This window comes from Elaeis guineensis, chromosome 6 (genome assembly GCF_000442705.2).
Source record: "Elaeis guineensis isolate ETL-2024a chromosome 6, EG11, whole genome shotgun sequence".
In the NCBI taxonomy this organism is placed as follows: Eukaryota; Viridiplantae; Streptophyta; class Magnoliopsida; order Arecales; family Arecaceae; genus Elaeis; species Elaeis guineensis.
The window spans coordinates 115,397,571-115,469,659 of NC_025998.2; the positions used below are offsets into that span (position 1 = coordinate 115,397,571).

A 72,089-nucleotide genomic window follows, 5' to 3' on the forward strand; every position below is an offset into this window, starting at 1 on the left:
CATTCATTTGAAGCTTCCTGTGGTTTTTGGCTACGTCCAAGTCTATATTTAAATTTTTAATAGCCCACATGGCTTTATGCTCTAGCTCAATAGGCAAGTGACAAGGTTTTTCAAATACAATCCTATAGGAAGACATTCCTAGGTTGGTCTTGAAAGCGATTCGGTATGCTCATAGTGCATCAACTAATTTCAAAGACCAATCTTTTCTATTGGCATTAACAGTTTTCTTCAGGATTAATTTGATCTGTCTGTTGGACACTTCTACTTGTCCACTAGTCTGAGGGTGATAAGGTGTGGCCAACTTGTGGGTGATATTATATTTCTTCATTAATGTGGCAAAGGGTTGGTTGCAAAAATGTATTCTCTGATCACTAATGATTGCTCTAGGAGTGCCGAAATGGGAGAGAATATTTTTTTTTAGAAATTTTATGACCACTTTACTATCAGTAGATCTACAGGAAATAGCTTCTACCCACTTTGAGACATAGTCGACAGCTACTAAAATATATTCATTTTCAAATGAGTTTGAAAATGGACCCATAAAATCGATCCCTCACACATCAAAAATTTTAACCATCAAGATTAGATTGAGAGGCATTATATTTCTCTTGGTGATTCGTCCCATTTGTTGGCATCGAGTACAACTTCTACAGTACTCGTATGCATCCTTAAATAGATTGAGCCAATAAAATCCATATTGGAGGACTTTGATAGCTGTTTTCGTAGATGCAAAGTGACCACCACAAGCTTGATCGTGACAGAAAGATAAAATACTTCTAACCTCATTATCCGGGACACACCTTCTAATGATTTGATCAAGATACTGCTTTAAGAGGTATGGATCATCCCAAATAAAATACTTCACTTGGGCAAAGAATTTGTGTCTGTCTTGAGTGGTCCAGTGAGAAGGGACTTTACCAATGGCTAAATAGTTGACAATATCGGCATACCATGGTTCAGTGGACACGGACATGAGCTACTCATCAAAAAAAAATTCATTGATGGATGGTTCACCAGATGGTGCAACTATGATTCGAGACAAGTGATCCGCTACTGCATTCTCTGTTCTTTTTTTGTCCCTAATTTTTAGGTCAAATTTTTGAAGGAGTAAAATCCATCGTATTAAGCGCGTCTTGGCATCTTTTTTTACTAAGAGATGTCTAATGGCTGAGTGATTAGTATAGACAATAGTGTGTGACCCAACCAAATAGGATCTAAATTTTTTTAGGCAAAAATAACTGCCAGGAACTCCTTTTCAATGGTAGTGTAATTAAGCTGTGCATCATTTAAGATTTTGCTCGCATAGTAAATAACTCTAGGCAGCTTATTAATTCTTTGACCTAAAATTGTGCCTACAGCATGATCAGACGTATCACATATTAGTTTAAAAGGTTCAGACCAGACAGGAGGGTGAATGATGGAAGCTGAAATGAGTGCCTTTTTAAGAAATTCAAAAGTCTCTAGGCATTCAGGAGTGAATTCAAATTTGATTTCTTTTGCTAAGAGATTTGTTAATGGGCGAGCCACTTTGCTAAAATTGACAATGAATCTTCTATAAAATCCAACATGTCCTAGAAATGAATGGATTTCTTTGACAGATTTGGATGGTGGAAGACTTGCAATAAGATCTACTTTGGCTTTGTCTACTTCAATTCTTTTTTTCGAAACTACATGGCCAAGAACTATCCCTTCTCTAACCATGAATTGGCACTTTTTCCAGTTAAGAACTAAGTGCTTTTCCTTACATCTTTCTAGAACTAATCTTAGATGATCTAAGTATTCGGAGAAGGTCAGGCCAAAGACAGAAAAGTCATCCATGAAAATTTTCAGAAATCGTTCAACCATATCTGAAAAAATACTGATCATGCATCTCTGAAAAGTTGCCGGCGCATTACATAATCCAAAGGGCATACGCCTATAAGCAAAGGTTCCAAATGGATAAGTAAATGTAGTCTTTTCCTGATCTTCGAAGGCTATAGGGATCTGATTATAGCCGGAATATCCATCGAGAAAATAGTAGAACTCTTATCCAGCTAATTTTTCTACCATTCGATCAATAAACGGTAATGGAAAGTGATCTTTTCTTGTTGTAGCATTCAGTTTTCTATAGTCTATACAGACCCTCCACCCCGTTTGTGTCCTAGTTGGAATAAGTTCATTTGCTTCATTCTGGACCACTGTTATCCCAGACTTTTTAGGTACCACTTGTACAGGGCTTACCCACGAGCTATCAGAGATGGGGTAGATGATTCCATTATCAAGTAACTTTAGAATTTTCTTTTTGACTACATCCTTCATGGCTGGGTTAAGTCTTCTCTGAGCATCTCTAGTTAGTTTGGCCTCTTCCTCTAGGTGTATCCTGTGTTAAACTATGGAAGGGCTTATTCCCTTAATATCAGCCATGGTCCAGCCTATTACTTCACGATTCTTTTTCAGAATTGCTAGCAACTTCTCTTCTTATTTAGAATTGAGGTCAGATGCGATAATTACAGGTAAGATTTTCTCTGAACCTAAATATGCATACTTAAGGTGCTCGAGGAGTGGTTTCAATTCTAATTTGGGTGCCTCCTTTATTGATGGTTTGGATGATGGATTAATCATTTTTATGATTGGTTCAATGGAAGGTTCTTGTCTCTGGCTATTCCTATTATCTATAAAAAAAATTTTGATTTTCTTAGATTCATTGATTGGCCAGAAACTAGACTCGAAATTGACTTCCTCATCGCTAATGTCAATGAGTTCATAAATTTTCTCTTGAATTACATTTACATCAGTATGCTGCGTAGATTCCTGTTCTAGATTAAATATATTCAGCTCAATAGTCATGTTCCTGAAAGATAGCTTCATAAGTCTATTCCGACAATTAATTTCAGCATTTGCAATAGCTAAGAATGGTCTTCTTAAAATAACTGGGATATGACTTTTGGGATTCGCAACTGGTTCGGTTTCTAAAATGATAAAATCGACAGGGAAGATAAAATTACTAATCTTGATTAAAATATCTTCTACCATTCCTTTAGGGATCCTAAGAGATCTATCTGCTAATTGTAATGTAATTTTTGTCGGTAGAAATTTTTCTAATCCTAGTTGCTTATATACTGAAAATGGAAGAATATTTACACTAGCTCCTAAATCTAGCAAGGCCTTCTCAATATGGGTTTCTCCAATATCACATGAAATTGTTGGAGATCCTGGATTTTTATATTTTATTGGCACATGATTGGATAAGTATGAGCTCACACTTGCTGCTAAAAATACTCTCTTAGGTACATTGGTGGTTCTTTTTTTGGTACAAAGGTTTTTTAAAAATTTAGCAGGTCGAAACTTATTTAAGCATGTCCAAATAAATATTCCTCTTCTGGACATTAAGACAACCAATCTTAAAGTGCTGTAGGTGGGGCATCAAGCTAGATCACCGGTGACAATGCCCTGTAACTTTACCAAGTGAACTAGTTGAAGTTTTACTTGATCTTTAGAGTCGTGCTTTTGACCATGCAGTAATCAGGGAAGATTGTAATTGCATTACTGTGAGGAAATGAAAGCTAAGGAGACAAAATAGTAATTCTACAAGATCTCTAAAAGGAAATTGGATGTACAAGAAGCTTCAAATCAAGAGTTTGGAAATTCTTTTATTGTTCACATTTTTTTAAAAAATGAGTTTGCAACATTCTTGTAAGGTGTCAACAACTATAAAATAAAAAAGGGCTAGGTTTATGTTGGGGGATGCTTGTGGATTCAATTTTAGGTGTAATTTGGGTGTTAATTGGAATCTTTTATTTTATTTGATTATTTATATTATACTTCATATTTAGTTTGCAACAGTGAGTCTTCCATGGCAACTTTGCAAATGCCACTGTCAATATGGTTAAGGGTTTGAGGAGAGCGTTGGTGCGGTGGGGGTCAGCGTGGGTGGTGAGCTAGTCAAGGGCAACAAAGGTAGTAATGATGTCAATGTGGAGCTTGCTAGCAAGGAGGTCGGCTGAGCGGCAATGAAGGGCGTTCCTAATAATTAAAGAGTATTTGGGAGAGGATATTTTGGCCAAATAATATATTTAAATTATCATTTAATCTATATGTGCCACAACTCTATTAACGGGGATGAATGAAAGGACTATTTAAGTCACTTTGAAAATTTCTAAAGTTGAAGAGTTTATTTAGAAATCATTCAAATTTGAGAAAAATAAAACTATAATTTTTTTTAAAAAATATTTATGAATAAATTTTGAGTCTACTTTCAAGAAAGCTTCGATCATTAGCTCACCATACATAGGTTCTAGCTTGTGAAAGAGTCACTCAAAAATGTCTTAGTCTATTGGGTCTAGCTTGGGGACAACAACTTTGATAAACGGCCAATATTTAAAAAGTTCAATGGCGCGATGGATACTGGTTTGGTAATTTCATAATCAAATGATCCAATGTACAAAAAGAAACCTTATGATTTGCTCCAATCATACTTGGAAAAGAATTTATTATATGCAGTGATGAAGGGCCTCCCGAGCCTCCCACAAATTTGGAAGAAATCTTTATTTTTTGAGAATAAGTAGTGCTGCGGCCAATCCCCCCGTCGCCCGATCACCGGGGTCGCACACCTACAAAGAAAAGTCCTCACTGATCGGAGATACCTCCAGTGGGGACCTTCCGACGGTCAAGTCAGAGAGGAGACTAGGCAACAATGGAACTCAGCGAGAGGGAGAGAGAGCTAGAGAGCTAGAGAGCTCAAGAGCTTAGAGGCGCTTACCTACGCTTGAGAAAGCTTGAGATAGCTTACCAAGACTGTTGCCTTACCCCGTTTTATAGTAGAATGCGGTATGTTCCCGCCATTAATGGTGCAGACAACTGGAGAGTTGTCAAATCATCGGGGACTGTTAAATCGGTATGGGTTGTCAGGTCATTAACCCATGTCCTTAGCAGGACAATGCCTCACAGCGGTCGTACGGCATGTCCTTGGTAGGAGAACAACCCATAGTGGTTGTACGGTATTTGGATGGCCTGGCCGACTGTATGTCGGTATTCGGCTGCCGGATCATCGGGTGGTGACTCAGAGACACCATCGGCTGATCTGATGCCTTGTGGAAGTCGGGCATCGGCTGCCACCTCCGACAGTGAGTCGGTGATGTGGGTTCGGCCGCTCGATCGGTCGGAAACAGTATGGATCTGTTCGATCGGTATACCTTCAGTCGAATATGGTCGGCAGCCATTGTCGGTAGTCATTGTCGGAGTTGTCCGTCGGTCCGATCGGTAGAGTCGGACGTACAGGGGTCGGTCAGTATATCCCAACAGTTGCCCCCCCACTCTTGAGTCGGATGTCGTGTCGGCCCGCGTGAACACGTGGGCGATGGCTTTGAGCAAAAGGAGTGGTTTTCCATCACGTCTTGCTCCGACTCTGACGACTGTATCAACGAACGATCCGACATCAGACGTCCCATTGGGAATGCAAACCGCCGTCTCCTTGGGAACGCAAACCGCCGCCTCCTTGGGAACACGAACCGTCGTCTCCTTGGGAACACAAACCGTCGTCAGTTAATGAATTTTGAGATGCGATTTTTTCGCTACGTGTCAAGAGACTATTGGGTCGGAACCGTTCATGCGGATGGAGGCGACGTGGCTCGATCTGGGGGCAGATACGTCGAATCGTCGGACCGAGGAAGGGCCCAGGCACTGCCACATGTCGACATCTGGGAAACCCTCGTTCGGCACACTTTCATCTCGACCGTCGAAGGCTCTTATATATATGCAACCACTTACATCCAAAACTTCACTTTTTGCTTCAAATCTGCTCCTAGCGCTGAGGCTCTATCGAGTTGTCCCCCAGTTCCAAGTAGTCATTTTCGTCCTCCTTTGAAAGCTCTTCTCGAAATTTTTTCCATTCTTGTCTCCTTGCATCCTTTCTCCTTTGGCATTTTCTTTTTGTTCTCTTTTTTGGGGCTAGCGTTATGGCTAGAGCCTCTCCTCGAGGAAGTCAGTCGGAGTACCCGACCGATGATTCCCGGTCGACCCTGGAGGTGGAGGCTTCTTCACTTTCGGGGGCAAACGTCAAACGGCTCAGGGAGCAGTATGGTATCTCGGAGCAGTTCGAACTCTTCACCTCTGGGGTTGAGGGTCGGGTTAACAACCCGCCTCTGGGCCAGGTGGCCTTTTATGTTGAGGACCTTCGAGCAGATCTTCGCTTCCTGATTTCGGAGTTCGTCCGGAATGTTTTGGATTATTACGGGCTTTGCCCGATGCAACTGGCGCCGAACTCAGTCCGGTTGATAATCAGCTTCGCCTTGTTGTATCGGCTTTTGCTGACCTTTCCCCGCATCTCCCTCTTTCGGACGTTCTTCATCCTCCGACCCCACCCGAAAGCCCGAGGGTGGTGGTTCTTCAATCTTCGGAAGGGTCTTTCGTTCATTACCGATCTTCCATCATCGATCCACGGGTGGAAGAACCAATTTTTCTTTGCTTCTTCTTCACTTACTTGGGGGTTCCCTTCCCGCTGGAGCGATCCTCGGACTCAGCCGAACGAAAACAGTCGGGTGAAGGCTGGAGACCGAGAGGACTTTCACCGACTGAAGGATGTGTCGGTGTCGAAGCAGAGGGAGCTCATCACCGAGCAAGCTCTGTACGATGCCGGCTTGAGTTCGGTTCTCCATTTAGGTACAGCTCGGTCTGTCGGTCATTTTTTATCTTCTTTATCCGTCTTTGGACTTGTGCTGATCCTTTGTTGAAATTACAGGCATGCCACCGAGAGTGAGACTGACAGATGCCGACATTCGGCAACATGCGGCATGAAAGAGACCGGCGCCCAGGGCCAGACCTTTGCGGCCTCCCAAGAGGCCTCAGATATCATCTCCGATCGACATTGCGATGGCGGCAGCGCAACCCGACCCCAAACGATCGTCGGGCTTTGAGCCAGTTATCACCCCGTCGGTGCCGGCGGTGCCACTCGAGGCACCATCCGAGGAAGGGGCAGCAGAGGGGGCAGCCGAAGGAGTGTCGGCTCCCCCGCTTGTGGAAGAGGTTCGGGTCGAAGCAAGTGAGCCCGAACGACCTGCGGTGGCTCCCGTCGCACCCTCGAGAAGAACTCAGTCAGTTCAAGTTTTCCGTCCCTTTTCGATCTTCGGGCCTGGGCGACAGGTCGGGGGAAGGCTCCGATGGCACCGGCGGACGACTCGAGGTCGGCGGGCCGCGTCGCATCATCTGACGTTCGGGTCCCCGAGGGAGCGTCGGCCCTGGCCAACCACGACTTGGCCAGGAAGTTGTGTCAGGCAACTGTTCTCCCAGCTGACTGGGAGCTCTTGAGGGGTCGGCCGATGTCTGACATGCTTTCTTCTTTTACCTGACCATGATCCAGATGAGCTCTTCTTCTTTTTCTTTTCTCTTCATTGTTATTTTTATCATTTCATTTTTCTGACGATCGACTTCTACTTGCAGCTGATCTACAATATGTTTGAGCTGGAGGTCGGGTACCGGAGGTTCGGCGATGTCCGGGCGGCCTAGAAGAATAGGGCCGAAACCACAAAAGCTAAGAAGGCGATGCTGGTGGACCAGCTGAAGTTATCGATTGATCGTGAGGCTAGGCTCGAGGAGGAGATCTCCTGACTCACCAACGGCCTAGCCACCTCAGAGGCCGAACTTCAATCGGCTCGCGAGTAGGTTTAGTGCAAGACCCGCTCCATCCACCGACTGTGGCACAAGCGAGATGGCTTCGTCAGGGAGCTCGAGGCCGAGCGCGAACAGCTTCAGGTTAGCTCGAAGAATCTGGCTAAGATCGAGGAGAACTTGTCCTCCGCCCAAACCGACGCCGATATAGCGAAGGCGGAGGCAGAGTCGGCCAAGGAGGCGCTGAGCCGGGTGGTGGAGGACTTCTGTGGCTCGGACGAGTACCGGGAGGAGCTTCTCGAGAGTAGCTTCGCCTCCTATTGGGTGGGGTATGAGGACGCCCGGGATGTGATTCAATGTCTGCACCCAGAGCTCGACCTGAGCAGCATCGTCCCTCCAGGGTCGGAGGACCAAGCCGCAGAGGAGGAGGCCGACCCAATGCCAACGGGATGAGTCGTCGAAGATGAGGCGGCTCCAATCTTCGGTCCCTCTCCAACCCAAGCGGGCACGCCGGTTGCTCTCGAACTCTCCCTGGTGCAGGAAGTCGACTCCGATGAATAGTCGGAGTGTCTGCTTTGTCACTTTTGTATTCTTTTATTTTTGTTTCATCTTTGATATTTGTAATCGGGCTCTGACCTCATTTTATAATTGGGCTTCGGTCCAATTTTATAAGTCACTTCAACTAAATGAAATCAAAGACTTTTCAAACTTTTCCCCGCATGCGGTTCAAAGTGTTTGATTTGCCGAGCCATCCCCGAGAGTATAGGTCATAGCTCCGACACACCTCGTTAGAACGTTCGGTAGGATCCAGCGTAGCTGATCAAAGTAGTCAGTGGCGTGCACTGTGCTAAGGGCAGTGCAAGCCTCGATCGTAGGTCGACGTCCTGACTGTCGTACAGGTTGCATAGGATCCGATGGTCGAGAGTCATCCCGACTGTAGGTCGAGCGTGCACGTCGGGTCGGATGTCTACCAACCTTCGAACGTAACATGTCGACACGATCATTTCGTAGAGTTTGATAGTCGAGTAGCATCCAACATATTCGATAGTCGAGTAGCATCCGACGTATCTGATAGTCGAGTAGCGTCCGACGTATTCGGATAGGATAACGACGACAAGTCGAATATCCGTTGTCCGACCTCTGGTTGGGCGTGTATGTTGGCACGATCATTCCATAGAGTCTGATAGTTGAGTGGCGTCCGACGTATTTGGATAAGATAACGATGACAAGTCAAATATTCATTTTACGGCCCTTGGTCGGACGTAGCACGTCGGGACGTATGATAAATGGTGGCAAGCTGAATATCCTTCGATCAGTCGTGACCAAGTCGGTATGTCGCGAGCGTGACTGCGGTTGTCCTGGCATTTTGTCCTTCTTAGTCGAAGCTAAGTCGGCAAGTTAGCCAGCCGCATTGGTCGATGCCCTTTGCCTTCAGAGGCGGAGGCCGTCGTAGATATTCCACCCCTTCGATCTCCATCAGGATCTGCACACGAGGAGCGGAGAGAGAGGTGCAGGAGTCATACCTACGATGTATCAGTCTCGAACTCCATCGTCGGGGTGAGACCCGTCTATCGGTGGGGCCTGCTGGGTTCAACAGGAGCCCGATTTTTCTTTCGCTTCTCCTTCTGGCCCGCGCCTTCGATCAGACATCGGTCGGAAGCTCCTTCGTCCGCGTGCGTGTATTTGTACGCGCGCTCCAGTAATTCGGCATACGTTCAGGGGAGGATCTTGTCTAAGAAATATGTAAATCGGGACCCCCTTAGCCCCCTCTTCATGGTCGAGATAGCCATGTCTTCGTTGAGGTTTCGGACCTCAAGTGTGGCCGCATTGAATCAGGCCACAAAGTATCGGAGTGTCTCATTTTCTCCCTGCTTGAGGGAGAAAAGACTGTCCGAGGTTCGTGACGGCTTCCGGCTGGTGCTGAAATGGACCACGAAAGAATGCTCGAGCTGCCCGAAGGAGTGGATACATCCTGAGCGAAGGTCGCAGTACCAGACCTTGGCAGCTTTACGAAGCGTGGCGGGGAAGCCGATGCAGAGGAGGGCATCGGTTGCCCTCTGAATTGTCATGAGAGCCTTGTAGCTCTTCAGATGGTCAACTGGGTCGGTGGAGCCATCGTAAGGCTTCACATGAGGCATCTTGAACTGACTAGGGATCGGTTCGTCGAGGATAAATCGGGAGAGATGTTGGGTGGTCCGGAAGTCGACGTCATTCAAAGACTTCTGACCATCCGCCTGGAGCTGGGCAAGCCGACGGTCGATTTCTTCGAACTTGCATTCGTAGTCGTCTAACCGTCGGTGTTGAGAAACCCCAGGGGTCGAACCTCCCGACGAATTTGAGAGTGAGGCGGACGGTGTCCGCGGCTGCTTCTCCTTCCTCGCTCGCTCCAGCTGGGAAGGAGAGGGACGCCGAGATTGATGGGTGTCATGCCATGGCCACCTCTCCCTTTCTCGATGGGAGTGCTGAGACGGCTACTCTTGAGGAGGAGACGAAAGTTGACGCGGGCATCGGCGGCTGCTTCTGGACGGCATCGAGTGCACCGTCGGTTGTTCCGCCGGCGGTTGCGGCAACCGAGTCAGTTGTTGCTGGAGGTTTTTGACCGCGTCCATCAGAACGGTTATTTGCCACATGATCGCCGCAATCTGCACCTCCATGGTCACCACTGGGTGCGGAGAACTGGGTTCCGCCATGGAAGGTAAAGGAGGGGCCTCTTCCCATCGGGAAGAGTGCCTCGCCGACCCGGTAGCTCTCGATCGCTGAGCCCTGATTTTCATCATCTCGAGAGATTTTTCAAGCTCTATGGAGCTCGTTGTCCTATCTCTGTCGAGCCCCTACTTGGTGCACCAAATCTGTTGCGGCCAATCCCCCCGTCGTCCGATCGTCGGGATCGCATACCTGCAAAGAAATATCCTCACTGATTGGAGATGCCTCCGGTGGGGACCCTCCGATGGTCAAGTCAGAGAGAAGACTAGGCAACAGTGGAACTCAGCGAGAGGGAGAGAGAGCTAGAGAGCTCAAGAGCTTAGAGGCGCTTACCCACGCTTGAGAAAGCTTGAGATAGCTTACCAAGACTGTTGCCTTACCCCGTTTTATAGTAGAATGCGGTATGGTCCCGCTATTAATGGTGCAGACAACTGGAGAGTTATCAAATCGCCGGAGGCTGTCAAAGCGGCGTGGGTTGTCAGGTCATTAACCCAAGTCCTTAGCAGGACAACGCCCCACGACGGTCGTACGGCATGTCCTTGGCAGGAGAACAGCCCATAGCGGTTGTACGGCATTTGGATGGCCTGGCCGACTGTATGTCGGTATTCGGCTGCCGGATCGTCGGGTGGTGACTCGGAGACACCGTCGGCTGATCTGGTGCCTTGTGGAAGTCGAACGTCGGCTGCCACCCCCGACAGTGAGTCGGTGATGTGGGTTCGGCCATTCGATCGGTCGGAAACAGTATGGATCTGTTCGGCCGGCATACCTTCGGCCGGATATGGTCGGCAGCCTTTGTCGGCAGTCATTGTCGGAGTTGTTTGTCGGTCCGATCGGTAGAGTCGGATGTACAGGGGTCGGTCGGTATATTCTAACAAGTAGCATCATGTGAATTATGCCAAACCACTTAAAATCAAGGCCACCACCAACTTCATCAATTATGCATCCTAAATAACATGTAGAGTCCAGTAGATTGAAAGCACATCTTATTAAGTTAATGTTAAGTGATGGCTATGGAAATTAAAATGTTCATGGTAGCTTGCATCATGAAAAGCTGATGACCACCAACCGACAGGGAGCACATCGGTCCTCAAGGCAACCTTGTCTCTCTCTTAATTTTCTTCTTCTTTTTAATATTTTGAAAGAAAAACTTTGCCCCTTGGTCTATGAGGGTGATGCCCCATCAAGGCTAGAAAGTAGCGTGCAATGTTTATTTAATTAGTGCAAATTGTGTTCCTGTGATTTGATTCCTCCTCCTCTATTATTTAAAGCGTGAGATTTCCAAAATGTTTGTCTTTGTATTACATTATTGCCAAATAACCCTCCTATCTACTCCATCATCTTACTATTTTATGTTCATTAATCCTTAGCTATCATATGCATCTCACATGTTAAGATTTGATTTGTTTACACTCCACTCTTATCTCATAAAATTTTTCTACATGGTGATCATTGGATGACGAAGATTTCAAGATCATCACATGAAGAAAATGAGGAATGAGCGAAATTTTTTTTTTTTTCAACAACAAATATGAATAAATTTTTATCCTTAAACCCGATAGGAACCACTTTGCGGTGGCCCGGCCTAGCAAGGTCGACATCTTTCCTCGAAGGGCACGGCATTACGACTCACAAGAAAGCCACACTTGTCACCCCAAAGAAGATGGGATGGTTAACGTCTCTTGTCTTCTTCCATAATTTTATACTTTATAGCATAATTTTTATAAAAATTTTATCTTTTAATTATTTTCTCAGATCAATCTTGATTATACAGATCAGGAGAATCCAAAATACATTACGAGGAATAGAGATAGTAATTTTATACATTAGAAATCCGATTCAATATAATCAATCTAATTAAAATTTGGTGTAGGTATTAATTCTATAAAAAAAAAATAAAATAAATTCACATCGAATCTCAATCTAAAATAATTTTAATTTAATTTTTTAAATTATAATTATTTTATAATATTTATATTATGAATTTTTTATTTAATTTGATTCGATTCAATTTGATCAAATTTTTTTTTTCTATCTGATTTGATTTGGCTTATATTTTTATTTAATTCGATCTAATGTAATTGGAGATTGATGGTGAGATTGATATGAATATCTAATTTTTAATTATACAATGGGTTATGAACATTGACTGATTCAATCCAAACTCATCCATCCAGGGAGAACCCAGATATATCCAAATCTTGAAAAGATCCAGAACCTAATCCTCACGTATACGTGTCGTGCAGTCAATGCTGCGCTCATCACCATCCCCCACACCACCATCAGTCCAATCCCACATTTAATGCAAAAAGCTAACGGGGACGGCACTGAGGTTAACCTCATGAAAAGGACCATGCGGTCAAAATGCGTGCTGGTTTCTGTGTACGTCTTACACACGGAGCAGAATCTATCCTACCTCCATGTGAGGTTTAACACAGAAGTTCACCTTATAGCAGAGTCAGATGGAAACCAACCATCGGCTATAAATTCCCTCTCCTTTTATCCCTGTGCCATCCTCCTCCTGTGGCTTCTCCTATCTGTGGTCTCTGCACAGCCTCAACTTTCTTCCATTAATTTCTTCTGCTTCTTCTTGATTCTATTCTCCTCCAATTGTGCTGTTGAATGCAATACTGGTTGCTAGTGAAGCAATGGCCAAGGCTCAAGCTTCTCGGTTTGCGACGGAGGTGGCTCCGCCGCAGCTTGTCTCTGTTGTGAGGCGCAAGGTATCAAGAATTCTTGACACAATAAAAGAAGAAGAGAGGGACGTCAAAGACAATTTTTCTTCCCTTAAGAGCACACCTTCATTGCTCTTCATGAGGGAGCTGGAGAAGTCATTCTCAGTGCATGGTCAAGACTGGCCTTGCCCGCATCCATAAACATCGTTTTCGTGAACTGTTATGCAGAACTAAGTTCCTCAGCTGCATCTATTGATGTTAAGGGGGATGTAATTAAGCAGAGTTATGGTGAACATGTGTATGAAGAGTGAGCCTTTTCTTTCTGTTTGCATCTCTGTTTCCTATGTTTCATTTGCCTTTGGTCATGAAGTAAATACCCACTGATGTCCTTTGTTGAAGAAGTTAATACCCACTAATAGGAAATCCTGTTTCTGTGGCAATGTTTGGTTTTGTGCTGCCGAACCAAATGGTAAGATTTTGCTTTCCTTTTTTCTTTTTGTACTTGATGAGCAGTGCAATAGAGTCTGAATAGAAATGAAAGTTAGAAAGAATCTCTACTACAGAATTGCAATGATCCGGTTCGAAGTGACAAGATTTGATGCCTTTGGAAACCACCTAATAAGCCTACTTGCTTAAACAATATCTCTTTCGTTTTCCCTTTTGGTTGAGGGGGCCATGGGGGTGGGAGGTGTGTGTGTGGAGTTGAGCACTGCATTTCAGAGGCTCCTAATTTCAATGAAAATCTGCAGCACTGAGCCGTAATCTTGGATGAACAAATGGATTGTGTTATCATCAGTGAGAATAACGATAGATTAACACATCGAATCAATGTGATATACCACATGAATCCTGGTCAATAGATGTAATGCACCTTGATGGATATAATATCTTGGTATATAGAAACAGCAGTTTCAGAATATGATCCTATTTTTTTTTTCCTTAGAATACTAAATTTGGGGTATGAATCTGTAACCTAACAGGTTGCAAATAGGAATCTAGGATTGGCAGCCACCTTTCTTTCTTTTTTTTTTTTTTTTTTTTTTTTTTTAATTTTTCGTTTTTGAAGAAAGAGTAATGTCAGCCACTTTCTTAACCTTTTTACATTACGTTAACATTGGTGCAGTGTAAGAGCTTCCTGGTTCTTCTAAGGATGATCTGCTGTTTCCGGGTTATGTATATAACCTCTACAATCCCATCAAATGTTGGTCAAATGCTCTAATAGCAGCAGGAATTGAGCCTAAAAGAATAGTCAACATGCTCAAGTAAATTGATTCTTTGTCAATAAGGGCAGGTAATTCATGTCACTTGAAATTCTAGGTCATTTCTATGCGAGGATGGGACTATAGCAGCTGTTTTGCCTAGCAATCAACTTGAACAACACTATGGCAGCCAGGAGTCGTTAATGAAGTTACCCAACCATGAGATAGAGGATCCATGGAGATTGCCTCTGGTGCCAAATTAGTTGCTGTTTGTTAATTGCACAGATCATCTTATGCAGGGAAATTTCAAAAGAGTAAGGGAAAGAAAAAGAGAAAACAGGACAAGGGGGGGGAGTTTTAGAATATTCTTCCCTTAATCCCAAATGTAATAAGGCAGCAGACGGGAAAATCTTCATATGCCTAAAGTTTAAAGGAATCAACATTAGATTAGTAACAACAAAAAAAAGTGCAAGAACTTGAGTTCAAATACATTAACTTTGCTTAATTATAGTAATGGTGTAAGATGCAGAAACTGTACAATATGCTCAAAATTTCCCCATCAGTAAACAGACAAGAGAAGCAGACATTGGATTACTCGAGAACGATTAAGTGTAATATGATCAGTACATAGGAAACCACTAGAACGCCATTGTCAGAGTTTCTACCTTTTTAACATATAAGTTTTCGGTTTCATACTCATTTCCTGCTGGCTTCCACATGTTTCACTCGAGGTTTACCAGATGTTCTCCTTTTTTGCAAGATTAAATCAAATCATCATCTAAACCTATTTTATGGTAACTAAGCACGTCCAGCATACATAAAACCACAGATAGAGTTACTCTTTTAAAGTTGATACTATTGGGGTTCTGGTTCATTTGGAAGACAAGATGTTAAACATGCTGAAAGAATACCAAACAAAGAAAAGAAAAAAGAACTAAGTAATCTCTCTTAATGAGAGGAATACATTTCTCTTGATTCAAGATGAGTCAACTCTTGTCTACAGCATGTCTAACAGTTGATGACTTGATTTACATAGTCTACATCTAAGTTCAGAACTTCCAATGTCTTTTGCCGCACATCTAGACAAAAACCCACATCCATTGCCTGAGGTGACTCCTTGGTCGTCTTGCAAGCATAAGAGTAGTATGCAAAACCCTTGGCCATGTTAACTGCTCTGGCACTTGTTGCACAGAAGACCGCAGTCCTTGCACCTATATGAGAGTATAAATGCCTTTTATCAGCAAGATGATCCTGTCTAAACCATTTACTGTTATACATGAACGCATGACTGCATGATACTCTTGCATGGTACCCATTCCCAACTGGACCAGATATCAATCATGCCTAAAACTTAAGACAACTAAGTGACCTGAGCCATATATGGCCCATGAGTTTTGTTAGCCATGAGCTGCAAGATACCCTAAGAAGAACATGTAAGCAAAAGAAAATTGTTTCAGTGCTTGCCTTCAGCAGGACTTGGCATCCAGAATAACTTCCAATCAGGGTTTGGAACTTGTTTTAGCTGAAAAATATTTTCACTGAAATCAGCTAATTGTGTATACTTATTAGATGATGAAAACTTAAGAAATTGACCGATTTGGTGTTGGCAATCCCTGGGTTCACCACAATGCACTGGATGGAGATTATTTTCTTTTCTGAAAGCTTCCTGGCTAGGGTCCTGAGAAACAAGAGCTCCAAAAATTTGGGAAAGAGACACAAGACATGTATCAGTTTACATGATACTGCAAATATTGTTTGAAAAAGCTTGATGAGGATATTATAATGTGATGGAGTGATACTTGGGCTAGTTTGCTCTCTCCATAGGCTCTCATATCGTTGAACTTTATCATCGTCAATTTTGCAAGTCCAGTGAGAAGGATCGATGACAGCACAATGGTGAGCCTGCACTGAAAGTTAATGATAACCACTAGATTGATAAGCTTGAAACCTTTTCCTCCTTTCGTTACTCACTATTGGCTATCATCATGATTAATTTAATAATCTGAATTATTCATCATTTACTACTACATATTGAACGATGAGATGTTTGGTAATTCCTTTGCTTGGAGTCTTTCTCTGGTTTGAACTGGTTGTCACTAAATATGAGTGGAGCAACTTCATTACTATTTTCACATTTTGATCTGCTATCGATGAATTATTGATCTTTGAAATTGTTCTGTATTCTGAAGATCGTTAAACTAAGTTAATCTCCTTATGTGAGAGCTGTATTCCATTTAAACCAATAAATTCTTGTGTTTAGGTAATTATTGAGAAATTGGTTGGCCATATTACCATTGCACTGCCTTAGGAATGTGATCTATCTGTGCTAGTGAACATGCATTCAGAGTGCATAGAGAACAGAGATGGCCCTTAATAAGGATGATCGGTGAAGAAGAATTTATAAATAGTAGGCCAAGGCTCGATTATTATGGTTATACATTAATGTATACACAAGTAAGTAAGTAATTTAGTTTTCTCAAAAGAAGTTTTTTGCAAATGAATAAATGATTAGTACATAAGTGCTTACCCATACACATATACACATTCATATATGAAAATTTACATTGGCTACAATTGCCATTTGCCTTTTTGTCTGTCCACTCCCTAGTAAATGTTGAAGCAGAATTCTATCAATTTTCGCAGTGAATGCTTTTCTAGACATTGGATCCAGTAACTTGCATTGGTTAGGTCAAATAAGTGAATTATAGAAGAGAAACGTAATTATGGATCTCTGTAAAAACTAAATTTGCTGATAAACAGCATTTTTTTTAATGAAAAGATAAACAGCATATTATTATATCAAAAACTTAATTAACTTCAAAGAAGTATAGGAGAAAGATCCAATTACCACAGAATTAACGTTGACAATCCGTGAGGAGGGAGCTTTAAGCAAAGTAGGTAAGAAAAGAAGAGTGAGCAGTGCTGGCGCTATGTGGTCCGCTACTTCGCTTGCATGCGTTGCTCAATTCCGTCTTTAGTCAATCTTTGTGGTTCTATCTCAAGACATCTCATTGGCTAATTCAAAAATCATAGTATAGATATAGGGATCTTTAATCTTTGGTGAATGATATTAACATCAGATTATGCTCAAGCCATTGCATGCAGCTGAAACACACAGCAAGTAATCTGTAAGAGAATCAAGACCTTAGCCATTTTCAAATACTTGTATCTTAAGCCCTAATTCAAAATATTTAAGAAACCCCTCAGGTGTACGCTCAGCTTCATGTTGTGAGACATGGGTTATGATCTGATATATTAGCATGTTACTGGACAAGGGTGTTTTAGGTTGTGCTGCAACTTACATGCTGCATTGATTATAAGAAATGCTCATGATGATCAAATTTTGATTGTTAGTTTGGTTGTAGTAGAGATTAAGAAAAATCAGCTCAGCGAGATTAAAGTCTATTTTGGAGTAGTTCACTACAGCATAATCGAACATTGCCAACGCCAAAATTCTAAATTTTCACCGTAAAATATAATTTCGACACACTATAAAGCATCGAAAAAACGTCGTTAAATGAAGAGTGAAAACTATTTTTCCCGACATATTAAAAAGGCATCGGCAAGTTTAGAAAAGTTTCTGGTGCAAGCTTGAGCATCGCTATATTTATAAATGCCGACGCTTACAAGCATCACCAATTAACAAGAATTTATGCGTTGGCAGTTCCTAAAACATTGCTGACGCTTAAAAGTATCGATATTTACTAAATTTGAAAAAAAATAAAAAGATAAAATTCAAAGATAATTTGTGTAATAATATATATATCTGTCTAAAATTTATATCAAAATTCAAACACCAACATAAACGTAATAAAGACTGTATAACATCACAAGCAATATATGATTAGAGAACAAAATACCACAGGTCCAGCATCATGAAGGAAGACTTAATCATTAGCTTGTTTCAAATATTTAACCATCAGAGGTATTAGGAACACCGAGATCGCCGGCCCCTCCAAGTCCACCAAACAAGTTCATCAAAAAAATCCAGCCCAGTGCTGTTTGGCGTGCCTGTAGCAAGGCGACATGATAAAAATTCAATTGTCAAGAGAAAACCATTAGACCACAGTCCAGTTTGAGAATGGAGCCACAGGAGGTTTGGTCTATGACTACACTGTGGCATCAGCAAGTTAAAAGGATTTCCACAAGCTGAAATAAATATTGAACTATAGTAAGGAACCAACCAGTGCCGTCTTTACAAAGATGCATCAACAGAATTTCAGGGCATATGATCAAATCAATGCAACTCGCAAACATCAGGCAAATGATGAGTTAACATTTTTAATTACCTGCGCCACCACCTTCCTGGTTACGTTCCCTGCAATTTGATAGCATAGACAGCAATTGATCAGGTCTTAGAGAAATTAGGGAAACAAGAAAAAGCTAGCACAAGAATTCAAAACCAGGATGCTATCCAGTCTAGGGATCATGACAAATTTTGTATTATCTCAAAATAATGGATTAAGAATGGGCCCTCTCTTACATAAGGAATTCCTTTCATGAAAAAATTGACGGAATGAAATTAAAAAGCAAATTATTAACCATAAAAATGAAACCAACATTACAGTGATTTTGCCATCTACAAGACCACCATGTTTAACACTCTTAATAGAAGGCAGAATCAAAAGATCAATAAGACAGCAGATAAAAAGAGTGAAGAGGAAAATACAAATGTCATTTTTAGATGCTGACTTTCTGGCTTGACTGTTGCTGACCAAGCTGGGACAAAAGTGCTTGCCGTGATGATAGGAGTTGCAGCAAGAAACAGAAAGAACAGATTATATACCAGGACATGAGTTTATCAAGTCTTGCGAGATTGAATTTACCTGCAGTGTCTCAGGATAAGTAAGCTGGCGAATAGATTCTGGATTTTGCAAAATTTCTCTCATTTGGGTATTTGATTCAACCAAGCTACAGAGCTGGGGTACTGAGAGCTAAGATCTAATGGCTGTCAACAATCACAGTGTCAGACAGATCATGCTAAGAGTTCAAAAACTGTGAGGAACAACTACCTGATTCATGAATTGAGGGTTGGAGAGGAGGCTCCGTAGGAAATCTTAATCTTTAATGTGGAAAACTATCGTACCTCTAGCCATTGTTATTCAAGTCCCAGATGAATCAACGATCAAAGAACTGCAACTATCTACAATCTACAATCACAAGAAAATCAATCTTGGATGCTCCCTCGTTGTTAACGAGCAGCGCCTTGGTTTCTCTGATCCTAATCTGAGTATTACCGGTCAAAAAGATCTCACAAGCTCTCAGATAGATAGGGGAGTAAATCCATAGAAGTCCTTTTATAACGTGTCTCATCGATCAGAGACAGTATCTGAATCAATCACAAAAACTGAAAACTAAACTTTATCCACAATAGTTATGTTGAGCTTAACTTTATCAAACCATCTAATATATCTCTGTTAGATGTGTGCCCTAGATGTCAGATTGGCTGACACATTCCTATACAAATGTAAGGGCAAATTTATAATTTTAACTATAAATGAATGAAAGGGTTATTCTACTATCATATTGTGTACATTATGTCTGTGATACATCCTTTGAGTTAGTAGGAATATTAATTCATATTTTCAAAAGTTGAAAATTTAAGGTATGAATTTACATAACTAACTCATAAACAGCTCCTGACCATAGGATCATCATGAGGATGATGATCGATCCGGAAGGTTGGTGTACGATCGCTTTCTTAGGGTAGATATGTTTTGAGTCTACGGTGTAGAGACACCGGAGCGAGAGTACAGGTATTCATTGAGAACGAGAGTACTGAGCGTGACCACCTCGAGCAGTCATAAGAAAATCTATTTTCTTGTTGATGACTAGCTCGATGCTGCAGCTGTGTGTCTAGTTCTTTGACCTAAGGTGCATCGACAGTTCACCTTGAGTGTGTTATAGTTTGACTACACCATAACTCGATCTCCTAGCCATTCGGAATCCTGAGGTGTATGTTGGCTGTAGCATATTCATTGTAGGAACCAAGTCGCACCAAGATGAGATTATCAACCTTGGTAGATGAGAGTAGTCCTATGATGATCGAAAGATCAAGTCCTTAAGCCCATGGCCATGGCAGAGTGAAATAATGAAAAAGAGTTTTCTATTGAGATTTCACATCGAACTCGGATCGATCGATTGATTCATATGACTGATGTTGGGTTTGACGAGTTCACCTTAATCCTAATTCAGTCGGGACTCATGATAGAAGAACTCAATCACACAGGTAGCTGCACTGAGAGGTTTTCTTCATTTCTGATGGGTTGCCACCATATACTGCTAGGTGTCACTGGTGAATTTTGGGAGCAATTAGAATAATCTTGATGATCGATCATTCTAATTGTCTGAAGCAGAAGAGTTCTGATCCATCGAAAGGAGTTTCGATGATGTCGATGATGAGATCATGATATGTCTCATTACCATACGGAAATGAACCTAACTGGGTCACACAAATAAGAGTTAGGGTTTGGATATCATCAATTGAGCTAGTCCAGTTTGATTGATTTGGATTAGATCCAATTAGATTCAAGAAAATCGTGCTAGCACACGATTGAGCCTAACTTTCTCCTCGTGTAATCTTTTCTATCTCGACTGAGCCAAATGTGATTTGACTCATCCAGAGAACCTTGAGAAGGTTTCTCACAGTCTGACTGGAGCCAGTCCAGCTCAGAAAGGACTTGTCTTAATTCATGAGATGAATTTAATACAACACCTGCTAATTCCTGTCATCTGCCATTTCTATTTTAGGACATTGATCAAACGTTGACCCATGGACCTTGGACTGAAGGCCACTTGGCAAGAGGTCATTGGAGAGTTTTAGTGGAGTGTCTACCTGCTAAATTGGGCCTCAAAGTATGTGCCATATTCAGATTGGACGTGCGCCCCAAGTGGATAAGGATAGAGTCCCATAAGATGAGGACTCTGATCCCTTGATCAACTTGGACTGTGGGGCGCCAATCTCACTGTGCTTATCCAGTGTTGGCACCAATAGTAGGAGGGATTGTGGGGATTCTCATCTGATATGATCAGATGATATCACTCCATCAATAAATTTTTTTTCAGAATTAATTAAAATTTTCTGATTGGTCGAATGATGTGTCACTGCATGGCGCAGCATGGTCTATTTAACCCTGTCTGCACCTAGGGTTAAGAGACTCTGTGCAATACCCAGCAAAAGCCTGAAACCCCTCCACTTCTCTATGCCCCCTCTGCTCCTCTCCCTTCCCTCTTCACGTCCAAGAGGTTGGGCATCCATCTGGTGCTTGTCCAAGGTGTGGTGGCTTTTTGATTAGAAGGCTGCAGAGATTTGTCGAGAAGCTGCTGCTCCAGCTTCAGAAGATCTTTTGAAGATCTTTCAAATCAGATCCAGATCTGATTTTTGGAGCAAAGATTCATGAGGAGAAGATGATCCAGATCCTACTCAAGTGGATACTAGTAGAGGCCAGATGACTGCGTGGCTATTTTAGAACCTCGAGTATTGCTGCGTTCATCTACAGGGTAATCTAGTTACCCTAGAGGTATTTCTCTATTCCTCATATTTTCAGATTTAATTTTAGATTTAATATCAGATAATAAGAATTAGATCTAATAAATTTTAGATCTAAAATATCGTAGGATAATTTTTTTTGAAATATTCCACCCCAGATCTCATTAGATCTACAAGATCCTACAAAGAAAAAGTCGATTTTTCCTTTAACTGGTATCAGAGCCAGGTTGATGGCTCTATTTCAGATCTAATTTAGATCTAATTTTGATTTTTATTTATCTGATATTAATGGATTTCAGATATCACATCAGATGTGATAGGATTTGAAATCAAAAAAATTTAAAATTAAATCTAAGTAGATCTAACATGTATGAGATGCATGACTAGACTAGGAGTAGTTTGATCTATGAATAGTCTTATAGTTTTATGTTTTAATGTGATTAAAATATAAATTAGATCTAATTTATTCTCTATTTTTTTATGTTATAAATATTATATTCAGATCAAAAAATAGAAAATAAAATTTTAATTAATTCATAAGATTGATCTGTTGCATGTCTAGACTAGTTGTAGAATTATTCTAGTAACTGTCTAGAATAGATTTTATATTGAATAGTTCAATTTAAATCTTATTTTTCAGATATTATATGTGATGTATCAAATCTGAAAGCATGCTAATTAGATCAGATTTTAATACATGAGATGTATGCAAAGCATGTATAAGTTAGATCTGAAATTATATATGTGATATGTAACTTAGATCTAACTAGTTTTGTAGTTAAATTAATATTTTTAATTAAGGTATTCCTCATGGCCGTCCGATCATAAGAATAAAGTAGGGTTTAAGACCCTCTCCTCCCATTCAATGGGGTGTTCTTATGGCATGTAGGGGTGCTGCGCGTTCATCCTTAATCAAAAATTAAAATTTACTTTTCTGTAAAATCCTAGAACTTGAAATCCTAGGATTTATTTTACATGTTTTATTTATGAACCCAAGACTTAATTAATGAATTAAGCTTATAAAATCAAATTAGGTCTAAAATTAAGAATTTCAGATCTAAGCCATTTTCATAAAATTGGGTTCGGGCTTGGGTAGCTCAATTAGGTCTAGCGGTTGATCAAACCGAATCAAAAGTTGGTTAGGTGGGATCATGAAAGCTAATAATTGACCAGCCTAATAGGATTAAGTCTAGATCAAGGTTGAATCACATTCATATGTGACTCGATCAAGTTAAGACCTAATTTAGCTCAGTGGTTAGAGCCTGGATTGTAGGCTAACCCAATTGATTCTGGTTCGATAATTTGGTGTCTAAGATAAGTTAGGCAGATGCGATCGACTGATTTTTAATTGGGAGCTACTTGACTTGAATGCATTCTTGTCAAGTTAATGGCATATCCCTTCCATCGGTCTCACTTACTTGGCCATATGTGTCGATCCAGTTCTGATTTGAGGTGGCTAACAATTCGAGCTAACCCATGTTACTAGGTTAGTCATAATTATTATGACTATGTCAAGTCAAGTTTAATGAGACCTAAATCAAATCTCCCTAAGAAAATATTAAGTCTAAGGTCTTCCACCATTGTGGATCTGCGGGCCCTTCCCGAGGTTGATTGTTTTCGGCTGGTTATAGTGGCTCAGTTGCATCGGGAAGACGCAACCATGTCCATTAGGCATTGGATGCTACGGATTAGAGGATGGGTTGTGCTCAATATTTTGGATACGATGAGGGACCCAATCAGAAATCTAGTTCATGCAAATGGTGAGTTTGACTTAACTAAGGATTGGAGCAATATTTCGGGTACGGTGAGCTTCATGAATTAGAGACCAAGTTTTGGGTGCACCATGATTAGAGAATCATTGGACAAGAGTTGTCCACTCATCGGTTGACCCATCACCAATAACTGTTAGGTGAGGTGGTGAGCCAGTCGGTGAGACCGCACCACCCACTAGAAATCACTAATCATGGAGATTTTCACATCTCTACTTAAGGAGTGTAGGGATCTGAGAAAATAGTGGGAGCCTAATTTATTTTAAAAAAAAAAATTCTAAATAAATTGGTTAAGTCTGATTACAAAATCTAACTAGAAACTCTTGACTCTCTACAGAAAATATGTCTGCGTTCAATCCCTTGACCAAAATACTAGACACCCACAGATTGATTGGATCCAATTTCAAGGATTGATTGAGAAACTACAGAATTATTCTGAGTTTCGAGAAACTGACTCATGTCTTGGACCAGGATCCACCTGTCATGTCAGTACGTCTGACTGCTGAACAGAGAGCATCTCTGAAAAAGTGGATGGATGACGATAACAAAACCAGGTACTACATGTTGGGTGCCATGTCTGATGACTTACAGTGCCAGCATGAGAATATTATGACTACCCACCAAATGTTGGCTCACCTACAAGAGTTGTTTGGTGAACAAAGTTGTGCAGCCAAGTATCAAGTCTGCCAAAGACTTTTTAAGGCTAAAATGCGTGATGGGTAGTCAGTCCAAGATCATTGTTTGACAATGATCAAGGACCTTGAGGAGCTTGAGAAGCTCGGTGTCATCTTAGATAAGGATTTTCAGATTGATGTGATCCTTCAGTCCTTGTCTGATGCATATGATCAGTTCATCATGAACTTTTATATGCATAAGATGCAGTGTACCTTAGCTGAGTTAATAAACATGTTGGTTACGGCTGAGCTTTTTCTGAAAGGTTCAAAAGGCTCAGTCCTTACTGTGGAGCAGACTTCTTCCAAGAGAAAGTCTTTTGGAAAGAAGAAGAAGTCTGCGAAGAAGCAGAAGGTGGATGAGAAGAAGAAGACGGAACCGAAGAAGAAGGCTGCTGAAAAGAAAAAATATTTTCGCTGTAATTCAGACGGCCATTGGAAGCGAGACTATCCTCAGTACCTGGCCACCCTGAAGAACAAGAAGGATGGTCCTTCTGGAGGAATGTTCATTATAGAATCTAATCTTACGATTTTCTCTGCATCCAGTTGGATACTTGACTCTGGTTCTAGTGCTTATTTGTGTACTTCTATGCAGGATCTTGAGGAGAGCAGGAGACTGAGGGATGGGGATATGATCCTACGCATCAGGAATGGAGCAAGAGTTGCTGCTGTGGCCATGAAAATCTACCCTCTGCGATTATCGTTAGGACTAGATTTAATTCTTAGAGATTGTTATTATGTGCCTGCAGCAAGCAAGAATTTGATTTCTGTTTCATGTTTAGCACAAGAAGGCTATGTGATTAGCTTTCATAAGAACTATTGTAACATATTTTATAAAAATAATAAAGTTATAAATGATTTTCTTATTAATGGTCTCTATTAGCTACATATTGATGTATCTGTATTTAATATTGAGCAAAATGTGAATGCCATAGGAATTAAAAGGTCTAGAGATAGTCTAAATGATAGGTATCTGTGGCACCTAAGGCTAGGTCATATAGCGGAAGATAGGGTTAACAAATTGGAGAAATCTGGGCTATTGAGTCTGTTGACTTTCGAGTCATATCCAGTTTGTGAATCACGCCTTCAAGACAAAATGACCAAGCTCCCTTTTACAGGACATGGGGAAAGGGCCACAGACCTATTTGCCCTAGTACATACAGATGTATGCGGTCCATTTGATGTGCCGGTTAGAGGCAACTATATCTACTTCATTATCTTCACCGATGATGTGTCTAGGTACGAATATATATTTCTAATGAAACATAAGTCTGAAGCCTTTGAAAAGTTCAAAGAATTCAGACATGAGGTAGAAAAACAAACAGAAAAGCCCATTAAGGTTCTTCGATCAGATCGAGGAGGTGAATACCTTAGTCGGAAGTTCCTAGACTATCTTAAGGACAATGGCATAGTCTCTCAATGGACTTCACCTGGAACGCCATAACTCAACGGAGTTTCAGAATGGAGGAACCGGACCCTATTAGATATGGTCCGTTCCATGATGAGCTTTACGGACCTCCCTGAGTTTCTTTGGGGACATTGTCTCATGACAGTAATATATGTATTGAATAGAGTTTCCTCTAAAACTGTTCCTACCACACCGTATGAGATATGGCATGGTAAGAAGCCAAGTCTGAGTCATCTCAGAATTTGGGGTTGTCCGGCTCATGTCAAGAGACAGCAGGCGGACAAGTTAGAGTTCAGATCTTTTCGAGCTCGGTTCATAGGATATCCTAAAGAGTCATTAGGATACTATTTTTATATTCTGGAAGATCACAATGTGATTGTGAATCGACATGCTATTTTTCTTAAAAAATAGTTTATTCAAGATGGTGGCATCGGAAGAATAATTAAACTCAAGGAGAATGTCTCCTAAGAGCAACGAGCTAAGGAATCTGAGGAACCAAATCAATTAGAATCAGTCCTAACACAACCTCTTCCACCTCGTAGATCAACTAGGATTTTTCATCCTCTTGAAAGATACTTAGGTACTATACAAGAGGAAGTAGAGGAAATATTCCTCATGGAAAATGGGGCTCATGGTGATGACCCCAAGATCTATGACGAGGCGATATCAGATATCGACTCCAAGAAATGGTTAGAGGCAATGAGATCAAAAATTTACTCGATGCACTCAAACCAAGTCTGGACCTTGGTAGATCCACCTGAAGGTATTGTACCTATTAGATGTAAATGGATCTTCAAGAGAAAGATAGGTGCAGATGAAAATGTGGAGACATTCAAGGCTAGGCTCATAGCGAAAGGTTATAATCAGCGCGAAGGCATTGACTATCAGGATACCTTCTCGTCCGTAGCTATGCTAAAATCCATCCGCACATTGCTTGCTGTTGCAGCCTATTTCGATTATGAAATATGGCAGATGGACGTGAAAATGATGTTCTTAAATGGATATCTTAAGGAAGATATCTATATGGAACAGTCGCTTGGTTTCACATCCAGTGATAATGATCACAAGATCTGCAAGCTGCAAAGGTCCATTTATGGACTTAAGCAAGCATCTCAGAGCTGGAATACTCATTTCAATGATGTGATCAAAATGTTTGGTTTCATCAAGAATGAGGAGGAACCATGTGTGTTCAAGAAGGTCAGTGGGAGCACAGTTGTCTTCCTCGTACTATACATAGATGACATCCTCCTAATTGGGAATGATATTTTTATGTTGACCTCAGTCAAAATATGGTTGTCTAAGAAGTTCTCTATGAAAGATCTAGGAGAGGCATCCTTTATACTGGGTATTAAGGTCTATAGAGATAGACCAAATAGGATGCTGGGACTTTCACAGAAGATGTACATAGAGGAGGTGCTAAAAAGGTTTAGCATGAAAAACTCCAAAAGAGATTTAGTACCTTTTAGACATGGCATTCATCTCTCCAAGAAGATGTGCCCTAGCACACCTGAGGAGATTGAACGTATGAGCAAGATCTCTTATGCTTCGGTAATAGGAAGCCTCATGTATGCCATGCTATGTACACGACCTGATATAGCCCATGCTGTGAGTGTCACAAGCAGATATCAGTCGAATCCAGACGAAGAGCACTGGACTTCTGTGAAATGTATCTTTAAGTACTTGAGAAGGACTAAGGATATGTTTTTAGTCTTTGAAAATGGAGAACTCTAGGTTCAGAGATTTACAGACTCAGACTTTATGTCTGATATAGATGATCGAAAGTTGACATCTGAGAGTCTGTTCATTTGCAATGGTGGTGCAGTTAGCTGAAAGAGTTCCAAGCAGACGGTGATTGCTGATTTCACTATGGAGGTAGAGTATATTACTGCATCGAAAGCTGCGAAGGAAGCATTCTGGTACAAGAAGTTTGCCGCAGAGCTTGGAGTGATGTCATCAGATGTCATCTCTCTTTACTGCGACAATAATGGCACCATAGCCCTAGCTAAGGAGCCAAGATCTCACCAGAAGTCCAAGCATATCGAGTGGTGATTCCATCTGATCCATGATTACCTCGAAAAAGGTTATGTCGAGGTTAAGAGAGTCGACTCCACAGACAATGTGGCAGACCCACTGACAAAGTCATTAGGCCAGCAGAAAATTGAAGCCCACTTTGAGAAGATGAGACTTAGATATGTAGCCAATTGGTATTAGGTCAAGTGGGAGTTTGTTAGATGTGTACGCTAGATGCCAGATTGGCTGATACATTTTTGTACAAATGTAAGGGCAAATTTATAATTTTAACTATAAATGAATAAAAGGGTTATTCTACTATCACATTGTATACATTATGTCTGTGATACATCCTTTGAGTTAGTAGGATTGTTAATTCATATTTTCAAGAGTTGAAAATTTAAGGCATGAATTTACATAACTAACTCATAAACAGCTCCTGACCATAGGATCATCATGAAGATGATGATCGATCTGGAAGGTTGGTGTACGATCATTTTCTTAGGGTAGATGTGTCTTGAGTCTATGGTGTAGAGATACCAGAGTGAGAGTACAGGTATTCGTTGAGAATGAGAGTACTGAGTGTGACCACCTCGAGCAGTCATAAGAAAATCTACCTTCTCATCGATGACTAGATTGATGCTGCAGCTGTGTGTCTAGTTCTTTGACCTGAGGTGCATCGACAGTTCACTTTGAGTGTGTTATAGTTTGACTACACCATAACTCGATCTTCTAGCCATTCAGAACCCTGAGGTATATGTTGGCTGTAGCATATTCATTGTAGGAACCAAGTCGCACTAAGATGGGATCTATCAATCTTGGTAGATGAGAGTAGTCCTATGATGATCGAAAGATCGAGTCCTTAAGCCCATGGCCATGGCAGAGTGAAATAATGGAAAAGAGTTTTCCATTGAGGTTTCACATCAGACTCGGATTGATTGATTGATTCATATGACTGATGTTGGGTTTGACGAGTTCACCTTAACCCTAATTCAGTCGGGACTCATGATAGAAGAACTCAATCACACAGGTAGTTACATCGAGAGATTCGTCTTCATTTCTGATGGGTTGCCACCATATACTGCTAGATATTACTGATGGATTTTGGGAGCAATTAGAATGATCTTGATGATCGATCATTTTAATTGTCTGAATCAGAAGAGTTCTGGTCCATCGAAAGGAGTTTCGATGATGTCGATGATGAGATCACGACATGTCTCATTACCATACGAAAATGAACCTAACTGGGTCACACAAACAAGAGTTAGGATCTGGATGTCATCAATTGAGCTAGCCCAGTTCGATTGATTTGGATTAGATCCAATTAGGTTCAAAGAAATCATGCTAGCACACGATTGAGCCTAACTTTCTCCTCGTATAATATTTTCTATCTCGACTGAGCTAAATGTGATTTGACTCACTCAGAGAACCTTGAGAAGATTTCTCACAGTCTGACTGGAGCCAGTCCAGCTTAGAAAGGACTTATCTTAATTCATGAGATAAATTTAAGACAACACCTGCTAATTCCTGTCACCTACCATTTTCATTTTAGGACATTGGTCAAACGTTGACCCATGGACCTTGGACTGAAGGCCACTTGGCAAGAGGTCATTGGATAGTTTTAGTGGAGTGTCCACCTACTAAATTGGACCTCAAAGTGGGCACCATATTCAGATTGGGCGTGCACCCCAAGTGGATAAGGATAGAGTCCCATGAGATGAGGACTCTGATCCCTTGATCAACTTGGACTGTGGGGCACCAATCTCACTGTGCTTATCCAATGTTGGTGCCAATAGTAGGAGGGATTGTAGGGATTTTTATTTGATATGATCAGATAATATCACTCCACCAATCAAAATTTTTTTAGAATTAATTAAAATTTTTTGATTGATCGAATGATGTGGCACTGCATGGCGCAGCAGGGTCTATTTAAACCCTGTCTGTGCCTAGGGTTAAGAGACTCTGTGCAATACCCAGCAAAAGCCTAAAACCCCTCCACTTCTCTACACCCCCTTTGCTCCTCTCCCTCTCCTCTTCACGTCCAAGAGGTTGGGCATCCATCTAGTGCTTGTCTAAGGCGTGGTGGCTCTTTGATTAGAAGGCTGTAGAGATTTATCGAGAAGCTACTGCTCCAGCTTCAGAAGATCTTTTAAAGATCTTCCAGATCAGGTCCAGATCTAATTTTTGGAGCAAAGATTTGTGAGGAGAAGATGATCCAGATCCTACTTGAGTGGATACCGATAGAGGCCAGACGACTGCATGGCTATTTTAGAACCTCGGGCATTGCTGCGATCATCTACAGGGTAATCTAGTTACCCTAGAGGTATTTCTCTATTCCTCATATTTTCAGATTTAATATCAGATAATAGGAATTAGATCTAATAGATCTTAGATCTAAAATATCATAGAATAATTTTTTTTTAAATATTCTGCCCTAGATCTCATTAGATCTGGAAGATCCTACAAGGAAAAAACCAATTTTTCCTTCAATCTCTATCACTTAATCGAAAGTTTATCTTTAGTCAGAATCCAGATCAATTAAAATATGTAAAATAAATTCTGATGCATGTTAGTGTAGGCCACATCCAGATGGATATAATTAGAGAAATCACAACATTCTCCTAGTCCGACCTAACAAAGCATCTTCATTTTAATTATTTAAAATATTTCAAAAACTTTTAATAAAATTTTATCTAGATCTGATAATTAGAAAACTGATGTGATCACATTTAAAAAACTTAATTCTTCTATAGGATATACATACTTTATATTTGATTATAAAATAATCATTAGTGCGAATTATGATGGCAAATATGTTATCAATCAACATACGATCTTCCATGTACATAATATTATGACACCTCATAACCAAGTTCTTTTTGTAGAACTTTACTTTATGAATATACGAAATCTTATGCCTGTTCTTTGGTCATCTTTATATCATATAGTAAATAGTTGATCAGCATAAAATAAATTAAACTTTATTATAAAATTCAATTTGATGACTTTATACATAGTATTCAATATATATCATAAAATAAGCTGTATCACATATGATCTACCTAATACACAAAATTTTGAGAATGATTCCTTTAGTTAGTGGATCTACAATTATCAACTTTCCTTTAATATGTTTCGCAGATACTATGTTGTCCTTTATTCTTTTACGAAGAGCAAAATATTTGATATCTATATACTTGCATGCATCTGTATTCTTTGTATTATAGGAGAATCTTGCTGTAAAATTATCACAATATATTTTTATTGATCTGCTGATAGAGTTAACAATTCTAAGTCCTGTGATAAAATTCTACAATCTTAAAGCTTGTGAGAAAGTCTCACATAGGCTATGTACTTTGCTTTCATAGTGCATGTAATAAACGAAAACTTATGTTAGATACATCTCTAATATAGCACCTCCTGCAAGTAGAAAGATATACCCATAATAGACTTTCTACTATTGATGCATTCAGTAAAGTTTGAATCTTAATTATAGTCTATTACCTCATGATGATCAGACTGACTGTATGTGAGCATCTAAACTTTTATATCCTATAGGTAACATACGACTTTCTTTGCAGATTTCTTATGCTCCACTCTTAGATCATGTTAATAATGTCAAAATATCGATGCAACATAACAAAAATTGGACCCATATAAACATGTGCATAGGCTCCCAACATTAGATGCATAAGTTATGAACCTTATTTCCTCTATCTTTATCTTAATTTTTGGATATTAAGCTTTATTGAATTTATCACCCTTTACAATATGAGCACACCCAAAAGAATATTTTCCATCCCAAATTTTGTACTATAGATATAAGTCTTGTAAGATAGTTCAAGTAGCCCAAAGGATCTATCTCTTTGAATCTGAATGCCGACAATATAAGTGGCTTCACTTATATCTTATATCTTAAAATTTTGGAATAGAAATTATTTGGTTTTTTTAAGTGGACCCAAATCACATTGGCAAGCAGAATATTAACTTACTCCTACTGACCTTCGGATATAATTATCTCATTAAAATAAGATACCAATATGTGGAAGTCAGTATAAGTCCATAATTAAATTTTTTTAATCTACAAACCATATGCAATTGTCCACTGACCATAAAAATCCTCAGGTTGTTTCATACAGACCTTTTTCTTTAGATTATCATTAAGAAAAGCCGTTCCTACATCCACCTGATATAGCTCTAAGCCAAAATGAGCTACTAAGACTATGACAATTTTAAAAGAAGAATAATCAATGCCTTTCTTTTTATGTAGACCCCTTTGCCACAAGTTTGGCTTTATACTATTTGACCTTTTCATTAGCAACTTATTTTGTCACATCCTTCAGGGAGGTTAATTTATTTTCAGACATGGTTGATATCCATAGAGCCCAGCTCTTTCTTTTATGGCATCTAACTATTATAAGAAGTTCTCATCTTTTATGGTTTGTAAGAATGTTTCAAGGTCATATCTTTTTCATCCATTTCTATAAAAAATACCACATAATCTTATACTAATAGATCTCTAGAGAGCTGTCCCTTGATCCGCTTATGACAGTGGTTAGATAGTTACTTCATTGGCAATGAAAATCTCATGGGGTGAAACTTGATAAAGTTGTAATCCCTCCTAAATATTATCCCTAGGAATAACAATCGGTATCATCACTTTAATCTGTTTTACAAACCCAATATTACCTCAAAGATAATGTCTTAAGATTCTCCACTCCCACTAAACATGCCATTCTCTAAAAATCTAGCTTTATAGTTTCTGCTATTTGTGGTTTATCTCTTTGGATAATCAATAAAAAAAAACATTGATTGTACTGAGATCAAAAGCCTTTTCTTATGGATTTTGGCTTCAGCTGGACAACCCCATATACACATATATTTCAAAATAAGTTTTCTACCAATTTATAACTCATGAGGACTCTTTTGAACTGCTGTAGTAGGGACTTTATTCAAGACATATGTAACTATCTTTATAGCCTCACCCCATAAATAAATAGATAAGTAAAATAACTTATCATAACTTGAACCACTTCTTTAAGCGTCATATTCCTTCTTTTAGTGACACCATTTTGATCTAGCATACTTTAACATTATATAATATAATGTTATGTTCTTTTAAAAATTTTGCTAATGATCCTGATCATTGTTCCTTCTTTATTTATTTACCATATTATCGATCACTTCTATCAGATCTGACTACTCATATCATTTTTTCTGATTATCTCTCTATCTCTATTTTAAATTCTTTAAAGACCTCAAACTCATCAGTCTTATCAAACAAAAAGTATAGACTTATATTGTGAATAGTCATCCATGAGTGTGATGAAATATTTTTCACCTATTAGGTATGGAAAAAAGATTTGTATACAATAATGTAAATGATTTCCAAAATTTTTTTAATCAACCTGGCATCCTTCTTAAATATGTATGTCTGTATTTTCTTTATGCAGTCAATACATAATTATAAAATCAGTAAAGTTTAATAATTTTATAATCCCATCCTTTACTAGTCTTATGACTCTTTCTTTAGAGATATGCCCCTCTTTCTAATGCCATAACATAAAAAATTTTCAAAAGAATAGAAAATTTTACTTGAGGATTTAAGACTATCCTATAGCATCCAACTATCTTGATAAGTGAACGTGCTTGATTTTTCATGAGAATATATTGTTCACTTTCAATTAGAAGCCTTCTTAAAAGGAAGCTCTATAATTTGTTGGCAATGGGTACAAATACACTAGAGTCAATGTACTAGGTAGAATTAGGAATATTTACTAAATTGGATTCAAAACACACTCAAGAGTAAAGGGTATTTTCTTTTGTAGCAATTGTTCATACTTCATGTAGTTTTTTCTTAAGTATCCCTTTCTTATGCAGAAGAAGCATTTGAAAACTTTATTAATGGCTTCACCTAATGCCATAATAAATACTTTTTCTCTTTCACATTGGGTACACTATTTCTTTATTTACTTTTTCACTAACTTGATGTGAAGCAAAGTTCACACTCTCTATCTTCTCTTTCTCTCAATCTTTTCTTCACTTACACACATTTGGTTAGTAATTCACTAACTATCCAATCTTCATTGTGCATACTTATAGGAGATCCTAAAGAGATCATACTCTGATGGAATAGAAGTGAGAATACAGTGGACCAAAGAATATTCGATATAAAATTTTAATATCAGATTACTATGCTATAATATTTTTTATCTCTATAATATGCTCACAGATGCTGATCTTTGCCTTATTAAAGCTTATTTATTTGGCTCTACATCATCCAAAAAAATACATACTTTATAACATGAAGGGAAGTATCTCCTAATGTGCCATGTCAGATTTCTTATAATGCAAAGTGAGTCGAATAGATTGCTTATATTTTTCAAAAATGCTCTTCTTTTCTTATGTACTTTCATCCGTAAGTAGAGAAAATTTATCCACTCAAAATATTAGGTTAAGGTCAGACCATCCTAATGTGAGCATTATTTTACTCTCTTTATTCTAAGAAACTCAATCCATTAAGAAGAGAAATTTTCCTATGCTATTATTAATAATAGTGAGAATTAATGCCGTAACTAATACATGCTCATAATATCATCAAATAATAAGACTAATTAAACTGTAGTCTGAAATAATCAATATTATTCCAATAGTAAGTTCTAACCTTCTTGTGGGTAGAGGTTGCATCATGCATAGAATATGCTAATACTTTATTAATAAGACAGCAATATAGATATCAAAAATAAAAGATTTTCATACTTATGGGCCTAGAGAAAATCTATTCTTAATATCTAGATTACCATTTTATTTCAATTAAATCACAAAAAAGATCACTCCCTATGGGTAAAGTTAATTATCTCTCTGACTTAATTACAATTTTATTTCTATACCATTAACTTTAATTTATAGTCTTTATGTGGTTTTTATCATATCTAGAATGCTGTGGCTACTCCTAAACATAAGAAACCTACTATTTTATATGATTTTTACTATATCCAAGATGCTATGGCTACTTCTGAATATAATAAACCTACTAACTTTATATGATTTTTACTATATCTAGGATGCTGCGGTTACTCCTGAATATAATAAATCTACTAACTTTAATATGACATTGAATAATCCAAATAACTATATAAGACTTTATTATGGTTTTTATCTTTATCATGATCATTATGATAAAAGATATGTAATTCTTTATTTGCATATAAATAAATTAAAAAGTACATAAATCAATCATGTAACGTGCAAATTTGCAATAAAACTATATAACAGGGACCTTATCATAATTATCAAAAAATCTCTATGTAATTAAGTTTATTACTAGGACTAAATAATAATCCAAGGATCTTTATGTAATAAACTATATTATAGGAATCAAAATGCAATTTTAAGGATCTTTATTGAATTTATTACTTTATTAGGGACTAAATTGCAAAAATCCCTAAATCGGGTTCAGCCAATTATAGAGAAGGGCCTTTAATTGAATATGGACTTTATCAGGGGCTAAATTATAAAATCTCCTAAACCAAATCAACTCAACATGGTCTGGTTTAGTTAACTATTGAAAAGTACCTTTATTGAATTATAAGGGTTAAAATGCAAAATCCCCTAAATCAATTTGAACCAGCTCAACGTGGTTTGGTTTAATTGGTTCTTAATGGGCTAGGATTGGACTTGATGGATCTGGGTTTATAGGTCGAAACCCGAAACCCGATACACGAATCCAAATCCCCTTTCTTTCTCTTCCTTCTTTTCCCAATCAAAACCAAAAACCATGCATAAGTTGGACTGGAGAAGTTCTTCATGGTGGTGGAGGAGAGAATTTCGATGCACGATTCTGAGGATGCGAGGTTGATCCATGAGTTGGACACCCCAAAGAGGGTCCTCTGCATTGCTCCTGCTGAGGTATTTGATTAGGGAAAAAATATCTTCTTTTCTCTTATTTTCGTTAGTATATGTGGTTCTGTGCTAATTGCACTAAAAGAAAGTGCAGCATGCATAAGTACTTGAATTTTGGTTTGATAAAAGTTTTGGTGAAATAAGTGAAAAAGGTCAGTACATTGGGTTTAAGAAGGCTTGAATTTGAAATTTTTATTGTTGCTTTAGCATAATCGAAGCAGTGTTGTTAGCAGCTTGATTATCATCTGCAATGAAAACAAGATAGATCTGATCAGATTTTTTTCAGACGTATACAGCAACAAAACAGATCTGCACAGATTGAACTACTCCTACACTACTTTGGTCCCAAAAAAATCTGAATGCAAACAAGTAAGTGACTATAGACCTATTAGTCTACTTCACGGATCCTCAAAATTTTTACCAAAACTCTAGCGAACAAATTGTCAAAATTTTTAAATTGTCTCGTGATGGACTCTCAAGCAACGTTCATTAGGGGTCGACAAATTTTAGACTGTTACCTAATTGCAATGGAGATCATTTCTCACTGCTATAAATTTAACCAGAAAGGCTTAGTCTTGAAGATAGACTTCGAAAAGACATTTGACAAAATCAACTGGTCCTTTCTTATCTCATTGCTAAAATTTAGAGGATTTGGCCCGAAGTGGATATTCTGGATTGAAAATCTACTGAACTCTTCCAAGATGGCTTTCCTCATAAATGGAAAACCGACACATTGGATTCAAATCAAAAGAGGGTTACGCCAGGGTGACCTGCTATCCCCCATGCTTTTCATATTGGCTGCAGACGCTCTAAGTCGACTGACTAATCTTGCGGCATCAAACAACCTCATCTCAGGGATCAGAACAAATGAAATTACCAAAAGAATTATATGCATTCAATATGCGGATGACACCCTCCTCTCGTGCAATGCAAGTCAACAACATGCCTCCACTCTGAAATTTATTCTCTATTCTTTTGAGCTTGCATCAGGGTTAAACATCAATTTCAAAAAAAATAATCTCTTCACCCTGGGAACTTCAGAAGGAGAAAGTGATATTATTGCGCAAATTATTGGTTGTAAGCTGTCAACACTACCCACTACTTATCTGGGACTTTCATTTATCCATCGCAAATCAACTATAAGTGACTGAAAATTTCTTGAAGAAAAGATTAAGAGGAGGCTGGCTGCTTGAAAAGATAAAGTTTTATCTCTAGGGGGTCATCTAACTCTTGTTAATCATGTTCTCAGTAGTATACCAATATATTGGATGTCTTCCTTACTAATCCCTCAAGAAGTCATTGACAAAATAGACAGAAAAAGGAGGAGCTTTCTGTGGAGGGGAGATGACCACTGCAAAGGTATATACTGTCTAGTCAATTGGAGACAGGTGCGCAGACCAAAACTCTTTGGGGGCCTAGGGGTTTTAAATCTCAAGCTCCTGAACTTGTGTCTGTTACAAAAATGATGGTGGAGATTTTACCAAGAACATAGTGCAATATAGAGGATCCTCATTTACAGCCTACACTATCACAATAGACTGCCAAACAGAACGAAAAGAAGAGCTCTGAAACAAGCCTCTATAGCCTGAAAAAATATGGTGAAAATAAGCATGATCTTCCATCAAAGCATTTATTTTAATCTGGGCTATGGAACCAATATCTCATTTTGGCATGACCAATGGCTTGGAAGTGTGCCACTGAAATCCAAATTCCCAGTTCTTTTTCATCTTTCCTCCACTCAACTTCTGTCTGTTCATGAATTCAAAAGAATTCAGAACATTGAGATGACTTTCAGGGAAGATGTACCTTTGAACATGGAGAAAACCTTTCAAAGTCTCAATAAAAATGCTATCAGTATAACCCTTTTGGAGACACCAGATAACGCCAATTGGAAATGGAGTGCAAGCAGAAAATTCTCTATTAGAAAATGTTATCAATTCTTCAGCGAAGGCGGTATCAGGTCTACCTTTGCAAAGAAAATTTGGTGCATACCTGTTCCAGAAAAAACTAAAATTTTCACTTGGTTGCTGCTAAACAACAAAATCCTTACTACAGAAACTCTTCAAAGAAGGAATGTTCGGACATCTCATGTTTGTCCAATGTGCTGTTTACACCCAGAATCCACAAGCCATCTTTTCACCACTTGCACCAATGCTGAATCCATTTGGTGGAGAATCACTCAAAAGCCAGGCATTTTGGATACCCCATCTTTCGTCAAAGACCTTTGGGAAAGCTGGTGCAATCGTCTTCCAACAAGAATTCACAGACAATCCTGGGACACCATCGCCTCAACCATCTGTTGGTTGATCTGGAAGGAAAGGCATAGAAGGCTGTTCAAGTTTGAAGCTCTAATAGCAAAGACTCTGATTCCAAGAATTATTCAAACACTTACAAGCTAGTCTACAATCACTGAGGATAAGCACAAATCCAGTATTCAAAAAATGATTCAACAGCTTTGGTAGCTGCCCCAGGACCGAAACCTTCGAATAGAAAAACTAAAGATGCTGTTCTCATCGCATGTGGTTCGCTTTTTGGACAGCTGCAAACAATTTTTGGTTTGCTGAAGTCATGTAAATCTGTAAGGCTATTCTGAATTTTTCATCTGAAAACCTATAACCGACACCTGAAAATATGTAAAACCTATAAAACTACCAGCCTAAAACTGTCCTTTTCTAGTTGACCTTGGTCAACCAACTACTCTAATCATTAATAATAATGGGTGGTAATACCTCCTCTTCAATGAAAAATGAAAACAAGGTAAATAAACAAATCAAAAGAAAATGACCTTTTATAGAACTCTAGTTTGTCAATAGAAGTGAATGATATGTTCCCTGTTATTGTAGGAAATGGTTTATTTCTAATCCTTAAGCACCTCTGAAATCATGCTAAAGTCCCTATAAATAATTGAACAAGTAGAGAGTCGATCTTAGACAGTTCAAGAAAAATGAATTATATAGAAGTACCTTTAATAACTCAAACATATTAGGCTTTGCAAATTCATGTTGGAAAGGAAACTTAGTTTATTACAACAATGGCCCAACCCTCCAAACCTCCCCCCAACACGCTGCGCTGCGAAAAAAAGAAAAATGAGGAAGGTTGTAAATGTTAAGGGAGTTGTATTATGCAGTGGTTATAGGTGGTTTTATCTCGTTACTTCAAGCTTAGATTAATTATCCACAAACAATACGTAGGAAGAAGTTGTTTGGATGGAGTATTGGGTCTAAGCTTTGTACTTATATCTCCTTTCCATAAACTCATTGAGAGAAGAAGGAATATAACAGAGAAACTTTTTTGTCTAATAAACTTGCCGTTTTTATCGGGAACAGAAGGAATTGACTTTACTGGCTTTGATCGGGAAAAGAGTGAAGGGGAAAATACAAATGTCATTTTTAGATGCTGACTTACTAGCTTGACTGTTTTTTTTTTTTTTTTTGGTAAGATTACTGGCTTGACTGTTGCTGACCAAGCTGGGACAAAAGTGTGCTTGCCGTAATGATAGGAGTTGCAGCAAGAAACAGAAAGAACAGATTATACCAGGACACGAGTTTATCAAGTCTTGCAAGATTGAATTTACCTGCAGTGTCTCAGGATAAGTAAGCTGGCGAATAGATTCTCGATTTTGCAAAATTTCTCTCATTTGGGTATTTGATTCAACCAAGCTATGGAGCTGGGGACCGAGAGCTAAGATCTAATGGCAGTCCACAATCACAATGTCAGACAGATCATGCTAAGAGTTCAAAAACTGTGAGGAACAACTACCTGATTCATGAATTTGGAGAGGAGGTTCTGCATCATGTGTGTCATGGCTGGGTTTTGCATCATCTGATTTATGAGGGATAGATCTGCCATGCTACCAGCAATCCTTTCCAAATCTGATAAACCAAGTCCATTGGCAGGAATTGATCTTGAGTTAGTTGTTTGTGCACCTCCTGTTGAAATAACTTCAAATATCAAAGTGATCATTTAAGGCACACAAAGATCAAATAAACAAGTGAAACAAATAAAACTTACTAGCACTGCTCCAAGGATTTGGAAGTGGGTTAGTATTTGGTGCAGCAGACCCAATTGTTGTTTCTGAAGCAGTAGGCAAAGGGTTTGGAGACCTGCACCACATATAACACACATATAACAAAGATCAAATCCTCTGTTGTGAACTTGAGTTGGCCTGCACCACATTTACCACATGCGCGTGCGCATACACAGCCTTCATAGATCAAGACCATGTAGAAGAAGCTTACATGAATTTTTTTTTTTTTACATATTAGCAACATAAATTGTAATCTACAGCTTAAAGAATCCAATCTAACACCAACATAAACATAATAAAAATTGTATAACATCACAAACAATACATAAACCTATCCAAAATTTATAAGAAAATTTGTATACATAATCATAATCTCTTTGAGATCGATTAAAAACGGTCTCTATACTTTCAAGATATCTTAAACAAATATCAAATATTCTTCAGCAATATATCCTTCCACTATGGGGCTTTCGGGATATGCTCTATTTCGTACATAATCCTTTAAACGCACAAAAATACCTTCAAAAGTTAAAAATTCATTAAAACATCAATATGAGTACAACCTTAGTTATACTAAAGGTTTCTAAATTACAATTACAAAGTTTAGCAACATCACCTCTCAATAAGATATATCAATCTGTAGTATACCGGTCCGTCAAATTTTGCTTCTACAGCTAAATGAACAAGTAGAACCATGATAGTGAAAAATCTGAGAGGAAAGATCTTCTCCATATGGCAAAGTATAAGTGCAATACTAGACTCTAATTGATCAAGCTCTCGTGGATCAAGGACTTTGAAATATAATGACTTAAAAAATGATGACAATTAAGCAATAATAGTAACAACTTATTTTAGCATTGATGACCTTAAAGCGAGTGAAAAAATATCTTGCATCAAAATGTGACCATTATGACTTTTAAAATTTGAAAGTTTTCGATCTTTGAGATTTACACATCTTGAAATATTTGATATATAGCCATCAAGAACCTTAATATTCTTTAAAAATATCAAGATGTTATGAATATTATGTGTGTGGATGTTCTTTCACATTCTTCAACTCCCAAAACTCTTCTCATTCCATAGCACCCAATGTGTTTACTTCCTCTCTCTATTTTTCTAATTTATTGTAAATACAATTACTTATGAACATGAGCCTATAAATAGAGGCCACGTAGTTTGTAATGTATGCACTTGAAAATGAAATAAAAGAACTTCTCCATTTCTCTCATCTTCTTTATCTCTAATTCCAATTTGCTCTTTTAGTTATATTTTATAATACGTTATCAGCATGATGCTCTAATTTCTCAAGTTTTGGTACTATGTCTTTATCGCTTCTATAAGCCAAGCTCCATTTCTTCAAGTAATGTTGATCCCATTAAATTTCTTGGTATGATCTTATTATAGTAGTGGATGTAGTGTTTAAATTATAATTTTTGCTTAATGTCCATCAAAAATTTGTATCTCTTGATTGTATATAATAATGTTCAAAATTGTTAAAATAACCTCTATTTGATGAAACGTAAGTTGAAAAGTTAACAATCTTAAAAAAAATGAAAGCATTATCTATTAATTTGTTAATATTTTCATTCATTTTTCTATTATATGTTGATTAATAGTTTCATAATTATTAAGTCATTATTATATTGAATGTTTATTTTTCTAATTTATTTGATATATCCAATAATAGTTTTCATCATGTCAAATCTTGCAAAGCTTGAATTTGTGGCTCTTGATATTACGAGCAAGAATTATCTATCATGGATACTAGATGCTGAAATTCATCTCTATGCTATGGGTCTTAGAGACACAATTAAAGAAGCAAATAAAGCATCCAATCAAGATAAGGCCTAAGCGATGATTTTTCTTTGTCACCATCTCCATGAAGGATCAAAATTTGAGTATCTTATGGTAAAAGATCCACTTGATCTTTGGAAAAAAAATTAAAGAAAAGATATGACCATCAGAAAATAGTGATTCTTCCAAAAGCTTATTATGACTGGATACATTTATGATTGCAGGATTTTAAAACTGTGAGTATAATTCAGTGATATTTAGAATCAGTTCACAATTAAAATTGTGTGGAGAAAATATTACTGATGAGGATATGTTAGAGAAAACATTCTCTACTTTTCATGCTGCAAATATAGTCCTGCAGTAGCAATATCGTGAAAAGAATTTTATGAAATACTCTGAACTGATTATATGTCTTCTTATGGCTGAACAAAATAACGAGCTATTAATGAGAAATCATAAAGCCCACCCAACTTGTTCTGCTCTATTCCCTGAAGTGAATGTGACAACATTTAACAATTTTGGGCTTGGGCGAGGTCATAGCCATGGCCATGGATGCAGTCAAGGTCGCAATAATTATCACAATCATGGTGGTTATAGTAATAACTTTTCTAATTATAAGAACATATCTCACCACCAAAAGTGGTAGAATAGTAGAGAGAAATAAGAGAGACAAAAGTGGACAGAATAAATGGAATACGAAAAATTTATGTTATCGCTGTGGCATGAAAGGCCATTGGTCACGTATCCATCGTACGTCAAAACATCTTGTTGCACTTTATCAAGAATCATTGAAAGATAAGGAGAGAAATATGGAGATAAATTTTGCACATCAACATGATGATTTTGACCATGGCCATGTTGATATAACACATTTGGATGTTGCCGATTTCTTTGAAAATCTTGAGGGGGGAATTGATCATTTGATTGGTGATGGGAATGTCCAAAAATGAAGATATTTTAGTATTTCTTTGTGTGTTTGAGGTTTATTTTTAGTATGTTTTCAGTAAGAAATTTCATTACGAAATTTCACTTATTTTTTTTTTGTTTTAATAAGTTTTCCATTATGGTTTCAATAATAAAATTCATATGCAATGTTTTCTTATGTTAATTCGTAACATTTCTTACTATATATCTTGTTTTAATGAAGAAAAATATGGAAAAACTTCAACCTTTAGTTGGATCCAAGATCAATGATGAAGAAATGTGTTTCACAGACAGTGCAACAATGCATACCATTCTTAAAGATAAAAAATATTTTTCTCATTTGATAATGGAAGAAGCCAATGTCAATATAATATTTGGTAGTACAAAATTAATTGAAGGCTCTGAAAGAGCTAATATACTATTACCCAGAGGAATAAAGTTTATGATAAATGATGCATTATTTTCTACTAAGTCTCAAAAGAACTTATTAAGTTTTAAATATATTCATCGTAACGGATATCATATTGAGACAACAAATGAGAAAAACATTGAGTACCACTATATTACAACTGTTGTCTCGGGTAAGAAATGTGTATTGAAAAAATTATCTGCTTTTTTGTTGCTCCTTAGATTATTTTGATGATTACAAAGTAGTTGAAGGGGTACTAATATTTCTCACTTGAAAAAGTCTTATTGCTCTTCAGGGGCAAAATTATAATTTTACCAAAACCCTGATTTGATAGTATCAAATGATAGAACAAAAGATTTGTGATCCAATGGTGAAAATTTTATTGATTTTGGACTTGTATTTTGAAAGATATGCATGATTGAAAATCATGAGTCGACCCATGAGTCGACTCATGGCACATGAGATGACTGGCACGCTGAAATTTCTGGTCGGCACAGACTTGGCACACCCTGTGAGTCGACCCATGAGTCGACCCTCAAGGCATGAGTCGACTCATGAGTCAACCTCTGCGGGTCTTTTTGCCAGTTTTACAGAACCTCGGATCCCGTTCGATTCTGTGATATTTTTCCACAGAGGTCGACCCATGAGTCGACCCCCAGGCATGAGTCGACTCATGAGTCGACCCCTGTGATGGAATTTTTCTACAACGGCTAGCTTTTAACCCATTTTAAATACTTTTAATGCTCATTTAATGCAGTCTAACGGCTTTTTTTCAGTCTAGAATGATTTTCACTATTTCTTAAAGCTATAAAAGGGACAAAAAGGTGGGAATCAAGTAGAGCATTCAAGTAGAGAGATTTTGAAAAAGGAATTTCAAGCAAACTTTTCAGCCCTAAGCAAGAGCTCATTCAAAGCATTCAAAAAGCCTTTAATCCAAGCTCATCAACTCCTCAAGTGCACATTCAAGTCTCCAATCACCTTGAGAAAATCCAAAAGGGGTCTTCTTCTCTTGAGTAAAGTATATTTAAAGTCATATTCGCTCATTAAAGAAGCTTTCTTTGTACTTATTTGTGCTATTGATTGTTATTCTCATTTTGAGTTATTGTTTTTGTTTTGGAAGGGTTCCAAAATAAGGAAAGGTTGATCCGAACCTAGAATCGGAGTGTATTGGATTGGCTTGTACCTGAGAAATAAGTAGACTAGCTTGGAATAGCTAGAGTCGGAGTTTCCGACGTTTGTATTCGGGTTGAATACAAGATTAGTGGATTGAAATTTCCAAGTAGGAGCTTGGGCAGTGGATGTAGGTGCAAGGTTGGCACCGAACCACTATAAATCTTTTTGTTTGGTGTGTGTCTAATTGCTCTTCTTTATCTCTTCATTATTCTCTTGCATTCTTGCTCTTGCTATTAGCCTTGAATTAATTCTACTCACCCTATCTATTTAGCTTTGTCAAACATTTCTCACAAGTCATAAGTTAAGCTTAAAATTTTTAGAAACCCAATTCACCCCCCCTATTGGGTTGCATAGCTGGGCAACAAGTGGTATCAGAGCCTAGTGCTCTAGCCCTTCTTTGATCTAAACAATCAAAGAGCCAAAGATCTATGGCAACTCAAATCGGCACTTCTCTAGCCGAGGGGCAATCCACCAACTGACCTCCACTTTTCAATGGGTCTAATTACACCTATTGGAAAGCTCAGATAAAAATATTCATTCAAGCACTCGACTATGATATGTAGAGTATCATAGTGAACGGTCCTCACACACCTACTAAAATTATAGATGGTGAGGAATCAGCCAAACCCAAGAAAGAATGGGATGAGGTTGATAAGAAGATGGCCCAATTAAATGCCAAAGCAATGAATATTTTTTATTGTGCTCTTGATGTTAACGAATTTAATCGCATTTCTACTTGCTCATCTGCTAAAGAAATATGGGATAGATTAGAAGTAACCCATGAGGAAACCAATCAAGTAAAGAAGTCTAAAATCAACATGCTTGTGCATAAATATGAATTGTTTAAAATGGAGCATGATGAGTCCATAACTGAAATGTTTACTCGCTTTACTGATATTATTAATGGTTTAAAGAGTCTTGGTAAGTCCTATACTAACAGTGAGCTTGTAAGAAAGATTCTCAAGTCCTTACCAAGAACTTGGGAAGCCAAAGTGACTGCCATCCAAGAAGCCAAGGACTTGAACATTCTACCCTTGGAAGAGCTTCTTGGATCATTGATGACTAATGAGCTAAGCATGAAGCAACATCAAGAGGAAGAAGTCAAAAAAAAAAGAACAATTGCCCTCAAATCCACAGCTCCACCAGATGAAGAAACTGATGACACTGAAGATGAAGAACAGGATGAAGAGATGGCACTCATTACCCAAAGATTCAAGAAATTTTTGAGAAAAAGGAAACAAGGGATGAGGAAGAGGCCATTCACAAAAGGGGAACAGAGCAAAGAAAAAGAGAAAGACCAACCCCTTATCTGCTATGAATGCAAGAAGCCGGGACACTTCAAATCTGAATGCCCACAACTGAAGAAAGGTCCCAAGAAGTATAAGAAGAAGGCCATGATGGTCACTTGGAGTGCGAGTGATGACTCAAGCTCCGAAGAGGAAAACTCAACCGAACAAGCCAACCTGTGCCTTATGGCACACGAAAATGAGGTAATTTTCGAAACTCCTAGTGACTTTACATTTGAAGAATTACATGAAGCCTTTTATGATTTAGTTGATGAATTAAAGAAACTAGAGATGAAGAATAAAGATCTAAAATTGAAAAATCAATCTTTATTGAAACAAAATGAAAATATTTCAATTGAAAAATCCACCCTGCTTCAAGAAAATCAAAGTTTAAAGAATGAAATTGCCAAGCTAAAATCAATAGTAGAAAAGTTCACCTTGAGTTCAAATAAACTTAATATGATTCTTGATAATCAAAAAGCCGTGTATGATAAGGCTGGACTTGACTATAACCCCTTGAAGAAACAAAAATATCTGAAAAATATTTATGTAAACTCTTTAAGCAATAAGTCTTCTAATATTACTTGCTTCAAATGTGGTAGAATAGGACATAAGTCATACACTTGCTTCTCTAACAAGTCTGCAAACTCAACTGTAAAGAAAATATAGATTCCAAAAGGAACTATTATGACTAACCAAAAAGGACCCAAGAAAGCTTGGGTACCTAAAATAAAAACTTGACTTTTGCTTGCAGGTGTGTCTAGCATCCCAAGGAGGAAACAGGAAATGGTATCTTGACAGTGGATGCTCGAGACACATGACTGGTGATGAATCTCAATTCATCACTCTTGATGCTAAGGATGGAGGGATGGTCATCTTTGGAGACAATGGCAAAGGAAAGATCATCGATATAGGTAACATTGGTATCACTCCCTCCAAATACATTGAAAATATTTTGTTAGTAGATGGTTTAAAGCATAATTTACTAAGCATTAGTCAATTTTGTGATAAAGGATATAAAGTTATTTTTGAATCGTCTGTTTGCATTGTAACTAGTCCTATTAATGATGACATTAAATTTATTGGACATAGATATGGTAATATTTATATGGTAGATTTAAATAATTTAGTCAAAATAAACATGCAATGCCTAGTATCCTTGAATGCTAAAATTAATGAGACTAGTTAGTTTTGGCATCGCAGACTTGCACACATTAGCATGCATTCTCTTTCAAAATTAATTAAGAAAGAATTAGTTCTTGGTTTGCCAAATTGAATTTTGAAAAGGATAGAATTTGTGATGCATGCCAACTAGGTAAACAAACAAGAGTTTCATTTAACTCCAAAAATGTTGTTTCAACCTCTAGACCTTTAGAGCTTTTGCATATGGACTTATTTGGACCTACTAGAACCACTAGTCTAGGAAGAAAACGATATGGTTTTGTAATTATAGATGATTACTCTCGTTTTACTTGGGTTTTCTTTTTGGCACACAAAGATGAAACTTTTCATGTTTTCACTAAATTTTACCGAAAAGTCATTAATGAGAAAGGATTTTCAATTCAAAATATTCGAAGTGATCATGGAACTGAATTTGAAAATCAAGACTTTGAAATCTTTTGTGATGAAAAAGGAATTGGCCATAACTTCTCTGCACCTAGGACACCCCAACAAAATGGGGTAGTAGAAAGGAAAAACAGAACCTTAGAAGAAATGACCCATACCATGCTATGTGAAAGCAACCTTCCAAGATATTTTTGGGCGGAAGTAATTAACACAGTATGTTACATTTTAAATTATGCTTTGATTAGACAAATTTTAAAGAAAACCCCCTATGAGCTTTGGAAAGAAAGAAAACCTAATATTGCATATTTTCATATTTTTGGTTGCCGATGTTTTGTATTAAATAATGGTAAAGAAAGACTTGGAAAATTTGATGCAAAATCAGATGAAGCAACTTTCTTGGTTACTCCTCCACTAGTAAAGCTTTTAGAGTTTTTAACAAAAGAACTTTAGTAGTAGAGGAGTCCATACATGTTGTCTTTGATGAATCTAACAATCTTCCTTCAAGAAAGAATGAAGGTGTTGATGATGCAGATCCTCTTATAGAAGGAATGAAGGAGATCACTCTGAAAGATTCAACAGTTCAAGATGACAAGGAACATGAAGACAAACAGGATGAGGAAGGTGAAGAACATCAAGAACAACCTCAAGGTACAAATGACCTACCTAAAGAATGGAGGTATGTTCACAATCACCCTAAGGAGTTAATTATTGATGATCCTATGCATGGGGTAAAAACTCGTTCTTCACTTAAAGATGTATTTAATCATTGTGCTTTTGTCTCTCATCTCGAACCAAAAACTATTGAAGAAGCTGAAAATGATTATAATTGGATTAATGCAATGCAAGAGGAACTTAATCAATTTGAAAGAAATAATGTATGGACTTTAGTATCAAGACCTAAAAATTATTCAATAATTGGCACAAAGTGGGTCTTTAAGAACAAATTAGATGAACATGAAAATGTAATAAGAAATAAAGCAAGATTGATTGCTAAAGGTTATAATCAAGAAGAAGGAATTGATTTTGATGAGACCTTTGCACCTGTTGCTAGATTAGAGGCCATTAGACTTCTACTTGCATATGCTTGCTTTATGAAATTTAAATTATTTCAAATGGATGTCAAAAGTGCATTTTTGAATGGATATATTGCTGAAGAAGTCTATGTAGAACAACTCCCAGGTTTTGAAAATCATGCTTTTTCTAATCATGTTTTTAAATTAAATAAAGCTCTATATGGATTAAAACAAGCACCTAGGGCTTGGTATGATAGGCCAAGCAAATTTTTACTAAATAATAGTTTTTCAAGAGGTAATGTAGACACAACCCTCTTTATTAAAAGAAATCAAAATGATATGTTAGTTATACAAATTTATGTTGATGACATTATTTTTGGATCTACTAATGAATCTCTTTGTCAAGACTTTGCTAAGCTCATGCAGGGGGAGTTCGAGATGAGTATGATGGGAGAACTTACTTTCTTTCTCGGACTCCAAATCAAACAAACAAAGGAAGGAATCTCCATCATCCAAAGCAAGTACACCAAGGAATTACTCAAAAGATTTGGAATGGAGAACTCCAAAGCAATTGGCACACCCATGAGCCCCTCATGTAAGCTTGACAAGGATGAAGAAGGTAAATGTGTAGACTTAAAATACTATAGAGGTATGATTGGCTCTCTATTATATTTAACTGCAAGTAGGCCTGATATCATGTTTAGTGTTTGTTTGTATGCTAGATTTCAATCTAATCCTAAAGAGTCTCACTTGAATGCTGTTAAAAGAATCCTTAGATATTTAAATGGTACTCAAACTCTAGGATTATGGTACTCTAAGGACTCATTAATTGACTTAATAGGATATTCAGATGCTGATTTTGCTGGATGTAGATTAGATAGAAAAAGCACTAGTGGAACCTGCCAATTTCTTGGAGTTAACCTAATCTCCTGGTTTAGCAAGAAACAAAATTCGATAGCACTATCTACGGCTGAGGCCGAATACATTGCAGCCGAAAGCTGTTGTGCTCAAATCTTGTGGATTAAGCAACAACTCAAAGATTTTGGTATCAAGCTTAATGAAACACCCATAAGATGTGGTAACACTAGTGCCATAAATCTTACTAAAAATTCAATTCAACATTCAAGGTCTAAACATATTGAAATAAGACATCATTTTATAAGAGAACATGTTCAAAATAAAGATATAATTCTTAACTATGTTTGCACTGAAAATCAATTAGCTGATATCTTTACAAAGGCCCTAAGTGAGGATAGATTCTGTGAAATTAGGAGAAATCTAAGAATTCTTGATCCATTTGCCTAAATATTTCTCCAATTCCAAGGAATCGATGTCAAAATATCTTTGAGCTCATTTTCCATCATCTCTCTTGGACCTAAACGCTCAAGATTATATCTCTCACAACTTGTCATTGAGCAAAAATTCTTCTCCCAAAATTTTGGATTTTTTCAGAATTTATTCATATTTTTCCTAAAATTTTGTGATTCATGAGTTGACCCCCTAGGGTCGACCCAATGGCATACGTGAAATTTTTGGCCAACATCCCACGGGTTCATTTCTTTTTAACTTAAAGCCCGTTCATGAGCCGACCCCTCCTTCTTCATCTTCCTCCCTCCAAAACTCACCGTCCTCATCTTCGTTCTATCCAAATCCAAAGTTTTAGCCCAAGATCCTTCTCCCATCACCTCTCCACCTCAAATCACCCCTTGGGAAAGGAGCTTTTCGCATCTTTCTCCCTTGACTGAAGCGGTTGGAGCGTGCCCTAGCTTCCATCGTTCTTCTCAAAATCGTGATTTCTCTCTGCCAAAATCCCTTTCCATCTTCTAATAACCCTCCTTCTCCTCACCCATTTGATCTTTCGAGTCTCCTTGCTTGCTCTTGTGGTGAGAATGGCCCCAAAGATGAAACTCCCTCAAAGAAGAAAATCAGTCCGTAAGCTGGAAGAAGGCGTCTGCAGGAAAAGGCAAGCTTCTCAGACCTCCTCTGCTCCCATTCCGGCTTCAGCGTCTGCACCAGGTCCCTCTCAGTCTCCTCTTAGCCCTAGCAAAATTCCTCTCTCTGACAGAAAGGTAGAAACCAGCAAGAATGTGGACTTTAGATTCTTTGAAAAAGAAGGTTTCTCCTTTGGGTCAAAGATCAAAAACCAAGGTTGGGGATTTTACTGTTCTCTCAAGGAAGTTACATATGTAGACTTGGTTAGAGAGTTTTATCTAAATCTGCACTATGGCAATGGAACAGTAACTTCTACTGTTAAGGGAATTGATATCTGCTTAGATCCTATTATTTTGGGAGAGATTCTACATTTGCCCTGTGAGGGATATTCTAACATGGAACTCCCAGTGAAGGAAGAAGGGATCAATGTAATTTTAGGAGGAACTTACTCGGGAAGTCTAAATAAATTAGAAGCCAAAATCTTGTCGATTGAAATGAGAATTCTACATCAATTAGTGACAAAGCTTTTCTTCCCGAGAAGTGGTAGACATGACCTCCTTTCTGGCCGAGACATATGTATAATATTTCATGTGATCACCCAAACCCCCTTAAACCTCCCTGCTTTAATGATTGAGGCCATGCGAGAAACACTGAATAGATCCAAGGCACATCTGCCTTTTGGTATGGCCCTCACACTAGTATTCAGGAGGTTTGGAGTCAGTTTTGAGGGGGAGGCATCTGCTAGGCTTTCTCACTCTGACACCATCAACCAACACACTCTGCACCGCATGGGATTCACTAGGATTGATGGTGGTTGGATCAAAGGTACAGAAGAGAGAGCTGAGGATAGAGTTGAGGACAGAGCTGAGGAAGAAGATCCCTCATCACCTCTCCATGACTTCAGGGCAGCATCTCCAGACATCCAGTTTGTTTCAGATCCAGAGGCTGGCCCTTCAGAGTCCACCAGGAGGCACACACCAGTTCAGCAGCCAGACAGTAGAGCACCTCCCTTAGAGTTCAGATTGGCTGATGATCAGATTGAGTAGATTTGTCAGCATGTGGCTTCCTTGCTTTCTTGTCAGTGGAGCACTTCTGTATTTGCACCAGGATCTACATCATTAGATGCATCTGATCAGACCTTGATCCCCCATATCTCCACTGTATTTCAGATGATCACAGATCAGTCAGTTCGGATTCAGCATCTCGAGGATTACATTTTGAGACTGACTGGGAGAGTACTTGACTTGCAGGGGCAAGTCTTAGCTTTGGCCCATCCTCAGCTATAGGAGTGCACTATTGAGGTCACAGACCTAACTGCGGAGGCTGGCAGACTCAGAGGTATATTGGAGGGTGGATTTGATTTCTTGAGGAGAGAGATCAGAGGCTCTAGTGAGCATGCTTCTACACAGTTCACTGCACTGCTTCAGTCTGTTTCGAGAGCTCTGAACGTTCTTGATTCCATCAGGCTCTCTCTTGCAGTCCAGTCTATGGCCTCTCAGCCTTCAGGATCATCTCGCCCACCTACTCGTGCCAGCACCTCCACTCGTGGCAGAGGCAGACGGGGTAGAGGATAAGTCCTTGGTCGTGATCCATCATCTCTCCACCCCATCTCTGATACATCTGATTCTGATCCATCTAGTCATGAGCTCTACTAGATCCTTGTAGCTAGCCTTGTCTATTGTTCTTTCTAGGATCTATCTTTTGGGCCATGTAATGATGTTAACTAGTTGACTTTTATATTATGGAATATGTATTGAAACAACTATGGTTTCAATCATCTTTTAATTATATATCTACTCTTTGTAATGGTATCAATCATCTTTTGATTATATATCTTTTCTTTGTTGCTAATTCATATCTATGGTACTCAATGGCATATTTTGTTTTATGATTGCTGTATTCAGAGGGAGTAAATATTAATGATTAGCACAAGAAGTTTGAAGAAACACTAAAGAGAAAATGTATTCAAAAAAAAAGGGGGAGTTAACAATGTTTGATGATGTCAAAAAGGGGGAGAAATTAAAGAAAAATATCAAAAGCAAGATTATTAAATGACTTAAAAATACAATGAGTGAATTGCTAAGCAAAAGTATCAAAAAAAAGATAAATAAAAGACTTAAAAATAAAATGAGTGAATTGGGAGAAATTAAAATATCAAAAACATGATTGATAACAAAATGAGTGAATTGCTAAGCACAAAGCAATTGAGCAACCTTTAAAATTACTTCTAAGATATGCTCTGATATGCTTTAAAATTAGACATGCTCTGATACATCTTAAAATTTGACATGCTCTGACATGCTTTAAAATTAATTCTTAGACATGCATTGATACACTTAATTGTTAAACATGCTCTGATACTAAAACTAAATAATCAAATGAGAATGAGCGAATTTTCAAGATGCTAAGAAATTTGAAAAACAAGCAAATGAGCAAATGAGATATTTTCAAACACGTAATTTTCAAATCCTAATGTAAATTCTACTTTGCTCTGATAACAAAAATAAATTTTCTACTCTGATACCAAAATTACATAATCAAATGAGCAAATTTTCAAATCATTAAGCAATAGGCAAATTATTTATGCAAATGGGCACATGTATCACATGCCAAAAGAATCAATCTTCTTTTCAAGCAAATGCACTTATAAGTTGGTAGTAAATTTTCTATTTATCTTCAAACTACCTATAATGTATTTCATTGAAATTCATGATCATTGATTCATATAAATGCTTTTGTTCAAATATTTTGTCATCATCAAAAAGGGAGAGATTGTTGCTCCTTAGATTGATTTTGATGATTACAAAGCAGTTGAAGAGGTACTAATATTTCTCACTTGAAAAAGTCTTATTGCTCTTCAGGGGCAAAATTATAATTTTACCAAAATCCTGATTTGATAGTATCAAATGATAGAACAAAAGATTTATGATCCAATGGTGAAAATTTTATTGATTTTGGACTTGTATTTTGAAAGATATGCATGATTGAAAATCATGAGTCGACCCATGAGTCGACTCATGGCACATGAGATGACTGGCACGCTGAAATTCCTGGCCGGCACAGACTTGGCACACCCTGTGAGTCGACCCATGAGTCGACCCCCAAGGCATGAGTCGACTCATGAGTCGACCTCTGCGGGTCTTTTTGCCAGTTTTACAGAACCTCGGATCCCGTTCGATTCTGTGATATTTTTTCATAGAGGTCGACCCATGAGTCGACCCCCAGGCATGAGTCGACTCATGAGTCGACCCCTGTGATGGGATTTTTCTGCAATGACTAGTTTTTAACCCATTTTAAATACTTTTAATGCTCATTTAATGCAGTCTAACGGTTCTTTTTCAGTCTAGAATGATTTTTACTATTTCTTAAAGCTATAAAAGGGACAAAAAGGTGGGAATCAAGTAGAGCATTCAAGTAGAAAGATTTTAAAAAAGAGATTTCAAGCAAACTTTTCAGCCCTAAGCAAGAGCTCATTCAAAGCATTCAAGAAGCCTTTAATCCAAGCTCACCAACTCCTCAAGTGCACATTCAAGTCTCCAACCACCTTGAGGAAATCCAAAAAGGGTCTTCTTCTCTTGAGTAAAGTATATTTAAAGTCATATTCACTCATTAAAGGAGCTTTCTTTGTACTTATTTATGCTATTGATTGTTATTCTCATTTTGAGTTATTGTTTTTGTTTTGGAAGGATTCCAAAATAAGGGAAGGTTGATCCGAACCTAGAATCGGAGTGTATTGGGTTGGCTTGTACCCAGAAAATAAGTGGACTAGCTTGGAATAGCTAGAGTCAGAGTTTCCAACGTTTGTATTCGGGTTGAATACAAGATTAGTGGATTGAAATTCCCAAGTAGGAGCTTGGAGAGTGGATGTAGGTGCAAGATTGGCACCGAACCACTATAAATCCTTTTGTTTGGTGTGTGTCTAATTGCTCTTCTTTATCTCTTCATTATTCTCTTGCATTCTTGCTCTTGCTATTAGCCTTGAATTAATTCTACTCACCCTATCTATTTAGCTTTGTCAAACATTTCTCACAAGTCATAAGTTAAGCTTAAAATTTTTAGAAACCCAATTCACCCCCCCTCTTGGGTTGCATAGCTGGGCAACATTTTTCTACCAAATTGTACTACATGAATATTAGTACGATTAAAAGACATGCTACAGTAAATCAGAAGTTTACTGATCAAAATAATTTTATTATTTGGCATGACTGATTGGGCCATCTTGGATCAATAATGATGTGAAAAATCATTGAGAATTCACCCGGACATCCATCGAAGAACTAGAAGATCCTTCAATCTAATGAATTCTAATGTGCTGCTTGTTCTCAAGGCAAATTAATTATTAGACCATCACTGACTAAAGTTGGGATTGAATCCCCTGCATTTCTGGAATGTATTCAAGATGATATATGTGGACCCATAAATCCACCATATGGACCATTTAGATATTTTATGGTTTTAATCGATGCATCTGTTTATTATCAACTCGCAACTTGGCATTTGCGATATTGCTTGCGTAAATAATTTGATTATGAGCACATTTTTCAGATTATGCAATTTACACAATTAGTCTTGACAATGCCGGTGAATTTACATCTTAGACTTTTAATGATTGTTGTATGTCAATTGGAATAACCATTGAACAGCCTGTTGCACATGTTCATACACAAAATAGTTTCACCGAATCATTCATTAAATGCCTTCAGTTAATTGCTAGACCATTATTTATGAGAACTAAACTACTTGGGGACATGCTATTTTACATGCAGCAGCACTTGTATGCATCAAGCTAACAAGTTATTATAAGTTTTCCCCTTCACAATTGGTTTTTTGTCAGAAACCAAATATTTTCCATCTAGGAATTTTTGGATGTGTAGTATATGTTCCAATTGCTCTACCACAATGCACTAAGATGGGTCCTCAAAGGAGGTTGAGAATATATGTTGGATATGAATCTCCATCTATAATTAAATATCTAGAACCACTGACAGGAGATTTATTTACAACATGATTTATCTATTGTCATTTTGATGAATCAATTTTTCCAGCATTAGGGAGAAAGAATAGGTAGCTATAAAAGAAAATTACATAGAATGCATTATCATTATCTCATTTTGATCCTCAGACAAAGCAATGTGAACAAGAAGTTCAAAAGATAATTTATTTGCAAAATATAGTAAATCAATTGCTAGATGCAATTACTAACCCAAAGAGAGTAACTGAATCACACATACCAGTTGCAAATACTCCAATTAGAATTGATGTCCCTATAAGACAATCTGCTAGTGCTAATGAGTCTAAGGCACGCTTGAAGCATGGTAGACCAATCGGTTCCAAAGATAAAATCCTTGAAAAAGAAAAAGAGCAAATAATCATGATGGTCGGATTGAGAAGGCAGTAACTCATGAAGAGACTCTAGAAAAAAACTAATTACAAAATTTTAGAAGAAATTCAGGTACCTGAAATTAGTAAAAATGCAAAGATCTCAATAAATTATGTCATGATAGGGAAAAGATGGAACCGAAATGAAATAGACGTCGATGATATTTTTGCATATAATATAGTGCTCAATGTTATGAAAAATAATGAGGATCTTGAACCTAAATCTATCGAAGAATATAGGTGTAGAAATGTTTAATTTATTGAACCAAAATGAAATAGACGTCGATGACATTTTTGCATATAACGTAGCACTCAATGTTAAAGAAAATAATGAGGATCTTGAATCTAAATCTATAGAAGAATGTAGATGTACAAATGATAGGCCAAAATGAAAAGACACAATCGAGGCAGAATTAAATCACTACAAGAAAAATAATTTTTACTGATGGCTATTAGCGACGGCAAACTTGCCGTCGCTAATAATATTTTTTATCGATGAAAAATGGTGACCAACATATTTGCCATCGTAAAAAAAAATTACTAGTGATGGTATTTTTGACTTTTAATGATGGCAAGTTGCGTCGCTAATAGAAAGTAATTTTATTTTTTTTTAAAATTTGGCTGTAGGATTATTAGCGACGGAAAGTTCTTATTAGCGATGGTATTTTGAATACTAACCTTAAAAACACCCCACCGGTTCTTCACTTTTTATTTTCTCTCATCCCGCCACATCCCCCCTCTTTTCCCCTTCTCCAGTTCCCCTCTTTCCCTCATTGTCGGATCCCATTGCCCCAAGCCATCGACTGCCTCCTCGAGGCTCTGACCATTGAATCCCATTTCTCTGAGCCTCCGACCACCTCCCCGAGCCTCCATCCATCGGATCCCAAGCCCCTCGACCACCTCCCACATCTCCAAGCCTCAACCACCTCCCCGAGCCCACAACCCACCTCCCTCTGGCCTCTCCCCATCATCGGAGTCCCCGTGCCCCCGCCCCTAGCCCCCATGCCATCGGAGCCACCTTGGATCCGGCGTCCCCCCACTTCCTCGAGCTCCCCCTTCTTCCCACCCACCTCCAAGAGCTGGTATCCCGCCACCAAACCTCCCTTTTCATTCCCCACCCCTTTCCTTGCTGGATCGGATCCCTCGCTGCCTCCCTCTTCTCCCCCCACCCCTCCCCTTATCGGATTAGACCCCCCGCTGTCTCTCCCTTCTCTCCCCACACCTCCTCTCACCGAACCAGACCTGTGGCCCCACCTCCCTCCTTCAGAGTGCCCAGTAGTTGGAGCACCGTGCCGTCATCGCACTATGAGTATCAGCGACAGCGACGGTGATGGCTCCGTCGCCATCGCCACACTCCGTTCCTATCTTTTTAAATTTTAAATATTTAAAATTAGATTTATCTAATTATCATAAATTAATAATATTTAAATTTAATTTAATAATATTATTAATTTTAATAATATTATTAATAATATTATTAATTTTAATAATATTATTAATAATACTATTTAAATTAATATTATTATGAAAATGTGGAGCCACTCTAGAAAGCTCTCTGGCGAGAGTAGTTCTATAGCCTTCGATGGTAGGGATTCGAGGTCAGACCACCATCGGACCGGCTCTAGCTCGCTCATCTACTCTAATGGCGGTTGGAGTAGCTCGATGATTGGATTCTAGGTCCTAGGCCCGAACCAAAGGAATAAGGGAGGAAGTAATAAGGATAGTTTAGGTAAGAAAAAGATATGGTTGGGATAATTGAGCATGACTCTATTATTATCTTTTAGCTTTTTGACCTATTTTTAGCTAACAGTAGAGTTTTTTATAATCGATTGCAAAAATGACACTTTCTTATTATCTCACTAACTTTATATATTATGTTGGTGTCACTTATTTTTGCTGCAGATAATACTTTGAAAGGTCTATCAGCTGAGTTGCCTAATAAAAAATTTAGACAGCCCATAATTATGATACATTTGGCGCGAGATATGCTAAACAACTGATACATTTGGCATGAGATATGTTATGGCCTCTTTTTTTTCTTTCCATATGATATCTTAAATCTGATGGGTGTTGATGGATTTTAGTTGCTATATTCTTATGGTTGCATTCTTATTTTCCTTGATGATGATCCAAACTAAATAGATATTGAAGGGACTGGCTCCACAGATTGCTATGATTTCTTTTTCTTCTATCCATATGATGTCTTAAAGCTGATGGGTGCCAATGAATTTTGCTTGCTATATTCTTATGGTTGCCTCCTTATTTTTTTGGATGATTATTCAAACTTAATTAATAGATATTGAAGGAAATGGCTCCACAGATTGCTATGGACTCTTTTTCTTGTTCCCATATGATGTCTAAAACTTGATGGGTGTCGATGGATTTTGCTTGCGATATTCTTATGGTTGCCTTCTTATTTTTTTTGATGATAATCTTAACTAAATAGATATTGAAGGGACTGGCTCTACACATTGCTATGGGCTCTTTTTTTTATTCCCATATGATGTGTTAAAGCTAATAGGTGCCGTTGGGTGACAAAAAAGCACAAAAAAAGTATTACCTTTATGCCAGCATGGCTACAAAGATAGAAGTCAAACTCTATCAGGTGATAAATACTTATGTCAACCACAGTTCCTAATCAAACCATTATGACATTACTTTCTACTCCAAACATACAAAATACATTACTTTTATGAATATGGTACAAAATTAAGGTATCATGATATACAATTAAATAAATATGATACATAATTATTTTATTCTAGTATACAGTTAATCCAATATGATACATAGTTATTTTTATTTTCAAAGATTATAGATCATGTCTTCCCAAGGTCGGGGCCGTCACAGTCGAGGAGAGAGCTTTGGATGAGAGAGTTCTCATGCAGCCAGCTCACATGGTTCTATGACACACATACCATATGGTAAATTTTAATACTTTAGATATTCTCTTTTATTTTATTTTATACTTTATTATCTAATATAACATTCTTTATGATGTCTTGAAACTCTCAGATTCAGATGTCGTAGGGATACCAGTGACTCCACAGTCACATAGAGTAGCGTCTGGCTCTTAGAGTTAGTGGCATGATAGAGGATCCACCTGACTCGTGGCACCTCTGAGTCGATCGAAGGGTAAAGAGCTCATCCATAGTCAAACTATTCATAAGTATTATATCTTCACTAAATATGTTGAAAATTTAGCTATTTTAGAGTCTAATATTTATTATTCAAAATTAATTTTACAGCATATTTATAGAGATCTCCATGCCTTGTGTGATTATCGAGATCATCCGATGATTGATGCTGGGGTCATTCACTGATAAATGAGTTCTCCAGTTGGCCATCGGAGGCTCATGATGTAGCTTGAAAGATATTCTTGGTAAGTTAAAGGTGTTTAATTTTTAAATTTATGATAGATTTATATTTTATTTATTAATATATGCTTACTTCTACTTGTAGGAGTACTATCGATTCATGACTCCTCAGGGTGAGGAGGCTGGCCATCGGATCTTTGAGGAGGTAGCCACCTATAGGTTCTGAGATGGGCTATACAACTTTAGATAGTCCGCCAGACAATACTCCAATTTTGAGTAACCATCGGATTGAAAGTCTTACATAGGTCATTGGATGCGGATGGATATATGGGAGGCCTTCTGTGACCAGTAAAGTACTGAGGAGTACTCTGATAGGTGACAGAGGGCATGGTAGAATCAGTCCATCCAACAGCATCCGATCAGGTATACTGGCAGCTCTATTAGCACATATATTATGGCCAATAGATTGATAAAAATTTTATACTTAAATTAATTTTATATTGAATTGATCATATGTATATTTTAATTAATTTAATTTTATTATTTATTTATTATAGACACAGTAGCTGGGTCATGCATCAGGGTAGCTACAGATACGGAAGGCCACACACCAGTCTAAAAGGATTGGTGATTACTTAGATCCTCATTCTTGACAGATCATGATAACAACTTAAAATATTATTTATTAAGCTTTTATATATACTGATATGTATGGACTAATGAATTTATAAACTATATAGGCAGATTATACAGAGTATCTCATATCACGACATAGTGAGGATCCATCCTCTCTGCCCCTTCTTGACCTCGAGAAATGGCTCAAGGCCATCGGAGAGGTGAGTAGGAGCTGGGTCATAGGATTCGGCCATAGTTTCGACCCTCCATTAGCTCGAGGATCTTCATCGACATCCTTCTCTCAGGGCTCAACAACCCAGACATGGGCTGATGCATATATGGAGGAGGTCTGCAAAGACTTTGGAGCTAGTGATCTCAAAGCTTTCGAGATACTGTCCGTGATACGTGTTGGGTATAAAATACCCCCAGCCGAAGTCCTCCACAGAATCAACAGCTCCGCCAATAAGGCCAACCTCAAAAGAAATCTCCGCCCGGGCTCCCACGGGAGCCGGACTTCATCCTCGACGACCAACAACTTCAGCTACAAGACAGCTTCGCCCGGACTCCTACGGGAGCCGGGCCCCGCCGACGACTCCAACGACTGCAGACAGACTTCGTCCGGACTCCTACGGGAGCCGGACTTCACCTTTAACTTTGATTGCAGAGGACTCCGCCCAGACTCCTACGGGAGCCGGGCTCCGCTCTCAGTATCAACTGCTGGTAAGCTCCGTCCGGACTCCTACGGGAGCCGAACTTCACCTTTAACTTTGATTGCAGAGGACTCCGCTCGGACTCCTACGGGAGCCGGGCTCCGCTCTCAGTATCAACTGCTGGTAAGCTCCGTCCGGACTCCTACGGGAGCCGGACTTCACCTTTAACTTTGATTGCAGAGGACTCTGCCCGGACTCCTACGGGAGCCAGGCTCCGCTCTCAGTATCAACTGCTGGTAAGCTCCGTCTGGACTCCTACGGGAGCCGGACTTCACCTTTAACTTTGATTGCAGAGGACTCCGCCCGGACTCCTACGGGAGCCGGGCTCCGCTCTCAGTATTAACTGCTGGTAAGCTCCGTCCGGACTCCTACGGGAGCCGGACTTCACCTTTAACTTTGATTGCAGAGGACTCCGCCCGGACTCCTACGGGAGCCGGGCTCCGCTCTCAGTATCAACTGCTGGTAAGCTCCGTCCGGACTCCTACGGAAGCCAGACTTCACCTTTAACTTTGATTGCAGAGGACTCCGCCCGGACTCCTACAGGAGCCGGGCTCCACCCACGACCCCAACCGCAAGGAGGACCCCTCCCGGACCTCTACAGAGTCCGGACTCCGACCGCTGCCGAGCTTCAATCAACAGATCCGCGCCCCCTGGCAGGTCACAATAACAACCATGATCCTGTTCCACTTCCTATAGCGGATTCCATGCGGCTCCATCACCCCCTGCGGCAAACCCATTACTCTCTGACAGGCTGTGTCAACGGCCACGATTCTGCTCCGCTCCCTGCGGCAGGTGCTGCGCGACTCCACTACTCCCTGACAACTAGCGGCAACGGACGCCGCTCCACTACCTGCAACAGGCTCTACGTGGCAGGCCATGACAATAGCCACGGATCTACTCCACTACCCTTCGCAATAAATTCTCCTGACCATGGGCAGCCCACTACCAGATGGTTACAAATGTCGCCATCAATCCGTTGCCTCCTCCGCCTATAAAAGGGGGACCTAGATACGTTATTCCATAAGCTCATTTCTTATCTCAAAACTCTGCTAAATTCTCCATTCGAGCACTCCATTCTTGTTGAGGCAGAGAACTGACTTGAGCGTCGGAGGGTCTTGCCGGAGCAACCCCACCTCCAGTTTAGACTTCCTTTGCAGGTCCCGGCGGCGACCGCGGCTTCCCCGACTCCAGCTTCTCTGGCGCAAGCAAATTTTTGCACCAACAGGATTGGCGCTAGAGGAAGGGGCCTGTGTCTTCGTAGTACCCTTGTTCTTAAAGGAGCGCTCAATGGATCCGCTTCCGGCCATCTTTTCCGGCGCCCAATCCTCCTTCCCTCATCTGATGCCCTCTCACGAGGTCTCTGCACAACTACCTCCGGCTATGGTCGCCGGTGAGGGGTGGCCGGATGACCGGTCTCTGCCGGATTCTGTCAACGTCATCTCGGGAGAATCTTGGCGGGAGGCAATCAGCGCACCAGCTGCATCCCCTAAGCGGCAAAAGGTTGAAGAACCCATAACCTTCACCGAAAAAGATGCCCAGGGAGTCCAATTCCCTCATAACGATGCGGTCGTAGTCTCCTTGAACATAGCGAATTACGACGTCCGTCGCATTCTTGTCGACAACAGAAGTTTGGCCGACATCTTGTTCTACGATGCCTTTTCAAGATTGCCCACTCTTAGCGGTCATCTGAGATCGATTTGCTCCCCCTTGATAGGGTTTACCGGTGACGCCGTTCCGACGGAGGGAATGATAGCTCTGACTGTGACCGCGGGTCAGTATCCAAAGCAGTCCAGAGCTCTGGTGAATTTCCTGATGGTAAAGGCGCCATCAGCCTACAATGCAATCCTTGGCCGATCCGGCCTCAATGCCCTCAGAGCTGTTGTTTCAACCTACCATTTGAAATTGAAGTTCCCCACCAACCAGGGGATCGGAGAGGTCCGAGGAGACCAAGCCCTGGCCAGACATTGCTACAACATCGCCTTGCAAAGAAGCGATCAAGCGGACCTCTGTCCGGTTGATGGATTGGATGCTCGCGATGACCTCACTGAAGAGAGGGGCGGTCCAATCGAAGACCTAATACCAATCCCTTTGAATGATGGGAACATGGAGCATGTGGTGTTAATTGGCTCCAACCTGGGGGAGGAGGTGCGGACGCGTCTTGTGGATTTCCTCCGAAGGAATGCGGACATTTTCGCATGGGTCCCGGCGGATATGCCGGGGGTCGACACAGAAGTCATGGAACATCATCTGGCAGTCGACCCTAAACATCGACCGACGAAAGAAAAAATCCGGAGTCATACCCCGGAGAGGCAGAAGGCGATAGCCGAGGAAGTGGATAAGCTTCTCAAGGCCGGATTTATTAAGGAAGTCAATTATCCTGAGTGGATCTCCAATGTTGTTTTGGTCAAGAAAGCAAACGGCAAGTGGAGGATGTGTATCGACTTCAAAAAGCTGAATAAGGCTTGTCCAAAGGACAGCTACCCCCTTCCCAGGATCGACCAACTGGTGGACGCTACCTCAGGCCATGAGCTCCTCACTTTTATGGACGTGTTCTCCGGCTATAATCAGATTAGAATGGCACCGGAAGATGAAGAAAAGACAGCTTTCATCACTAATTGCGGCCTTTACTGCTACAGGGTCATGCCATTCGGCCTCAAGAACACGGGCGCAACCTACCAACGACTGGTGAACAAAATCTTCAAAGAGCAGATCGGCCAAAACATGGAGGTTTACGTGGACGATATGCTTGTAAAAAGCAGGTCTTCCAAAAATCATGTCGCCGACCTCGAGGAAACCTTTGGCGCTCTTCGAAAATATAGAATGAAGCTGAACCCAACCAAATGCGCTTTTGGGGTAACCTCAGGAAAGTTCCTGGGCTTCATGGTATCGGGGCGCGGGATTGAGGCCAATCTAGAGAAAATTCACGCCATCCAAGAGATGACCGCCCCAAGGTCGATCAAGGAGGTTCAGTGCCTCACTGGAAGGATAGCGGCTCTTAATCGCTTTGTCGTGATGTCGGCCGAACGATGTTTGCCCTTCTTTCAAACCCTCAAGCAGCCGAAGAACTTCTGTTGGACCTCTGAATGCCAACAGGCATTCGAAGAATGAAAAGGCTACCTTAGCTCACCCCCGCTGCTGGCGAAGCCCGAACCTGGGGAAGAACTATTTTTGTACCTGGCAGTCTCTCCCACGGCCCTCGCAGCTGTCCTTGTCAAAGAAGAAACGAAAGTCCAGCGATCGGTCTACTACATTAGCCGCGCGTTGAGGGACGCCGAGACCAGGTATACTAAATTAGAAAAACTGACCTACGCCTTGTTGGTTGCAGCTCGGAGACTCTGACCTTACTTTCAAGGGCACACGGTGATGCTACTCACCGATCAACCGATCAAGGTGGTCTTGCACCGAGTTGATACCTCCGGAAGGATGGCAAAATGGGCGATCGAGCTCACAGAATTCGACATCAACTTCAGACCTAGACCGGCAGTAAAGGCCCAAATATTGGTAGATTTCATTGTAGAGTGCACCATCCCAGAGGAGGCCAAACCTGAGCAAAGCAGAGTTGACAGTCTGAAGTCTCAACCGAACTCCCCCAACGAAGAAGCCAGTCCCTCCGATTGCTTTTGGACCCTCTATGTGGACGGATCTTCCAACATGGCAGGTGCGGGTGCAGGCCTGATCTTGGTCAGCCCGGAGGGGGTCGTCGCAGAGTACGCTCTGCATTTCAAGTTCTCCGCAATAAATAATGGAGCGGAATATGAGGCTCTGATTGTAGGATTAAGGATCGCTAAAGAGCTGGGAGTAGGTCAACTCCGGGTACACAGTGATTCCCAACTTGTGGTGGGACAAGTCAGCGGGAGTTATGAAGCGCGGGAAAATAGTATGGCCAGATACCTTGAGAAAGCGAAGGAGCTTACCCCCGCCTTTAGCAGTTTCGACATCAGGCAGATTCTGAGGTCAGAGAATACCAGAGCTGATCTTCTCTCCAAGCTGGCGACATCAGCTCCGACCGAATTGCCTAAAGGCGTCCTCTTTGAAGTTCTAAAACATCCGAGTACAGAAGAACCGCGGTCCATAATGGAGATCGACCACGAGCCCAGCTGGGTCGACCCGCTGATGACCTATCTTAGAGATGGAGTTCTTCCCCGGGATGCGAAGGAGGCTCGAAAGCTCCGAAATCAAGCCTCCCGGTACATCCTCTATGAGGGCAAATTATACAAAAGATCATACTCCTTGCCCCTCTTAAGGTGCCTCCGGCCCTCGGAAGCTGACTACGCTTTATGGGAAGTACACGAGGGAGCTTGCGGAAACCATTTGGGTGCCAGATCTTTATCCCACAAGCTACTCCGCCAAGGGTACTACTGGCCAACAATGTATCATGATTCAATTGAATATGTCAAAAAGTACGATCGGTGCCAGAGATACGCCAACGTCCAGAGACAGCCCGCCACTGAGCTCACACCCCTAAGTGCCCCATGGCCTTTTGCGCAGTGGGGGATGGACATCCTTGGCCCCTTTCCCATGGCATCTGGGCAAAGGAAGTTCCTTCTGGTAGCGATCAACTACTTCACCAAATGGGTTGAAGCCGAGCCACTAGCAAAAATCACAGAAGTAAAAGTACAAAATTTCGTTTGGAAGTCAATTGTGTGCAGGTTCGGTCTACCTAGAACCCTAATCACTGATAACGGACAGTAATTCGCAGGAGCAAGATTCGCCGAATTCTGTGAAGATCTAAACATCTCCCACAACTTCACATCAGTAGCCCACCCTCAGGCGAACGGCGAAGCTGAGGTAACTAACAGAACCCTTTTGCAGGGAATTAAGACAAGGCTTGAAAAAGCAAAAGGAACTTGGGCGGACGAGCTTTATCACGTGCTATGGGCGTATCGAACTACCCAGAGGTTACCTACAGGGGAGACTCCCTTTGCTTTAGCCTTTGGTATGGAAGCCGTCATCCCGATCGAGCTTAAACTCCCGTCGGCACGAGTCGTGGCATTCGACGAACCCCAAAATGCACAAAGTCTCAGAGCCAACCTCGACCTGCTGGAAGAAAGGCGGGAGATTGCTCAGGTTCGAATGGCAGCCTACAGACAGAAAGTTGCCCGATATTACAACGCCCGGGTCAAGAGCAAAGCCTTTAAAGCAGGAGATCTGGTGCTTCGACGAGCTGCTGTCTCACAACCTCAGGATCGGGGAAAGCTCGCCCCAAACTGGGAGGGACCTTATGAGGTCAAAGAAGTAGTTCGGCCCGAAACTTATTATCTCAAGGAGCTCGGAGGAGCCGACCTCCCACGACCGTGGAGCTCAGAAAACTTATAGATGTACTACCAGTGACTTCATTTTAGTCGAAAATCGCATGCCCATGTGTCTTTAGACAATTCAAGCAAACTGTGTCAAAAACAAAAGGGCAATCTCATAAAGTCGAAGGCCCGGTTCCTTTTAGACCGGATGGGGGGAGAGGCCCTACAACGCCCATATGTGCCCCCACAGCCCTGTTAGGGACAGGAGGAGAACCTCGCCCTAACTTGAGCAAAGTCGAAGGCCCGGTTCCTTTTAGACCGGATGGGGGGAGAGGCCCTACAATGCCCATATGTGCCCCCACAGTCCTGTTAGGGACAGGAGGAGAACCTCGCCCTAACTTGAGCAAAGTCGAAGGCCCGGTTCCTTTTAGACCGGATGGGGGGAGAGGCCCTACAACGCCCATATGTGCCCCCACAGCCCTGTTAGGGACAGGAGGAGAACCTCGCCCTAACTTGAGCAAAGTCGAAGGCCCGGTTCCTTTTAGACCGGATGGGGGGAGAGGCCCTACAACGCCCATATGTGCCCCCACAGCCCTGTTAGGGACAGGAGGAGAACCTCGCCCTAACTTGAGCAAAGTCGAAGGCCCGGTTCCTTTTAGACCGGATGGGGGGAGAGGCCCTACAATGCCCATATGTGCCCCCACAGCCCTGTTAGGGACAAGAGGAAAACCTTGCCCTAACTTAAGCTACTTCGACCGATGGTAAGCCCAGCCCGGACTCCTACGGGAGCCGGGCTCCAATCGCCAACATCAACTACAGGACAACCCCGCCCGGACTCCTACGGGAGCCGGGCTCTGCTGACAACAGCAACTGCCGATAAGTCTTGTCCAGACTTCTATGGAAGTCGGACTTTGCCTATGACTTTGATTGCAGGAAGACTTCGCCCTGACTCCTACGAGAGCCGGGCTACTCCAACTTCAGGAGGGCTTCTCCGTTCGGACTCCCAAGGGAGCCGAACTTAGCTCCGACTTCAGCAGAAAAAAAATCCAAGCAAAAAAGGAAAGCAAATAGTGCCCGAAGGCAACGGAAGCTCGAATCCCCAAATTCAAGCCCTAGGAGGGACCTCGGGCCCGAAGGGCCCCAAGCGAACCTGCAACCATCAACAGAATGACAATTGGGTATCTTCGAACGGCGTAAAAGCCAAAAAGGAGCTCGGCAAATGACAACCCCACATGAACAGAAGAGGTCGTCGATGACCTCGGGACGACGTGAAAAAGAAAAAGAAGAAGAGAAGGAAGAAAGAGGAAAGGGAAATGAAGAAGTTCGACAGACAACTATTTAATGCGAGATGCAGACGAGGTAACAAAATCTCTTTTTCATTTAACAAAAGTATACGTTACAGGACCCGGTGGGTCAGAGAAAAAAAAGAAGAAGAAGAAGATACACGTCATCGCAAGCCTCGCAAACACGGTTCGGGAAGGATGAACCGGAGGCCGCTCCGAGCTGCAAACTCCTCTTCCCGTCTCTGTCCTTCTCAGTCGCGTTCTCCAGTGCGTGTAACAGCTCTCGCCCCATCTCGCCTCATTCTGTCTCCGAAGTCCCAACCCTAGTGAGAAAAGGGTGGGATAGATCCCTGGAGGCGGTAAGGGCAACGGCGGCAGTAGCGAAGACCTGTTTCAAGAAAAATCGGAGTCACCTTGGAAGCGGTAGCGATGCCAGAGATGTGCCTCATCTCCGAATGCTCCACGACAGCCGCCACCCAAAATGCTCCGGCACGGTCGGCATGCGCTACTTCCACCGTCTCCACAACAAGTTCCACTGCCCCACCGTCGACGCCGACCGCCTCTGGTCCCTCAGCCCCGACGGCATCAAGGATCCCGCCATAGCTTATGATGACAGCTCTGCCCTCTTGACCGGTATCACCCCGCCTTGCTACTCCAAAATTCGCGGGCAGAATAACTTCACCGACAGCCCCCGTTATTAAACCCCTGTTGTTGAAGGAATTCTTCCTTGAGCCCCCTTGAAAACGATGGAGATTCTCACCAGCCGCCGTTCTCCTCCTCACCTTCCTCCAAGCCCTAGACATCCCCTCAAGAATGGCCTCCGGGGTGGAGGACATGGCGTGGGAACCCTCAGAGATGAATTGGGGGGCTGAAGAAGACAAGGACTGGTGTGAGGGAAGCAAGGCTCTCAGGCGAAAGAAAGGTGCCAGGATGAAGCCATGAAAGGATTAGGGGGTTTAAATAGCCGACGGATCCTGGCGCAGTTATGGCGGTGGGTATTCCTGGGCCAACTGGTGCGTGCCACATGTCACGCTTATCCCCTTCATCGCTATCGAGGGTAGACCGTTCACAAATTCCCGTGGCACGACGCTTGGGATCGCATTCCGACGGGGGTTCCGAAAAGACTCTTCAGGTCACCTTCACCGAAAAGCGGGCTCTGACGTACACACATTAAATGCCAAAATATCTAGGGGCGGCGGTACGTAGGATTCGAAGGGGCAACTTCGGCTGCGTCCATCTCTCTGTACTTTCTTCATTCGAAATTCAAACTCGAAAGTAGGGGGACTGGTGTTGGGTATAAAATAACCCCAGCCGAAGTCCTCCACAGAATCAACGGCTCCGCCAACAAGGCCAACCTCAAAAAAAATCTCCACCCGGGCTCCCACGGGAGCCGGACTTCATCCTCGACGACCAACAACTTCAGCTACAAGACAGCTCCGCTCGGACTCCTACGGGAGCCGGGCCCCGCCGACGACTCCAACGACTGCAGACAGACTTCGTCCGGACTCCTACGGGAGCCGGACTTCACCTTTAACTTTGATTGCAGAGGACTCCGCCCGGACTCCTACGGGAGCCGGGCTCCGCTCTCAGTATCAACTGCTGGTAAGCTCCGTCCAGACTCCTACGGGAGCCAGACTTCACCTTTAACTTTGATTGCAGAGGACTCCGCTCGGACTCCTACGGGAGCCGGGCTCCGCTCTCCGTATCAACTGTTGGTAAGCTCCGTCCGGACTTCTACGGGAGCCGGACTTCACCTTTAACTTTGATTGCAGAGGACTCTGCCTGGACTCCTACGGGAGCCGGGCTCCGCTCTCAGTATTAGCTGCTGGTAAGCTCCGTCCGGACTCCTACGGGAGCCGGATTTCACATTTAACTTTGATTGCAGAGGACTCCGCCCGGACTCCTACGGGAGCCGGGCTCCGCTCTCAGTATCAACTGCTGGTAAGCTCCATCCGGACTCCTACGGGAGCCGGACTTCACCTTTAACTTTGATTGCAGAGGACTCCGCCCGGACTCCTACAGGAGTTGGGCTCCACCCACGACCCCAACCGCAAGGAGGACCCCTCCCGGACCTCTACAGAGGCTGGACTCCGACCGCTGCCGAGCTTCAATCAAAAGATCCGCGCCCCCTGGCAGGTCACAATAACAACCATGATCCTGTTCCACTTCCTGTAGCGGATTCCACGCGGCTCCATCACCCCCTGCGGCGAACCCATTACTCTCTGACAGGCTGTGTCAATGGCCACGATTCTGCTCCGCTCCCTGCGGCAGGTGCTACGCGACTCCACTACTCCCTGACAACTAGCGGCAACGGACGCCGCTTCACTACCTGCAACAGGCTCTACGTGGCAGGCCATGACAATAGCCACGGGTCTACTCCACTACCCTTCGTAATAAATTCCCCTGACCATGGGCAGCCCACTACCAGATGGTTACAAATGTCGCCATCAATCCGTTGCCTCCTCCGCCTATAAAAGGGGGACCCAGATACGTTATTCCATAAGCTCATTTCTTATCTCAAAACTCTGCTAAATTCTCCGTTCGAGCACTCCATTCTTGTTGAGGCAGAGAACTGACTTGAGCGTCGGAGGGTCTTGCCGGAGCAACCCCACCTCCGGTTTAGACTTCCTTTGCAGGTCCCGGCGGCGACCGCGGCTTCTCTGACTCCAGCTTCTCCGACGCAAGCGGATTTTTGCACCAATAATACGGTTGTTGAGATTCTTCGAGATCCACATCTGTGTGATCAGTTGGGCTCATTGTCATAGCCATTACAGCAGATAAATCTATTAATAATTTTTTTTACTTATTTTAAATTTTTATATTTAGAAGCTTCACATGTTTAGACTTGCATTCAAAAAGGAGATATAGGGGGTAAAAATTCAATCTAACTATTCAAATGATGGATCAGAGATGTCTATCGCTCCATATCATCAAATAAAATATGTAGAAATAATCTATTCGAAAATCAAAGTAGTATATCAAAATATATGTCTTCATATCCATATATACACTTTCGTATCGAAACTTATTAATAATATTTTATTTTTTTTATTACAGGATACTGAGATATCCGATTCTCATCCACCAGCTATTAGAGAGGACATATAGGAGGAGGAGGATGATGGAAAGGATCTTATATGATTTTTTTTTGATATGTATATAATTTTGATACTTATAAAGAGTATAAATTTATAAAATTATATAATTTATATTTTTAATATAATATAAATAATTTTATATTTATGATTGTATTAAATAATTATTATTTTATTTATAATAGATTTTAAAAAATATTATTGCTTGTTAATATGATTAAAATAAATTTTAAAATATTTAATTATAAATTTTTTAAAAAATTAAAAATTATTAGCAATAGTATTAGCAATGGTAGATGCCATCACTAATAGTTTTTTAAATTTTTTATTAAAAAATAAAAAAAAATTATTAGTGATGGCAGTAGTGACGATAATAGCTATCGCTAATAATTTTTTAAAACTTTAATTAAGAAAAAAATAAAAATTATTAGCGACAGCTTTTTATCACTAATACTATCACTAAATATCATTATTAGCGATGGTAGATTTGCCATTGCTAATAATGGTAATTAGCGATGAGATTATTTTCATTGAATTTTTAGCGACGGTGTACCATCGTTAATATAACTACTAGCGATCGTATTTAGCCGTCGCTAATAATCTTTTTTTTTGTAGTGAATTTACTTACAAAATATGAAGTTTTTAGACCTGGAGTCCATACACCAGATGGTGTAAAGCTAGTGGGATACAAATGGGTATTTATGCGAAAACAAAATGAGAAAAATAAAATCGTCAGATATAAAGTACAACTTGTTGCATAAAGGTTTTTGCAAAGACTTGGCATTGATTATGAAGACACATATTCTCCCGTAGTGGATGCAATTACATTTTGATATCTAATTAGTCTAACAATACATGAAAAACTTAATATGCATCTAATGGATGTAGTTATAGCCTATTTATATGGCTCACTTGATAATGACATCTATATGAAAATCCTTGAAGGACTTAAGTTGCCTGAAGCACATAATTCAAATTCTCGAGAAATTTATTCAATCATATCATATATATCCTTATATGGATTAAAGCAATCTAGACGTATGTGGTATAATCGTCTTAGTGAATATTTGTTGAAAGAAGATTATGAAAATGATCCTATCTATCCATGTGTTTTTACAAAGAGATCTGGATCTGAGTTTGCTATAATTGTAGTACATGTTGATGACTTGAACATTATTAGAACTCTTGAAGAACTTCCAAAGGCAGTAAATTACTAAAGAAAGAATTTGAGATGAAAGATCTTGGAAAAACAAAGCTTTGTCTCAGCTTGCAGATCGAGCATTTAATGAATGGAATTTTTGTTCATCAATCAACTTATACAAAAAAGATCCTAAAAAAATTCTATATGGATAGAGCACATCCATTGAATACACCAATGGTTGTAAGGTCACTTGATGTGAATAAGGATCCTTTCCGACCTCAAGAGAATAATGAAGAACATCTTTGTCCTGAAGTACCATATCTTAGTGCAATAGGAGCACTAATGTATCTTGCCAGTCATACATGACCTGATATATCATTTTCTATAAATTTGTTAGCAAGGTATAGTTCTTCTCCAATGCAAAGACATTGGAATGAAGTTAAGCATATATTCTGATATCTCTAAGGAACAATGGATATGGGTTTATATTATTCAGATGTACACAAATCGAATTTAATTGGTTATGCAGATATAAGATATTTATCTGATCCATATAAAGCTCGATCTCAGATAGGCTATTTATTCACATGTGGTGGTACAACTATTTCCTGATGTTTTACAAAATTGACTGTAGCTGCTAATTTTTCCAATCATGTGAAAATTTTAGCAATCTATGAGGCAAGTCGGGAATGCATTTGGTTAAGATCCATGATCCAACATATTCGAGAAAAATGTGGTTTATCTTCCAAAAGAAAAATTCCAACAATATTGTGCGAAGATAATGCGGCATGCATAGCTCAATTAAAAGGAGGGTACATTAGAGGAGATAGAATGAAACATATTTCACCAAAATTCTTTTTTACTTATGACCTTCAAAACAATTGTGATATTAATGTTCAACAAATTCATTCAAGTGATAATCTAGTAGATTTGTTCACCAAGGCACTTCCTACTACAATATTAGAACAATTGGTACACAACATTGGAATGTGTCAGCTCAGAGATCTTAAGTGATGTCATCATGAGGGGGAGTAAATACACACTGCAGTCTTTTTCCTTTACCAAGGTTTTGTCCCACTGGATTTTTTGGTAAGGTTTTTAATGGGACAGTATTTCATTGTATATTCTACAAAAGAATAATATACTATTTTTTCTTCACTAGGATATTTTTTTCTCATGGGTTTTTTTTTCTTAGTAAGGTTTTAACGAGGCATATTTTTCGTAATGGACATCCAAGGGGGAGTGTTATGAATATTATGTGTGTGCTTGTCCTTTCGCATTCTTGAACTCCCAAAACTCTTCTCATTCCATAACACCCAATGTGTTTAATTCCCCTCTTTACTTTAGGATGCCTCCTGTAGGTCTTTGATGAAGAATTCTTTGGACAACCATCTTTTTGTTAGAAAATCAGGTAGACAGCATGTGTAGATTTCAAGACTTTTGAAAAATACAGTGAAAAACAAACAGATTAAACCCTTTAACCTCCACATGCAATAGATCAAATCTAATCCTACCTAAGCTCAGAAAAAAATGCATATATATATAATCTAAAATTTAGAAATAAATATGAGATCAGATCTTTTTACCTTGATGCGAGTAGATGTTCACTGCTTTTGATGATCACAGATTCGTAAATGCTCAAGTCGCACACGCGTCCGGCCTTTATGGGTATCCATCGGGATCAATCTCAAACTAATTTTTCCTCGTAGAAGACTCTTCTTTTCAAGAAGAATCTTAGCCTTGAGCACTTTGATCAACACCTTGATTTGGACTGTGAGATCAAC

At 39.9% G+C, this 72,089-nt stretch overlaps 1 long non-coding RNA gene and 1 pseudogene across 1 annotated transcript; both read right to left on the minus strand.

The window, feature by feature from the left end:
- Positions 1-15,163: 15,163 nt before the first annotated feature.
- Positions 15,164-17,167, minus strand: LOC105046799 (dehydrogenase/reductase SDR family member FEY-like; annotated as a pseudogene).
- A 951-nt stretch (positions 17,168-18,118) lies between these two features.
- Positions 18,119-38,885, minus strand: LOC109506016 (uncharacterized). The gene is made up of 3 exons (XR_002164944.2): positions 38,849-38,885; positions 18,445-18,473; positions 18,119-18,166 (listed from the first exon to the last, which is right to left on the minus strand). It is a non-coding gene; the product is annotated as an uncharacterized lncRNA (long non-coding RNA).
- Between the last annotated feature and the right edge of the window lie 33,204 nt (positions 38,886-72,089).